Here is a 72,089-nt window from a genome sequence, read left to right on the forward strand (position 1 = left end):
TGTGGCAAACAGAATACGCGATGATGGAGAGGTCATTAAGCCGAAATCCATCATGGCTGAGTTAGTACGCGATTTCGGCATCAAAATCAAATATGATGTCGCGCTGCGTGCAAGAAATCTCGGGATGGATATGATATACGGTCGAGTTGATGATTCGTTCCTCCTGCTCCCAAGATATCTGTATGCCCTGAAGGAAGCGAATCCTGACACCTTATATGATTTGGAAGTAGATGTAGACTGCCGGTTCAAACATTTGTTTGTTGCTCTGTGGGCTTCCATCTCACCTTTCTACTTTCACCTTCGACCAGTGATTGTGGTTGACGGCACACACCTGAAGGGCAAAAATAGTGGCATTTTGTTTGTCGCCGTGACAAAAGACGGAAACGAGGCAGTTTTTCCCTTGGCGATCGGTGTCGGTCCGATCGAGAATGATGAGTCGTGGAAGTGGTTTATGTCACATCTGAGAGGTGCTTGCGGCGAGCCCGATAACTTACTTATTGTATCTGATGCGCATGTCTCCATCGCTAATGCTGTGAAGAGCGAGTTTCCAAATGCTACTCACGGTATTTGCTACTACCACTTGTTGAACAAGATGAAGGGTTACGGGCCAGGTGTTGCTGAGCTTTTCCGCCAAGCTGCATACGCCTACGAGCAATCAGATTACACGCGTGCAATGTCAGCCATGGCTGCTCTGAAGCCAAAGGCGTACGAGAAGTTGTTGCGCGTAGGCCCGGAGAAGTGGGCACGATCACAATGTCCTGTGTCCCGTTACAGTTTCCTTACATCCAATGCCGCCGAGAGTTTTAATGCACGTTTGCTGTGGGCCAGGCGTCTTCCAATCTGCTCGATGTTGGAGGCAGTCAGATTAGTTGTCGAGCAGTGGTTCAACGACAGGCTTGCGGCCGCACAAGAAAGCGATGAAAATCTGACTCCGGAGGCAAAACAGAAGCTCAGTGCAGAACTTGTAAAAAGTCGTCGTTACACAGCCAAGAGGACCACCGAGAGAAAATACAGGGTTCGTGCTAGTGGTCGCCATTATATGGTTGACCTTCAAAAGCAGAGCTGTGAATGCAACGAATTCAACGAGGACCAGATGCCGTGTTCTCATGCGATTGCAGCCATTACGTATGTCATTTCTATTCATGACCTCAATTACCATTATTAAATAACAAAAAGTATAATCGTTTGTTTTGCAGTGAGGCGAACGAGTCAGTGGAGGATTACGTGCACTCTTACTACTGGAACAGTTCACTAGTTGACACATACTCTGGCGACGTTAACCACTTGCCTCCCATAGAAAATTGGAATATTCTTTTCCAAATTGCATCTCAGCTTGTTTTACCAAATCTCTCTCGGCGACAAGCTGGTCGTCCAAAGGAAACTCGAGTTCGATCCGCAGGTGAAAGGCCGACTCAAAACACATCAACAACGGAGGCATCAACTAGTCGCAAGAAACGAGCACCCAAAACGTGTGATCTCTGTGGCGGGTCTGGTCACACACGTAGATCGTGCAAGGGTACAGCCACCGATGCGTAGTTTATTATATTATTCTAATTATTATGATATTATTTCAATTATTATGAATTACTAGGAACTAAAATGATTGAACAATTTATTGTAATTTGAATGTATTCGATAAACAATTATGAACAATTATTATGAACAATTAAGTTTGAGTTAAACAATTTATAATGAACTAGGAACTAAAATGATTGAAAAGCCGCCACAAAATGTGCCTAAAAACTGAGTAGCCGTGGGTAGTTACATTATAACGGCTAATCCACACGGCTACACTTTTGTGGCGGCTAATTGTTTTTTGTTGGTTTGTTTGACGTTGATAAAGATATTCAATTGTAATATTTGACAAATTCAAACAATAAATCAGACTTACTTAACAATGATCACCATTTACATGTCACTACAATTATGAGTTGGAATTATGAATGAGAATTTGGGAAAACGAACAACTTGTACTAATAAATTTAGAATATACCATTACAGAGCTTGAAATTATGTGATTATGCATTAAACATGTCATTTAAGTTTGAAAAACTAATTAGCCGCCACTAATTAGTTTTTAATGCTGTAGCCGTGGGTAATGAAGCTTGCCACGGCTACACTTTTGTGGCGGCTAATTAGTTTTTTCATCTTATCTTACAGTGTTATATGTATCACAAGTCATCATGACAGTAAATATAGATAAAATGATACTAGAATGTAATGTAAAAATGTTGGTAAACAAAATAGTCATAAGGATGAAAATACACTATCAAAGTGTATTGGGGGTCGTGCAGAACTCATAGATGGCACTGCCTATCTTGTGCCTATACTCCTGAACATGGTCATTGCCCCACGACAGGCTCGGCGAGTCTGCAATAAAACGCTCTACAGTCATGCACGCGAAAACACCAGAGCTCCATCGGTCAGTCTGTGTGAACTGCTCGGCAGGATCGGCATACTCGATCTGGAGCTGACGCCATTGGAGATTCTGATTCGGGTTCTCCACAATGCGTGTCTGCTCGAACCAAAGGGACACCTCAAGCACCCGGTAGAAAAGGCGGCCCAAAGGAGCAAGAGCGCGCAGCATGTCGTGGCGTTGCTGTGCCAGGATCCGATACAAGTTCGGATCAAAGACGCGGCATTTACCCGTGAGCATATCAATGCTACAGATAACGAAACGCTGAAGGACAAATACAGGAACAATGACCTGTACATGAAGAAATAATTGATCAACAATCATTATTGATCAACAGTCAAAGTTATTTATGATGTAGGTGTAATTGTGTACCGCAATGGCATCCATCCAATCTCCCTGACTCGATGAGGTACCCCTGCCATACACTGAATACATACGGTTGGCGTGCGGCTGCCACCCCAACACAGTCGCCTCAGAGTTTATAAAACACTGCTATGAAGGAGAGCTAAACATACGGCGCGCATTCTCCATGATCTCATTGTGTTCTCTATCCAAATAAGTCTGCAAAGAAGAAAAAAATTATTTCAAATAATATTTTATTATAAACGCAAAATATGTTAATGCTTACGAAGAATTCCGCATCCAATATGATATGCGTCCTGTGATCGATGTCCTGAAGCAGGTCTGTACCGGTCACCAGCCTATGCCTCAGCGTCATCATGTACGCATCTATATGCTGCACATACTTTAATGTTAATATTAAGTAAACAATAATACTACATGTAACAAGTGCATCAAAAATATTAGATACCTCGGGCTCGAGCTCTTTAGTCCTGTTCATGAGAGTCAGCCAAAACTGCCTCTTGATCGGGTGCCCACTCTCTGTCACCACCAACTTCCTGTAGTTCCCACCATGGAGACGCTCCGCCATACGAGTAAATTTCTGAATATACTCCTTGTCGACGGGTTTCGGCTCGTTGCTGTGAATGTATGGGGATCTTAGCGCAGCCGAAGGCTGCCGCTCACGGTAGCTTCGGCGCAGTTGCGCATCCTCTGGTGGTGGTGGACAAACACTGAGGGGAATGGCAGGTGTTGCCCCAGAAGCAGAAGCTCCCTATATTTACATTAAAACAACACAAGTTAAACATATAAACAGTCCATAAATGACACGTAATTTCAATTAGAAGTTAAATTTAAAACAAATACTGAGCTTTTACCCCACTAAACTGCTGCCATAAACGCTCCATCTCTTCCTGAGAATATCCAGCCTCGGCCAGAATTGGCAGCGAAGAAGGAGGCGGCTCGAATGGGTGTGCTGAGCTCGAGGGCTGCTCAGTGTACGAGTAGCGTGGCCCCAGATATGGGGTCAACTGTACGCCAGCCCCAAAAGTCGTGGGCACACCAAAACCAGTATGCGGGCCCGGTGGGGTTTGATAATCATCACTGGCGGAGTGACCCGCGTCCCTAGCTGGCGACTCGTGTGCAGGGGACCTCTGCTGCGATGGCGCATCCTCGTGCTCGGGCTCCGTCTCAGGCTCGGGCTCTCGTCGCCTGTCTGATTGAGGTCTTGGAGCAGGCATGGGCTGACGTACATCGGTGCTATGCGAGCATCGGGAACGCATACACCCAAAGGTCTCCTCGGCCCAATTCTTCAGCCTCGTGAATAGGCTCTCCTCCACACGCCTCGCCACCCGGCCCTCACTCTCGCGCACCATCTGCTCCATGCGCTGCCACTCCTGCTCGCTCAAACCAGAAGGCCCATGAGTAGCACTGCTCTCTCCTCCGTATCTGGGCCTCCTGTGACTCTGTGACCTCCGGCCGGAAGTCACGGGGCGATCGCCGCCGCCAGTCTGATCCCGCTGGCCACTGCTCGACAAGGACGAAACCACCTGTGGTCTTTGCCGCTTTCCCCGATCTTCGCGCCTCGAACTGCGACGTCGGGGTTCCATCTGAATAGATGCCTCAGAGCGGTCCCCACCACTCACATCCGGTCGAGGATTCCTCTGGCCGAAGACGCCCGGACCTGGAAACTGGACATCTCCTTCATTCGCGACCGATAGCCACCAATGCGTCCTCGCCTCCTGCTGTTCGGGCTGCAACTCATAAAGCCCGTTCTCCTACAATAAAAAATATATGTACATGATGATTAATACTCATAACATCAAATATAATTAACTAATAAACACTTAAATTATTACCGGTGACTCAAATAGGGGCTGCAAATCTTCATTGATTTTACTCAAGAAGGTCCACCTCTTGAATCTAGGTAATATCCCGGCATTATGTAGAGCGACGGCTCTGCCCAAGCCGGGAACAACCTCAAGACCCCAAGTATATAGAGCCCAAGAAGGCCCATAGAAGTGGTACTTCCATTCTTTGGACATCTTCATAAGTCTGAAGTTCAAGCGATTATATGCCGCTGCACCCCAAGGAAATGTGGAGAACTCCGACAAGTCCTCCACCAAAGCCCACGTCCAGATCTCCACGGGTCGTGGCAAATCCACGCCCAAAACAAATGCGTGTAGCACCAACAGGTGGGCCACACGCAGTGCTACCGAGCCGTCGGGGTCGACAATCTCCGTCCACTGATCAAAAAAAATGTTTGCCAACTCCTGAACTGACAAGCGCTGCCCGCCACAAACTCGTGTGTAGGCTACATTGTTTTTCAAATTGTGGGAGGCTAATGGATCGAAACGATGTGGCCCAAATGGCAATCCGGTCACAAGAGCGAAAGCGGCGTGATCAAGGCAAACCTTCTTGCCGTTGATGTAGAACCACATCACATCGTCACTATCTAGCAGATGACGAGAGACAATATGGTGCAATGCCATGTTGCACCTGTTGCCCGGATCCCAATCCAACAAATGTCCAAAGCAACCCTGCCTGAACGTATTCTCCAGTGCGTCGCCCCCAATTTCCCTCAGTCGCTCGGGTACCCGGGACAAATAACTGGTCTTGTAGTAAGAACTGATCTGCGTCCCGGGGCGATTTATTGTTTTGGGCCTCCGATAACCGATCTATTCAATACCAAAAATATATCAATTAAAAAGCCAAAATATAATTAATTAAGAAAAATAACACAAAATTTAATAATAACATAAGTAATTCAACCAAATAGAATTATTATTATTATTAATAATTCACGAAAATAATTATGTACATGTAGAGGATCTTCTCGTTAGTTTCAATTTATGCACTACCCAATTCAATTCTTTGGTTGTGTATTTTATTTAAATTATTGAAATGATTTTAAAATTAAACTAAATCAATTTATATACAAAGTAATTCACAAATAACATAACTAATTCAACCAAAATGACTACAACAAAATAACATAAGTAATTCACGAAAATAATTAATTATTTTCGTCCCAACAAAATAATTAAACATAATGACTACAACCAAAATGAATATACAACCAATAATTAATTATTTTCGTCCCAACATAAGTAAATTCCATCCCAATAATTAAACAAAATGACTACAACAAAATAACTACAACCAAAATGACTACAACAAAATAACTACCCAATTCACGAACACAAGTAATTCGAATTAAACAATTTCACCAAAATAATTCACGAACCCAATTCACGAATTTAAAATCAACGAAATAGGATACTTACTTGATTTGAAGAAGAAGTCATGGTGTATGCCTTCTGTCACGACCGGTCCTAATTAAGGATAATTAAGCCGGGGAAACCGTGACTAATGGAGGGAGATTAGAAGCGGGGTAGAAAGGGGAATAATCAAACAAGAAAGGATCACATTTCATCATTTAACAAAAGGAATATTTATAATATAACAGAAGTTTAGTCGTATAGACTCAAATAACTAGTAAGTTCAGATATCTCTGACTTAGCCAAATAAACATAAAACTTCTGAGTACGCAGCGGAATAAGGTTCTGATTACATGTAACCCTAGAGTTCATTAATACATAATAAGACAAAAGAATCCTGCTCGTCACTTCATCACCATCGGCAGCTGCTCAACCTGCACATTTAGAAATATATGCAGGGCTGAGTACAAAAGTACTCAGTGGGCACATATGCCTACTATGAAATATAACATGCTTCGTAAAGTTGTAAATTGTCATGCCATCATAAACAGTACAGCAAGGGAGTTTTTCGCTAAAAAGGCCCAAGCTTACTAAATTCATTTGTGATTCTTAAAGTTCGTCTGCAGACTAAGTTCTCTTGTAATCTATCATATCTGGAACTGTGTGCCGGAGAGGTGGCCACCTCTCACGGACACTTGACCGGCCAACCCGCTAGATGACTCACGGTCACTGGTGTACACTAGCCCTGGCAGGATAGCTATCAACTGCTCAGGACCCGAATTCGATTTCATAATAACTGGCAAAGCCACATCAGATAGATATCATACCAAACATTGAAACATTTATGGCAAGACAACAGTTGAAATAATTTTCAGTTCAAAGATTTTGCAGTGAAATAACTGTTCAAACATAACATTAAACTCATTTGATATATATGAAAGTAACCCACCTGATAGCAAAGCTTTGCTACAGATTAGTGACTCCTTGACGAGCTCTTATTCTTGCGCTCGACCTTTAATCCGAGAAAATAACGTAAGACTTTAAATCGAGGGAAAATTCTCAATTAAATGAGAATGCGTAATTAAACTATGCATGAATCTCGTATGCATGAACTATTATTCTGAGATAATAATCAGGGAATTTCTATTGTTAATCCAGGCTATCGGATTTAAACAAAAGCTAAGTCTCGTCTCATGAAGCCGGATAATTAACAAAAATTAATCCGTTCTCTTAGGGTGTTCTAATCCGTCAATTAAATAAACCCCATTCCTCGTAGTCAATAGAAAATAAATAAATACTTCAACTTATTCGCTTTATAATCTCATAATTAATCGGGCTTAATAAATAGGAACAAGTAATGTTATAAGATTAAATAATTAAAAGGCTCAACATAAGGCAGCCTAATAATTAATTAAGTAGAAGTGGGCTTGAATAATTAACATGAGAGGCCCAATTGAAATAATTCATCAACTCAAGTAATTAAATAAATCTTGGCCCAAATAAATAAATAATTTGATTAGCTGGGCTCAATTAAATAAATCTAACGAGGCCCAACGAAGATAATATAACAGCCCAAATAAAATAGATGGCCTTCAATTTAAATAAATTCGGCCCAATGAAATAATGTAATAAAAGCCCATCTGAGTAAAATAAATAAATTCAGAGGCCCAATCAGTAATTAAAATCGGCCCATATAAATAAATTCAGAAGCCCAATTCATAATTTAAAATCGGCCCAAAATTAATAAATAATCCAGCCCAACTCAAGCCCACTGGAAATAAATAACAAAGCCCAATAAAATAATAACTAGAAGGCCCAAATCAATTAAATAACAAGCCCATTAAGCAAAGCCCAATTTTCATAAATAAGGAAAGAAGCCCAAATTCTTCTCCCCCAAACATCTCGGTTCTCTCTCTCTCTCATAATACACTTTCGCCTTTCTCTTTCTGAAGGAGCCGCTGCCCCCTTCTCCTCAAACTCGACGAGCGATCTTCTTTTTCTTCTCCGGCTGAAATCTGACCGGCTTCGCTTCTCCGGCTGTTTAGCCGTTGTCTGCCGACGCGTCGAATCCCGGCGTCGTCCTCCTTCTCCCTTTCTCACGCAAAACCCAGCCGAGTCCTACTCTAGAAATCGTCGCCGCCGTCTGGAGCTGCTACTGCTTAGCCTGGAGTCGCGGCCTGGAGTTGCTGCTGCTCGTTCGGTGGTCAGCGGCTCGTTGGAGGAGCGCCGCCTCCTGGAGCCATCGCCGCTGTCCGGAGCTGCTGCTACTGGAATCTTCGGCGACGTTGTCGCCTCAAACTGGCGTTGCTCCGATTTCTGGAGTCGGTCAGCCTCTTCCCCTCTAGCTTGTTAACGCCGTAGCTGTCGCCTTCAAATCTCGCTAGCACCTTGCCGCCGCCGCCGGGTTCTAGAATCGGCGAGGTCTCCGTGCTCCCCTCCCTGTGTTCGTCCGGCAGGTAGCAATCCAGAGGCTACCACCGCCAAGGGGCAGTCGCCCTTCTCTTTCTCCGGCCGGCGTCGTGGTTACTCTGATGCAGGCTGGACAACGAGAGTTCGCCGCCTTCTCACTCCGTTCCGGCAGTTGGGGCTCGGCAGTTGCTTGGGCAGTTGGCCCATTTTTCCCAAAGCTAAGTAACTCATCTCCATTCGAATAAAAGTCCTAGTTTTTGTGGTCGTGAGTTCTCGTAAATGCTATTCTGGAGTGCAGTGAAAGTGAAGCATATAATTCCTTCTTTGCTAAGAAGTTAAGAAATCTCATTGTGTTTATAAAGTATAGTGAAGTATGCCTACAATTCGTTCCATCTCCTTAAGCACTTCATAGATGATCGATTATGCTATGATATGATGACAGTATATGTGGCTTGAATGAGTTGAGAAAATGAACTGAAACAGTAGTATATACCTAGAAAATGATTAGAGGTTTGTTGTTGTTGCTGCTGAGTTAAATAAGCTGATTGGATCTTGTTGAAGTTTGGCAAAATTTGAACTGCTCTATCTCTCCCTCTTTCAAGTGTTAACTGGTATCAAATGATTGAATCTGAAAATGGTAGTATTTGTTGTTGTTTAATGAATACAGGTAAAATCATGGAAGAAGATGGAGAGTTTAAGCCAAAGCTTACCTTGAAGTTGGTAGGACACTGGATGAGGATTTCTCCTCCTCCAAAGGCTTCCAAGTGCAGAATGAGGAGGATAGTGAATTGGAGGCTGATTAGCATTGATTTACGTTGCATAATTGAGTGTAGTGGTGGGGATAGTTGGTGGAGTGGAAAGCAAAGTGTAGTGGTGGTAGAAATGGGGAGCAAAGGTTGGTGGAAAGAAAAAAAAGAAAAAAAAATGTAGAGAAGGATTAATGATGTATTATCTAAGTCTCGGTGATTCTGTAACTGTAGTAAAATACTGGCTTCGATTCTGCTTGATACTGTATATTTACATAAATCTCGTATTTCGTCATGTGATTTCTTGCTAAAATCGATAAGTTATAAAATGAATCTAAATTAAATCCGTAGATTTAATTCGTTTGTTGTTCTAATATTTAAATTAAATCCGCAGATTTAATTAACTCACGAGTCGAAAATAATCCACGACTTAAGTGAAAAAAAAATCTAGTTCCATCTCGTTAAATAAATAACGTGACTTTGCTAAGTCAGATATAACTCTGAAATAATATCATTGACTGTTTTAACAATATAAATTCAGGATCATCAGCTGAATTCATATCAGGATAATAACTGGTTTCATTCACTGATGAACAATAATAAACACGCATTACTGGATTTAAAAATATATAAAAGAGCGGGTCACTACACCTTCGGACGTTGAAAAAATCGTGAATGCTCTCCTTCAAGTTCAAAAAAAATGATTCTCATTCAAACATGGACAAACAAGAAAAAAAAAAAAAATCATTCCAATTTACCTTCGGTTTGGAATTTATGCTCTCCTCTTTCTCAAAAATTTACCCGATGCTCTTTCTCCTCTCTCTCTCTTTCTCGGCTGCCTCTCTCTCTCACTCTCTCTCAAAAAATAAACTGATGCCGTGAATTCAAAATGGAATGCGGCTAGGTTAAAAGTTCTAATTCTTATACATGTAAATGGGTTTCTTGGTCAAACAAGCCTTAAATTGCCTTGTGAATTTGAGATACAGCCGTGTATATCCCCCCAATAAAGCTTCCGCGAGTCTCGCCTATCTGTATAGCCGTATGAATTGTCCAATCACCCTTTAAGCTTATAATTAAAAAAAAAATAGGTTTTCGTGTATAAATAGAAGAAATAGTAGTAAATTAAGGGTAAAAAATACGAATATTATATAAAATGATATGAAAAATTATTTTAAAGACATTTAATAACTTACCCGCCACAAACGTGTAGCCGTCCGCTATAGCCGTGAGTAGTTTCTTACCCACGGCTACGGCAGCCGGCTACATATTTCTGGCGGGTACTTGGTGTTATGGTGTATTATGTTTCATTGATTCATAATATATGATTTTTTAATTTTTTTATCCATCATTTGCTATTATTTTATGTGTTACAATATTAATTCATATTCCAATCAAATAAACTAAATAAATTTAGACTTATTGAGTTTATTTTGTCAATCTCCTTCTCGTGAATTTACTGCAAAGAAGAAATAGACCCTATAAAGCTGCATTGTAGCCGTATGAATTGTCCAATCACCCTTTAAGCTTATAATTAAAAAAAAATTTAAGTTTTCGTGTATAAATAGAAGAAATAGTAGTAAATTAAGGGTAAAAAATACGAACATTATATAAAATGATATGAAAAATTATTTTAAAGACATTTAATAACTTACCCGCCAGTACTTAGTAGCCGTCCGCTGTAGCCGTGAGTAGTTTCTTACCCACGGCTACGGCAGCCGGCTACATATTTCTGGCGGGTACTGGGTTGTAAGGTGTATTATGATTCATTGATTCATAATATATGATTTTGTAATTTTTTTATCGACTATTTGCTATTATTTTATGTGTTACAATATTAATTCATATTCAATTATATAAATTTAGACTTATTGAGTTTATTTTGTCAATCTCCTTCTCGTGAATTTACTGCAAAGAGATTGCCCCCTATAAAGCTGCATTATACCCGTGAATTGTCCAATCACCCTTTAAGTTTATAATAATAATAAAAATTAGGTCTGTTTAAAAATTTTAAATCAAGAGTATTATGAAACTAGAATTTTTTTTAAAGCTAATTAAGTATTTACCCGCCTGTTAATCCTAGCCGGTCACAGTAGCCGCTGGGATCCATTTCCAGCCGGGTACGTCTAACGGCTACGATTAACAGGCGGGTAATTGTTGTATTAGCTTCAAAAAAAAACTTGTTTCATAATACGCTTCATTTAATTTTTTTTCAACTTTCTTATACATGTTTAATAACATGAAAACCTGTCTTTATTTTTTCGAACTTAAGGCATTTAGGGTTACAAATAATGACGTAAGTTAGCAAATAATGCCATTTCCTCAGATTTAGAGTCATATTTAACTACCTCTCTTACACATTTTCTTACACAAGTGTACTTGTGTAAGAAAAGTGTAAGAACTTTTACGGAAAACGATGCAAACCTATCACCATCAATTGCAAAGTGGGTAGTTTTATAAGACATCTTATATGGGTGGGTAATTTTGTAAGATAACTAACCAAAGTGGGTACTTTAAATTCCGTCCCTTTAAAAAAAGCCACAACTATAAAACTATAGTAAAAGTAGCCATTTTGTAGTGAAAAGACAAGTATATCCTCAGTGGGGCCCACAAATCCCTCTCTCTCTCCTCTCCTCTCTCTCTCTCTCGATTTTTTCTTGCTTTCAAATTTATTTTGTTCCTCTATCTCTCACTCTCGCTCAGCTCTCTCTCGCTCAAACTCTCTCCATCGCCAAGCTCCAGCCGCCGCCGCCAACTTCCACCGCTGCTGTCGAACTCGCCGATCACCATCAGCCGCCTCTAGCACAACAGCAGCTCCTTCAAGACAGCAGCAGCCAAGCTGGGAGTCGTAGCAGCTGCTGTCAGCAGAACACGAGAGCAGTAGCCGCGCCGCCCCCGTCGCGACGCCGCCTCGCCTATTTGCGCCATCACCGTGGAACACCACCACCCCTCCCTCCTTTTCCAGCTCCCTCTCCGATCATATCTTAACAGCAACCGTTAAAGCAGGATAGCAGCTGTTCTGCTTAATCACGTCGCCACTCCAAACTCGCCAATAGAGCCCCTCCGGCCACCGTCGTCGCCGCCATCCTCGCACAATCAGCCGAGAAATCCGTGGAACAGAAAGGGAAACGCTCAGAAAAGCCCTCTGTTCTCTCGCTGAAATTAGAACAGAAGCACGAGTGGGCCCTCTTTGCCGGTTTATTTCGTCGCCGACCGGCCACGAGGCTGCAAACCGAGAACGCGTAACCCTTCAGCTATCTACAGGCTACCACCACCAACAATCGAAATGCTCAAACACTCTCTAAGTTTTCAATAACGATTTCTTAAACAAAATTTGGTTAAAACGGTTTAATTGAGTAAACATTTAATTCATTGATTTTATTTTTAATATTTAATTATTAATATTAATAATAATTCATTTAAATTGATTTAATCAAAGTTTTATAATTATTTTTGAAAACTTCTTTCATAATAAAATCCATTTCTTAATCAAACATATCGATATATATATATTAAAGAAACTTGTTTTATTATTAATTTGGTGTAGAATAAAATCATGTTTTATTTGAAGGTATATACGTAAGTATATGTATATGTATACATATATATATAGATTGATGGTTATGTGAAATAGAATAATAGATAATGAATATAGAATGAGATTTCCTACATCCTTTAATAAACGAGGAGTGTCTTGATGAGAGAAGAATGATTTGTATAAAGAAATTGTTTAAGATATGGATAAGATGAGATGGGATACGATTGTCACAAGACAAGTCTATCCTATTCGGAGTTTAATGTCTCATGGATTGATAGAATAAGACGTGTGTTAAGCAGGAGAAACACGATTAAATTGTGAATGGATGGATTGTTAGAGCTTTTGTTGGTTGTAGGATGAAATTGTGCTTAAATTATGTAATCGTGTACTATTTGTGTACTGAAGAATCAGGTTTTGTGTACGATTTCGTGCACTTGATAACTATGGATGATGTCAGGTTTCGTGTACGTCTTTGTGTTCTAATTTATAGATTTCGTGTACTATTCGTGTACTGGAGAAATAGTTTTGTGTATGACTTCGTGTACTTGATATTAATAAATAATAACAGCTTTCGTGTACTGTTTCGTGTTTATGTTTTTAGGTTTCGTGTACTGTTTCGTGTATCTATTTACAGGTATTGTGTACTATTTTGTGCACTTGGGATAACCAGGTTTCGTGTACTATGTCGTGTATTGAAGAACATGTTCAAGTGTGCACGAGATATTGTACACGACTATGATCTTTTGAACACGGCACTAGACACGAAATCAAATAACATACTTTTAAATGATTTGGCATCGATATGGATGTTAAGATTTTCATTTTCATTGAGAATTATGCTTCAAATCTCAAAATAAACTTACTTAACACGATTTTTATTGAATTCTCTATTAAATTAGTAAAACTTAAAACTTACAACTTTGTAAGAGAATGAACATAAATATTAATGAAGTAACTTAAGATTTATACGAATAATAAGTTATATTATTGTTTTAAAGACATTCTTAGTAAAAATTATGAAAAATACTCAATTGGCTCATTGCACCAATTTATAATGATCGATCAATTCAAAAATCGATCTAAAATCAAGCATCTTATACGGTGCACGAGATTATGGTACACGAATCATTCGTGCAGTGCAGTGGTTCGTGCAGTGATTCGTGTACCCTAAGGATTCGTGTACCCTAATCTCGTGCACCGTATAGGATGACTGATTTTAGATCGATTTTTGAATTGATCGATCATTATAAATTGATGCATTGAGCCAATTGAGTAGTTTTCATAATCTTTACTAAGAATGTCTTTAAAACAACAATATGACTTACTATTAGTATAAATCTTAAGTTACTTCATTAATAGTTACGTACATTCTCTAACAAAGTTGTAAGTTTTAAGTTTCACTAAATTAATAGAGAATTCAATAAAATCGTGTTAAGTAAGTTTATTTTGAGATTTGAAGCATAATTCTCAATGAAAATGTTAACATCCATATCGATGCCAAATCATTTAAAAGTATGTTGGAGTATTTGATTTCGTGTCTAGTGTTGTGTTCAAAAGATTATAGTCGTGTACAATATCTCGTGCACACTTGAACATGTTATTCAATACACGACATAGTACACGAAACCTGGTTATCCCAAGTGCACAAAATAGTACACAATACCTGTAAACAGATACACGAAACCTATAAACATAAACACGAAACAGTACACGAAAGCTGTTATTACTCCAATACCTGTTAATATCAAGTACACAAAGTCATACACAAAACCTATTTCTTCAGTATACGAATAGTACACGAAATCTATAAATCAGATTTAGTAACTGTTCAAAAGGACCAACTAAAAACTTCTCTAAAACCTCTGCCCCAAATGAGTACAAGTACGTTGCCACCTCTTCCAAGACTTCATGACGGACGTAAAGATTAATCCGTCCTTGATAGGTTTGCATGCACGACCGCATCCATTCATAACGAGGCTGCAAATATAAAACATGAAGCTATTTAATTCAGATAAAAACATTAACATTACACTTTATAGATTATAAATCAATTTTGTTGAAAACAATCTTCATAGAAAAATTGTAAAACCAACAATCGATCATTTTAGAAAAAATCTTCATTGATTTTAGATCGATTTTTGAATTAATAATTGATCATTATAAATTTTTAGGAGAATTAGAATCTCTAAATTAGTGGAAACAAATTTAGGATTATTTTTAGGAGAATTAAAATCTCTAAATTCGTGGAAACAAATCTAGGATTATTTTAGAAGAATCTCTAAATTAGTGGAAACAAATATAGGATTATTTAAAGATAATCTCTAAATTAGTGGAGACAAAACTAGGATGATTTTTGGAGAATCTCTAAATTAGTGAAAACAACATAATTGTCGAACAAAAAATAAAAAAAAATTATTAAAAAAAAACATAATTTTCGAATATAAATAAACAAAATTTCAGAAAAAAAAAATATTATTTCCGAAACAATAAAAAAATAATATATGAAAACAAAGCTATGATTATTTTTAAAAGAATCCCTAAATATGTGGAAACAAATAAATAAAACATAAATTTTGAAAAAGAAATAATTTAATCTTCAAAAAAAATATTAATTTCGAAAAAAATAATAGCAGGAAATAAATCTAGAATTATTTTAACAAGAAACACAAAATTATTGGTAACAAATCAATAATAATATTTTGAAACAAATAAATAAAAAATATCAGGAATAAAAAATCATATAGACATCGAAATATATGATTTATATAATTTTAGGAAATAAAAAACCGAAAAATAAGGCAACAAAAAAATGATAAATAAGGAAACAGAAAAAACTTAAATATTAAAACATAATTGTCGAAAAAGAAAATTAATCTTCAAAAAAAATATTAATTTCAAAAAAACAATTTAATTCCGAAAAATAAATGATAATATTTTGAAACAAATAAATAACAAAAATCAGAAATCAAAAATAATATAAAATTCGAATTATTATAAGATTTATAAGAATAATTTTCGAAAACAAAAAATAGAAAATTAAAGCAGCCAAAAAACGGAAATAAAGGAAACAAAAAAAAGTCAACTATTGATAAAGAAGATAAACGAAAATTAAGCCTAATCTAAGGGAAGTAATTAATGGAGGATAATTATGTAAAACACCAAAATCATAAAAGTAGCCATTTTTTATTTATTTAATATATTATAGTTATATTATTTGTGGTCCCCATTGAGGATATGCTTGTCTTTTTACTACAAAATGGCTACTTAGTTTTATACTTGTGGCTCTATTGAATATATTATTTATTTTATAGGCTAAATATAAATTTCCCCCAATTAATAATTATACAATTAAATTTAAAGATTGGGTCAAATATACAATTAATTTTTTAGTACATTAACCACTGTACCTGTAGGCTCATTGGTGAATTAGATCAAAAGGGGAATTTGGCATTACCCAACGGTAGGGAAGGGAATTTAGATTAATTATGATTCCTTGCAATATATTTTTAATGTTAGTTCTAACTTTTTAATTGCGAATTTATCATGAAAATATGAGGAAATTTTATCACACACATATATATTTTTTAATCTCATATACTTTAGAGTGAAATTATGAAAAATTATTAGTATTACATTAATACTCTGTGATATTAGTTTCAAAAAAAAAAAATACTCTGTGATAATATTATCATGAATTAGATGCTCCCAAAAAAAATTCAATACTTTTCGGGAAAAAAGTATTTTCCTAACATCTAAAAGAGTAAAAACAAAAGTGAAAATATACAGTACAAGAACACTAAAAAGTAAAAACTGAGTGGAAGTCGTGCTATCGTGAATGGTAAAATTAATTTCCAGTTCATCATTGAATTTTGGAATGTTTATTGGCTTGCTTTATTTTGTTTCCATGAATTATTTAGCTTTTGTTTGAATGGTAGTGGAAGATTCATTGTATTGTTGGGCCGATTCAAGGCTGATATATTTACTTTTTTGCGTATATATGATCATTTAATTTGTGAGTAATCTAGTATTGGTTTGAGCTCAGTTCATTCATATAAGTCCTTGGCATGAGAATGGGGCAGCAAAACATCTCTCAAATATAAAGTTTTTTAATAATTGGCTATTTCATGGAATCATGTATTGTTTTGTTGATAGATCACTGAAATTGGTGGGGTGGAATTGTTTCATTTGATCCCAATTGCCTATCGAGGTGAAGATATATATATTCTTTTGTTGAGTCATCATTGCATTGTTCATAAATATTATTAATGGAGAATCTATCTGCAATGGAATACTTAATTTCTACTATTTTCCTTTGGCTGAACTAATTTTCTCTATATTAAGATTGGTTTCTGAATTGGTTTTGAAATGAATATATACAAATGTTTCTTCGTTGATCGAGTTTCGTGGCAATTTTTGCTCTCAAAGTCACTGGAAAGGAGCTGGTGCTCACACTAATTACAGGTAAAAAAAACTTTGTAATTATTAAACATTTATTTAATTTTTGGCATGGAATATGTTGAGTTTCTGGATTCTCTTGCAGCACCAAATCCATGCTAGGAAGTCATCAAGAACGCTATTGAAAACCTAGGACTGAAGCACAAGGAACACATTCATGAGATTGTTTTTAATTGATTTTCTTTTATTCACTAAATATTTTTTCGGTATTCCATCGATAAACACATCATTTTTTGCATATTTTTTAAGACAACGTGGATAGCAAGTCGTCGTCGGCGAGCCCGTCGTTAATTGCCGATAGACAAAATAATCCATCTATAAATAATTTACCAATATTTATTTTGGCGTTGGATGAATTCTGTATTAATTTATTTTTTGAGATAAATAACAGGATAATTGAAAAAAAATATATTAAATATGCTGAAAGTTGTAGTTGGAATACATAACAATATAAAAAATCGTTATTTTAAAAAAAAAATTGTTATCTATAATAACACCATACAACGGTTTTATAAACATTTATAACGATAAAGATATTATGTATTATGACAAAGATTACGGTTAGAACCATTGTGACAAGTACAAAAAACTGTTATTATGAAGAAAAAAAATGTATATATATAATACATAACGATAAAAATATTCTTTGATAACAGTAAAAAAACGTTATGTTTAATAGCTATAGACAACGGGTTTTTTTCTATTACGTATGATCGCATCATACACAACACCACTATATACAATGGTTTTGTTGGGGCATAGATAATGGAGAAACTCCGTTATGTATGTACATTTTTCTAGTAGTGCGATCGACATCCCTTGGTACGGACAAAATTTTAGGCTTTATTGACGGAGAAAAGTCCATTGGTATTCGATTAAATTGGGGTAGTGATATACTTTTTCATCAAAGAGAAAACACCCTTAATGATGTGGGATATCCATTTTTTTTAACAAAACGATTGAAAGTTTGATGGGGTTAATGATAATTGATGGCCATAACTTTGACAATTTATTTATTTTAAAGCCGGGAATGTCGAGCGTTCTTGACTGGTTCGGCAAAGGCAGGGGTGGAGACTATGGTGGCTTTCATTTCTTACTAAAGTTATGTTTCATCTTGAAATGATTGCTTGGATACAACTTCAATTGAGAATTATATTTGTGGAGGTGGTGATGGTTATGTAGAAAATGGACGTCCCTTTTTCTCAATCCTGATTTTACTTCTATCTTTTCTTTGTTCCCTAATAGTATTACAATAGTGTTCCTAGTGTTTATTATTCCTCATGTAAGTTAAGAATAATATTCATGATAATTCTTAATTCAATTCTCAAAAAAAGCATGCTTTGATCATTGAAAAATATTAGAATAATATTTAGTTGCTGCTACTTTTCAAGATCAAAAGCCTTAGTTGGTGAGTTAAGTGATTTCAAATAATGATCTCAAAGGCGGGGATGGAGACGATGATGGCTTTGAGGACGAGGGAGCTGAAGAGCTTAGCCCTGGGCTATCAATGGATGAAGAAGATGTGATTTTTTTGTAAATAATACATTTCATGAGAGCAAATAAGATTTTTTTAAAAGATCAGATAAGATTTTAAGATTTTTTTTAATTATAATTGACACTTTGTTTGAATGTAAATAATAGTTTTCATAAAATTAAATAAGACTATCTTATTCGAAAATGAGATTTTGCTTAATAAGACTTTTTTTCATAAAATCAAATAGAGTGAATTTTGAAAATAGCCTATTTCTTTTAGTAAATTTAAAAATTACCCACTAAGATAAAATTTTTTAAAAAATACCGACGCTTACCATTTTACCCCTTCAAACACCAGCCTTTGAAAAATTCTCGCATTTCACAACCCAGTAGAATTCACAACCAAAATTTTTTGATTGTGAATTTACAACCAGTCGAATTCACAACCAGAATTTATTTTGGTTGTGAATTCAAGTAGTTGCGAATTTGAGTTTTAAAGTTTGAATTCACAACTAAAAACATTAGTTGTGAATTCACAACTAGCAATAAGGTTGGTTGTGAATTCGAGATTTAAAACTCGAATTCACAACTAACATTAGCAATTCAGCCGTGAATTCATCAAATTGGTTGTGAATTCTCGAATTCACAACCAAAACAACTAGTTGTGAATTCGAGCTTTAAAACTCGACTTCACAACCAGGATTTATTTTGGTTGTAAATTCAAGTAATCGTGAATTTGAATTTTAAAGTTTGAATTCACAACCAGCAATAGAGTTGGTTGTGAATTCAAGAATATTTAGTTGTGAATTCATAGATCTGATAGTGAATTTAAGAATATCAAGTTGTGAATTCATAAATCTAGTCGTGAATTCAAGAACATTAATCAATTTTCAATCCCTAGCCACAAGAAATCACCCAAAAGGATAGAGAGAGCGCTATGAACACATTACATTCACAATACATAATTTAATACTTTTTATTCATAAATGAGATAAGTTGATTTGGATTTTGAAAAAATCTCGCATGAAGAACAATAAAAGAATGTTGCAACTAAAATAGATAGAAAAATTGCACCAACCTACTTAGCATTTATACACAGAGCAAAGAGAAATGAAAATCTCTTATCTGAACTTGGGATGATGCATGGGGACCTTTTAGAGTACGAAGCCTGCAATATTGTGAATAACTCCAAACAACTTTAATACTCCCTCCGTCCACCAATCAACTACCCATTTGATGGTCGGCACGGAAACTAAGAAAGCTGAAAAAGGTGGTGTAAAAGTGGTGTAAATGACTAAAAGGGTAGTGTTAATATATTTTGATTACTTTTACTAATCTTTCATTAGAACATTATTTTAATGCCTTGACTTATTAAAGTGTTCCTTTTTTTTTAATAAACTATTTCTTTCTTTCTTTTTTTACTCTTTAATTAAATAAACTAAAAACTCAGAAAATATATAAACTGGAAATAAATAAATAAATAAACTGAAAATTCGAAAATAAATAAATAAATAAACTGAAAATTCAGAAAATAAATAAACTGGAATTAAATAAATAAATTAATTAATTAAAATCTGAAAAATTATTTTTTTAGAAAATAAATAAACTGGAATTAAATAAATAATTAAACTGAAAATTCGAAAATAAATAAATAAATAAATTAAAATCTGAAAAATTATTTATTTTTAGAAAATAAATAAGCTTAAAGTTCGAAAATAAATAAATAAACTGAAAAATCGAAAATAAATAAATAAATTAAAATCTGAAAAATTATTATTTTTAGAAAATAAATAAACTTAAAGTTCGAAAATAGATAAATAAACTGAAAATTCTGAAAATAAATAAACCGGAAATTAATAAATAAACTGAAAATTTGAAAATAAATAAATAAATAAACTGAAAATTCAGAAAATAAATAAAATGGAATTAAATAAATAAATAAACTGAAAATTTGAAAATAAATAAATAAACTGAAAATTCAGAAAATAAATAAATAAACTTAAAATTCGAAAATAAATAAATTGGAAATAAATAAATAAATAAATAAACTGAAAATTTGAAAATAAATAAAAAATAAATAAACTGGAATTAAATAAATAAATAAACTGAAAATTCGAAAACAAATAAATTAATTAATTAAAATCTGAAAAATTATTTTTTTTAGAAAATAAATAAACTTAAAGTTCGAAAAAAAACTGAAAATTCAGAAAATAAATAAAACGGAATTAAATAAATAAATAAACTAAAAATTCGAAAATAAATAAACTGGAATTAAAATTTTCATAAAATAAATAAATAAATAAAGTGAAAACTGAAAAATAAATAAACTGGAAATAAATAAATAAATAAATAAACTGAAAATTTGAAAATAAAAAAAAATTGGAAATAAATAAAAGAATAAATAAACTGGAATTAAATTTTTTAGAAGATAAATAAATAAATGAATAAATAAACTGAAAACTGAAAAATAAATAAATAAACTGAAAATTCAGAAAATAAATAAACTGGAAATAAATAAATGAATAAATAAACTGGAATTAAAATTTTCAGAAAATAAATAAATAAATTGAAAATTCGAAAATAAATAAACTGAAAATTTAGAAAATAAATAAACTGGAAATAAATAAATCAATAAATAAACTAAAAATTGAAAAATAAATAAACTGGAATTAAAATTTTCAGAAAATAAATAAATAAATCAATTGAAAACTGGAAAATAAATTTTTTAGAAAATAAATAAACTGAAAATTCGAAAATAAATAAATAAATATACTGAACAATACGAAAATAAATAAATTGGAAATAAAATTTTCAGGACATAAATAAATTGGAAATTTAAAATATCCTACTCCATTTAATTAACATCAAAATTGGATTAAGTAGACAAGTAATGGTAGAGTGTGGTGGGTCCAATTGGTAAAGTGTAGTAATTTAAAAAGTAAGGGAGGGTATATAAGTCCAAAAAGCAGAGTAGGTAGTTAATTGGTGGACAAATTTTTAGAGGCAAATGGGTAGTTGATTGGTGGACGGAGGGAGTAGTAAGTAATAACTTTTCACCAAACAATTCAAGGTTTAGTGGCCCACCCCAAATATTCCCACTAATTCGTTTTTATTTTTATTTTTATTGTTTTGAAGTTAATTGGAGTCATCTCACCGTCGAGTTGCGTCGCTGAACAACAATCCGAAGACAGACGAGATTGAAGTTTTTTACTGATGACTTTGTATGTAGAAGTTGGAACTCATTCTTTCTCCATCTCCACTCACCATATTGGAGATGAGGATAACTTTTGGTATAAAATGGAATTAAGCCCAATACATTTGAGACATTTAATTATTTGATAATTCATATTTAATTATTTGATAATTCATTAATGCTAGAGTTAATAAAAAAATTAAATAAAATTATATTTATAAATGAGCTAAAAATACATGGCCTTTTATGAAAAAAAGCCTATACATTTGAGACATTTAAAAAGAGAAAATAAGTTTATATAATTGGAACGGAGGAATTATTGATTATTTATGTTTGTGTAACTTTTTATTAGAAGATAACTAGCTAAGTTCTAATTTTTAGTGTAATTCTAATTTAAATTAATATTCTAGATTAGTTTTGACTTTTAAAAAAAAATATTGGCTAGATATATCGTATATCTTTTATATAGAAGAGATCATTTTATATATCATAGCACCGTAGATAATTTCTTTACCAGCACATAATATCGAATACAAAAATATATAATACTACTAGGGTTGGAATTAAATCTACCCACATCAATAAAATGTCTTGCAAAACTACCCACTTTGAAAGTCAAAGCCGAAAAGTACACTTGATGGTGATGGGTTGCTTGGTTTTTTGTAAAAGTTCTTACACTTTTCTTACACAAGTACAATTGTGTAAGAAAATGTGTAAGATAGGTAGTTAAAAATGCACAAAACCAGATAAATGTGCAATTATTGTAAGATGATTGACGTATAATGCCCTAAGTTTGAAAATAATGAAGGTAAGTTTGTGTATAATAAAACAGTAATACGAGGATGACAAAAATTGTACTTTAAGTATATTTGGAAACAAAAAAAAATTATGAACCTAATGTATACATTATCCGCCAGTAAAACATAGCCGCTAGCATTAGCCGCCGGGTTTAAAAAACCCGGCGGCTAATGCTAGCGGCTATGTTTTACTGGCGGATAATGTATACATTAGGTTCATAATTTTTTTTGTTTCCAAATATACTTAAAGTACAATTTTTGTCATCCTCGTATTACTGTTTTATTATACACAAACTTACCTTAATTTTGTATTTCTTTTTTTAAAATATATTCTATGAAGTAGAAATACATAATAGGCTTCTATTTAGACAAATTTGGATTATAGTGGTGTAATAAGTCTCGAATTTTTTATTTTATTTTATTTAACAGGAATTAATATAGCCTAACGCATAAAATAATAGAAAATGTTGGATAAAAATAATATATAATCATATATTATGAAACAGTAAAATACTAGAGAGCCTACCATATAATTATCCGCCAGTAATTCGTATCCTCTAGAATTAGCCGCGTGAAAGAAACCCTAAGCGGCTACTTCTAGCGGATACTTTTTGCTGGCGGATAATAGTACCATGTCATTTATTACTGCTTTTTATATCACAATATATATAAATTTTATTTATTATCGTTCCAATTAATGGTTGTTGTATTTTTTTCAATTTTGAAGAGCTAAAGCTAATTTAATTGTGATTGGACAATTCAACCGGCAAGGGTGAAGCTTTATAGGGTGGGAATCTATAGGCTTTGCAGCAAATTAAGTCACGGGCGGCTAGAATTGAGCGGGCACGACTTTTGTGGGATTTGTTTGAAAAAATTGAAGCTTTGATAAGAGAGATAAATTGGGTAGGGCCCATTTACACAATATTTTATGTTAAATTAGGGTTAAGAAGTAGAGAAGCAGCCGCGCACTTGAGAGAAGGAAAAAATCAGCCGCTGGAGGAAAAAATCCATTGTTTTGGTTCCTCTTCTTCAAATCAGTCGCACTCCACTTGAGAGAAGGAAAAAATCAGCCCATTTACACAATATTTTACACAATTCACGCCATGGCTTCTTCTTCAAACCAAGTAAGTATACTTGTTATTTGTTTTGTATATGTTAGATATATTTATATGTTAAGAATCTATATGTTTTGTATATGTTTCGAATTTTGTATATTTTTAAGTAAGTATATGTTTTGTATGTTTCGAATTTTTATATGTTTTGTATATGGGTGAATTTTTATGTTAGAATCATTATGTTAGAATTTATATGTTTGTATGTTACAATTTATATGTTTCGAATTTTCATATGTTTTGTATAGTATTGAATTTTGATTTAGATATAGTATTTGTTAGATTTATTTATATGTTTCGTATATGTTAGATATAGTGTAGTTGAGTGCTGTTACAAGTTTGAGTATAGTTTCAGTGTTGTTAGAATTTTTATTTAGTTGAAGCATATTTAGATATATTTAATCGTCTATTTAGATCATTAGGTTAATTTTACTGTATTACGCATAAAATAATAACGTTTTTTTGGTTATTCAGAATTTAAAAATTTATAACATACTAATAAAAACATATAGAACCATAATTACCTAATATCCGCCAGTAATTAATCTTTTTAAGAAGTAGCCGCCGGGTTTGAAAACACCAGGCGGCTACTTCTTAAAAAAATTAATTACTGGCGGATACTTGTTTATTGTGGTTCTATATTTTTTTATTTATGTTTCTAGTAATTTAATAGTTAATTATGCATTATTATTAGTTGATGTTTGTTAATTCATTATGTTTTGTAAATTGAGTTATTTTTTGTATTGAATAGGTCCCTTATTCGAGGCGCGAGCAAATCAATCGTGTGGCAGTTGAGATCAGTACGTACAACAATATTAGTTACCTATCGACAGTAGTCTCGAGACTAAACGAAATTGGCGGTTTTGCACTGGAGAATACGTTCAGGCATGGGTGCTTTGGGATGATGTTGGATTGGCAGCCGGGCCAGAAGTGCAATGCTGCATTGCACCATATTGTCTCTCGTCATCTTAAGATCACGAGAGACGATGAGGATGATGAGATCTGCTTCTACATCAACGGGAGGAACGTTGAGTTTACTCCGAGAGATTTCGCTCTCGTGACAGGATTGTCCTTTGGGGATGATCCTTTTGACCCCGAGGCTGAGCACGATCTGAGTCGGGCTCATACATTTAGACAATTTTGCCGCTCTCAACCGGTGTCAGTGCGGGAGCTGGCGGATATATATTTCGACACCGTCAATCCAGTGGTTGACACCGACGGCGGGTTGTACCTCCGTGTGGCCCACTTGTTGGTGCTACACGCATTTGTATTAGGAGTGGACGTGCGCCGACCCGTGCAGTCCTGGACTTGGAAGCTGGTGGATGATTTGCCGACCTTTTCCAGATTTCCTTGGGGATCGTGCGCGTATAGAAGCTTGAACTACAGGTTGAAGCACAGCACAATCAAAAAGGATTGTAAAAAGTATCACTTCTACGGTCCTTCTTGGGCCCTATTCATTTGGGGTCTTGAGAAAATTCCCTATTTGGGCCCAGCCATAGCCATATGCAATGCGGGGGTTTACCCTAGATTTCGGAGATGGACGTTCGTGAAGACCAAGTTGGATGGGTTACAGAGTTATTTTGAGTCTCCGGTAATAATTTAGTTGTTTATTTGTTAATATTATTTTAGTTTATGAATATTAATGTTTGACTACATTTTTTTTATTTCTAGGAGAACGGGATATGGGAGATGGTCCCCGATGAGTACGAGGCCAAGACATCTTACTGGCTATCGGTGGCAGGCGTCAATGCCGGGATAGGGGTTCGAGTACCAGAGCCGGCAGTCTTTGGTCATAGGCAGCCTCGGCAGCGCTACACTGGTGGGGACCACAACGAGGATGCTCCTGAGCATCAACCTCGGCGTCGCAGTATGAGACAGGATACTGGCAAGCGCCCGAGGGGACAAATAGTGGACACCTCATCGAGCAGCAGCCATCACGATCAGAGCATTGGGGGCGATCACCCCGTTGATTCTGGTCGAAGGTCTCACAGTCACAGAGCCCCGAGGCCTAGGCACGAGGATGCTCCTGCACCTTCACAGTGGAGCGAGGAGGATTGGCAGCGCATGCAGCACATGATGCGCGAGAGTGAGGAACGGGTAGCAAGGACCGTGGAGGACAGCCTGTTCAGGAGGATTAAGAGATATTTCGAGGACAAGTTCGATGCTATGCGTTGCCGATGCTCGCATAGCACTGATGTTCACGTGCCCAGACCTGCTCCACGATCTCACTCTGACAGGAGACGCGAGCCCCAGCCCGAGCCCGACTCCGATCCGGCGCAGCCTACATCCTCAGAGGCCCCATCGCATCACCAATCCCCTGCACATGAGTCTCCTGCACGAGAGGTGGGACAGACTACTGGTGATGCCATGCACACCCCGCAGTGGCAGCATGATCCGTTTGGTGGCCCGACTAGTTTTGGGCATGTGCAGACTCCGCACATGGGTGTCCACCACATGCCCACATTCGAGGCGTCCAGTTCTTATGGTGGGCCACGCTACTCGTGGGCTGAGCCGGGCACGAGTTCAGCATACCCTTTTGAGCCGGCCCGTTCTTCGGCTCCGATCCTGACTCAAGATGAGATGCACGAGTATTGGAAGCAGTTTAGAGGGGTATGTTGTCGTTGCATTAAATTTACAAGTCATTTAATTTAAATTATGTCAACATTGTTTAACTTGCGTTGTTTTATGTGAATTATAGGGAGTTTCTGAGGCAGTTTCTGAGGCAGTAGCTGCTGTTCCCCTCAGTATTTGTGCACCGGAGGCTCCACGCAGAAGTCGCCGAGAACGGAACCCGTCGGCTGCACTTCGATCACCATACGTGCACAGCGCCGTGCCGAGACCCGTCGACTCACAGTATGTTGACGGGTTTGACCGTATGATGAAAGCTGGCAACCGTGGCAACTACCGGACGATGTCGGTGGCAGAGAGCGAACACCCTCTCCCGTTTAGCTTTTGGACCACTATGCAAAACACGAGAAGAGACCTCTCGTCCAATGTTGGTTAATTTATGAATCAGTTGTTATCATGTAAGTCTGGTCACTTGTTACTAACATTTAAGTACGTGCAGGCTGTTGATTGCTACATGATGACGATGAGATCGAGGTTGATGAGGGGTGATGACTTGATAGACGGTGTTGATGCGAGGACCACCATCGTATTGGATACAGAGTTATTCGTAAGCATTTAATTAAATATTATTATTGGATACAGAATTATAATCAAATATGCTTTTAATATAATGTTTAATTGCTGCAGAAATATTTCGATGATGAATTCACGCAGTTGAAGTCAGCGTGGCGGGAAATGTTTCCCGCGAAGGCAGAAGGGCGGTTTATATATTCCGACGGAGTTTTTGCTACGTGGCAACCGCATCCCAAGAAGATGTATATGGTGCATGGGCAGGGGGTATCTTCGACTCATGGCGATTGGATGAATGCCACAACGGTACACATATATATCTACAGTATCAATATGTTGGAGTAGTTCATTTTTTATTTCCTCTTCACCAATTGCATTTGCGTGTGCAACTCATTTTGCCTATACATGTGTGTGGACGTTACATTACATGCCGAGTGGATTTGCTGAGTGGAGTTTGCGACATCTTCGATTCACAGTTGTTCAAGACCATGCCGCAGCCGCGCTTCGATGTGATCGCCGCCCTATATCCGCTGCAGTGCCTGTTGGGTAAGATGCTTGAAGTGTCCCAGTGGTTCGCAAGGACCACGATTGTCGACAACCCGTTGGAAAACCTCCAATGGCGAAGGTTGAAAATCCAATATGCCGACGAGAATGAGCAGTTCCAGCAGCCAGATCAATGCAGCTCCGGTGTTTTTGCGTGCATGTATGTGGAGCGTCTGATATCAGGCTCGCCGAGCCTTGCGTGGGGCAATGGGCACGCCGCCGACTATAGGCGCAAGATAGGCAGTAGCATCTACGAGTTTTGCATCCCCGCATCGAAATAGCTTATGTATTTGTACATTTAAATGATAATTATGCAAATGACGTTTTGATTAGAGGTTGCAGTATACAATTGAGTATGTTTCTATGATTTTCCACTTGCATCCTAGATAAAATTATGAAATAAGATGATTAATGCAACTAGCCGCCAGTAAATAATTATCCGCAAGCAGTAGCCGCTTGAAAACATTTCAGCGGCTAATCACGGCGGGTAATTAATTTCTGGCGGCTACTTGGGCTAAACGTCTTATGTGATAGTTTAATGCATAAAAAAGCATACTTTGGGTGTTTTATGCTATTAACTAAACTTTTATATAAAACATTGTTCACTTCTCCAAAGTCTCATTCATAATTTCAACTCATAATTGTTAAGACATGTCCATGTTGGTCATTACTAAAGGCGTGTGTTTTCTGCTTCAAATATTTCAAATCAGGCAACACAATAGCTTCTAAAACATCAAAAAACCGCTAATTATCAAAGTATCCGCCAGTAAATACATATCCGCGGCCAGTAGCCGCTGATGTTTATTGTTGGGCGGCTACTTGTGATAAACCATTAATTACTGGCGGATAGTGAGCATTCCATGGTGTTTGATAGTTCATAGATATTATGAAAATGACACCGCTTCGAAATTTATTCAATCAGTATCCAATACTCCCAACTTCAGAACATCAATTAGTGGAATGAAAAAACATCAATATCCATCGAAATTTAATATAAAAGGAAATTAAACTACTGCTCCCAGCCCGTACCCTTGCATGCTCTACGTGTGTGGCCAGGCGAGCCACATAGACCACAGGTTTTGGGTGCTCGTTTTCCCAGACTACTTGATGCATCCGCTGTAGTAGTCCTTTGAGTCGGCCTCTCACCAGCTGAAGGAATTCTAGATTCTCTTGGTCGACCAGCTTGTCGCCGAGAAAGGTTTGGCAAAACAATATCAGTTGCAACTTCAAACGGAATTTCCCAGTGCTCTAAGGGAGGCAAGTGATTTACTGGACCGGAGTATGTTTGAACCAGTGAACTCCGCAGGTAGTAAGCTTCCACGTAATCTTCCACTGGCTCTTTCGCCTCACTGCGAAAAGAAAGATTATATTTAGTAGGCATCTAATAACTGTAATTTTATAATAAAATAGATTTAGCATACGTAATGGCTGCGATCGCATGAGAACACGGCATGCCGTCCAGGTCGAATTCATTGCATTCACAGCTCTTCGCTTGAAGGTCAACCATGAAGCGACGATCACCAGCACGAACCCTGTATTTTCTCTCGGAGGTCCTCTTCGCAGTGTAGCGACGACTCTTTGAGATCTCCGCACTTATCTTCTGTTTTACCTCTGGAGTAAGAAGGTCATCGCTCTCTTCCGCAGACGCAAGTCTGTCATTGAACCACTGCTCCAGAACCATCCTGATTGCCTCCAGCATGGAGCATATAGGAAGGCGTCTGGCCCACAACAAACGGGCATTCAAAGCCTCGGCAGCATTAGATGTAAGAAAACTATAACGGGTCACCGGACTTTGTGATCGTGCCCACTTCTCAGGGCCTACGCGCATCAACTTCCCGTACGCCGCCGGCTTCAATTGAGCCATAGCTGACATTGCACGTGAAAATTCTAAGTCCGTGTAGGCGTATGCAGCCTGGCGTAAAAGCTCAACAACAGCTTGCCCGTAGCCCTTAATTTTGTTCTGCAAGTGGTAGTAGCAAAGACCGTGAGTAGCATTTGGTAACTCGCTCTTCACAGCATTAGCAATGGAGACATGCGCATCAGAGACAACTAGTAAGTTGTCGGGCTGACCAAAAGTTTGTCTCACATTTGAGAGGAACCACTTCCATGACTCATCATTCTCGATCGGCCCGACACCAAATGCCAACGGAAAAACTTGCTCGTTTGCGTCTTTTGTCACGGCGACGAACAAAATGCCATTGTTCTTCCCCTTCAAGTGTGTGCCGTCGACCACAATCACTGGCCGAAGCGAAAAGAAGAAAGGTGTGATGGAAGCCGCAAGAGCAAGAAACAGATGCTTGAACCGGTGGTTTTCGTCTACTTCCAAATCCATCACGGTGCCTGGATTCGCTTGACTTAGGGCATACAAATATTTGGGCAGAAGAAGGAACGAATCATCAATTCGACCGTATATCTTCTCTAAGCTGAGATTTCTTGCACGCAGCGCGACATCATATTTGATTCTGACGCCAAATTCACGTAACAACTCCGACATAATAGATTTCGGCTTAATGACCTCTCCGTCATCGCGTATTCTTTTTTCCACATAAGCTGCAACCACATTCGAATGTGCCTTTATTCGTTTCAAAATGCCCAACTCCCCTTCGCAAGAGTGCTCTTTAAACTTATGCACTCCCCACATCCCTCCGCCGTGACAAGATGCACGCACATCGAACTTGCACTTATCAGAGTGCTTGCACTTGTAATAGAGGCGTCCCTGATCTGAGCGTACAACTTTTGCCTCAGCCCCTTGCTTCATATTCCAGAAGCCAACAGCAAGGACCAATTCTTCTTTACTGTTGTAAAAAGAGTTCTTCCCCAAATCAGCAACTCTGGACAGCTCACTCTCGCGAGCAACGAGCGAAGTCGTGGCGTCCACTGGAATCAACGGAACTATCCAATTAGATAGATCACCGGTCGAGTCCGTCGGATTTCCGTGACGGGTTCTACTTTGTCGGATCCAACCTGCTCGCTCGGTCGCCGTGAACTCTATCAGATCATCGTCTAATAAATCCTCAGAGGCGGCAGAATCTGTGCCCGACTCGTTCGTTGGATCGTATTCTTCGTCTTCTTCATCAGAATCGTCATCAGGTTCTTCGGCTTCGTCTTCAGGTTGTACGGCTTCTTCATCAGAATCGTCATCCGTCCGCACCTGGTTGAATCTCCCGCACATTTCATTCAGATTCCATGCGGATTCGTCCAACGGTTGCCCATCCCATGAAAAGTACTGTGTTGGAGGCGCGCTCTCGCGAGCATGATACGACGTCTCATACTGACTAGATTGTGCTTCATCATCTCCGTATCCCGAAGCCTGGCCAAAATCAAAAGTAGGGATGTACGCTTCTTCGACCGGGTCGTTGTTGTGCTCAACGTACACCATGGGATATTCGGCAGTTTCCAACAAGCCTTGCACATCATCGTCGTCACTTATTACGCATTTCGTCTCCCTTCCAAATCGATTGGTCGCCAAATAATACAATTGATAGTTCGGGCTCAACGAATGCGTTGTCAGCACATTGTTGATGATGTATATCAGGCTCGCAACTGTTTCATTTAAGAGGGGAAGGACCTCCGTAGCCCCGCCAACATAGTGTATACCATCGACGACTCCGTTGTATCTCACATATATGTATCTCACGAATTCCATCTATAAAACCACATAAAATACAGTATTAAAATACGTTTAAAAAGTTCAAAACATCACAATAAGCTCGAAAAATGAAGTATCCGCCAGTAAATCATTATCCGACAGCAGTAGCCGCTGACCTTGTAGGGTCGGCGGCTATTATCGTTTTCTAATGATATTCTGGCGGATACTTTATTTTTTGGGTTCAAAACATTCAATTATATTAGAAAAAAATTTAATATTTCCCTAACATGCTTTTAAATTTCAGATAATAAAGAAATTCATTAAAATAACGTAAAACATGCTCTCAACGTTAAAAACAACGTACGATTAAACATGCAAACTATAATTTATACAAACAATACAGGAGAATCACCTTTTCGGGCTGAAATTCAACACAAATTGCCTCCTCTCGCACAAAACCACTCAAATCTTTAGGGTATGCCTGAATTTATGAAATTCAAGGTGAGTATTTCAATTTGTGTTTTGGTCATTCACAAATGCAGCCTTATAAGGACTAAACTTGATTCATTACAAAAAGTTCACGTGAAGTGCAGTGTTCATTCAATACGGCTTCAATCTATTATTGCATGTCACCTCACGCATGCATAAAATTAGCATTAATGCCCCACTACAACCAAATTTTTTGCAGAGTCACCTTCTCAGTATGTACTTTTAATTTTTTACTAAAAAATTAAAAGTAAAAAATCGCAACAAATACAAAAGGGGAATGCGTATGTTATATTTAAACATTCATAACAAGCTGAAAAATTAAAAATTATACATAATTTGACATAAAATATTATTTTATGCCTAACAGACCAAGTATCCGCCAGAAAATCGTACAAAAAGCCCAGTAGCCGCCATATATTTTTTGTTAGCGGCTACTGATAAATCAAATAATTTAATGGCGGATACTTTACTTTTTGGCTATATAATATTATTTCATTACCGAATATATGAATTTCCAAATAATTGGTATATAATTTCTTATTATTTTATGTGCAAGTATATTATTTTTTGTGTAGTCAAATCATGCATAAAGTGAGTGTTATTACCCCCACTATAATCCAAATTTTGGCAGATTCACTATCTCTCATATTTCCCATCCATGTGTACTTCTTGTACTGTACATATTTCACTATCTCTCATATTTCCCCTTGTAAAATTAAATAAAAATCTAAAAATAACGGTGCATATGTAACAATAAAAAATCACGAAGGATAAAAATTCACAATCATGCTAATTATGAACAAAGTATTTTTTTTGAAGCGAATAACACAAGTATCCGCCAGTAATTAGTAGCCGTTGAATAGTAGCCGCCGGTCACAAACTTCAGCGGCTACTTCGGCCGGCTACGAATTACTGGCGGATACATAGTTTAATGGTTTCAAAAAAAAAAAATCTTAAGAATTGACATGTTCGTGATTTTTTTGGCCTTCGTATTAATGTTTGTAACACACAAACGTCCCCTAATTTATTCAAAATTTGCAAATCTATTTAATCTTATAATGCATGAAAGTGACGTTTTCTCACATTTTGTACCAATTTTAACTGTTTTCTTACACAACTCTTACACAATTTCCATCATCATCAACTTTTACACAAAAAACCAAGCAACCCATCACCATCAAACTTGCTTTTCGGTCTTTGACTTTGAAAGTGGGTAGTTTTGCAAGACATATTATTGAAGTGGGTAGATTCCCCTATTAACACATACTACTATTGAACTTCATGCTATGATGTTGGCTATTGGGTTTTGTTTGGAGAATGATTTTAGTCCTTTGTTCTTTACCCGGATTCTCTGCTTGCTATTCATGTGCTTCAAGATGTGAATCAAGGGTCTGACTCTCTCTGTGATGAGCTCTGGGAGGTGTTTCAATATGCACGAAAGAATGTGGTTTTGGAGTTCTTTCGCGCGAGGCGTGAAGCTAATAGAGCTGCTCATGAGTTAGCTCGTTTTACTTTTTCTGTTTCTGATGTAATGATCTGGAAGTCAGGATTCTCTTTCTGGCTTCGAGATATTGCTCTTTCTGATTTACAGTAACACAAGTACGTTTTTCGTTTAAAAATAAAATAAAATTGAAACGTGCATAAAATGCATTAACTCCAAAATTGCATACATAAATTTATATATGCACTTTTTTATTTAATATTATGAATTTTTGTATTTAATACTCCCTCCGTCCCACTCCAATAGGCTCAGTTTCCTTTTTGGGTTGTCCCACTCCAATAGGTTTCTTTTCCTTTTTGGATATAAAAGTTGTACTTAATTGGTGTAGACCACACTACTTTTCTACTAAAAAATAATTTTTTTTAATCTCAGTGCCCAAAAGAAGTGAGCCTATTGAAATGGGACATAGGGAGTATTAGACACCGATGAGGGAATCTACGATAGTACAAGAGGACTAGGATCTACCTAATTCTGACCTTATCTCACTACAAAAAAACGCGTAAATACCGACGAAAATTACCGACGGCAGCGCCGCCGTCGGCAATTACCGACGGCACGGCGGCGGCAAAAAAGGCGACCCGCCTTTTGACTATTACCGGTGCATTACCGACGGCAAACGGGCCGCCGCTAATTAGCGGCGGTTACGCCGTCGCTAATTTAAATATATATTAATATAAATATATATTATTTATTACCGACGGCAATTGCCGTCGGTATTTACCAGCGGCAACCGGCCGCCGCTAATCACCACCGCCGGTGACATCCGGCGATAGCACCACCGCCGTCCGGCCAAAATTACCGACGGCATTTTTTCGCCGCTAATTACCGACGGCAAATGCTAATTACCGACGGCAAATGCCGTCGGTAATTAATTTTATTTTTTTTATTTTTATTTTTTTTTTATTTTTTTTATTTTTTTTTCATTTATCATCTAATAAATTGATCAAAGATAAAAATACAAAAACATTAAAATCAAATATATATTGAAATACAAGTGAAAATTTAAACATTGATTATTACTAATCTAAGATTATTACTAAGAATTCAAGATTCTTAGTAAGAATAAGAATCTTATAATTATAACTTAAGAATGTTAATTTGATTAGTGATTCACTCATCAATCATCACTAATACAAGATTATTACTAAGAATTCAAGATTCTTAGAGAATCTTGTAATTATAACATAAGAATGTTAATTTGATTAGTGATTCACTCATCAATCATCACTAATCCAAGATTATTACTAAGAATTCAAGATTCTTAGTAAGAATATTATAATTATAACTTAAGAATGTTAATTTGATTAGTGATTCACTCATCAATCATCACTAATCCAAGATTATTACTAAGAATTCAAGATTCTTAGTAAGAAACTTATAATTATAATTTAAGAATGTTAATTTGATTAGTGATTCACTTGATTAGTGATTCACTCATCAATCATCACTAATCTAATATTATTACTAAGCATTCAAGATTATTAGTAAGAAACTTATAATTATAACTTAATAATGTTAATTTGATTAGTGATTCACTCATCAATCATCACTAATCCAAGATTATTACTAAGAATTCAAGATTCTTAGTAAGAATCTTATAATTATAACTTAAGAATGTTAATTTGATTAGTGATTCACTCATCAATCATCACTAATCCAAGATTATTACTAAGAATTCAAGATTCTTAGTAAGAAACTTATAATTATAATTTAAGAATGTTAATTTGATTAGTGATTCACTTGATTAGTGATTCACTCATCAATCATCACTAATCTAATATTATTACTAAGCATTCAAGATTATTAGTAAGAAACTTATAATTATAACTTAAGAATGTTAATTTGATTAGTGATTCACTTATCAATCATCACTAATCCAAGATTATTACTAAGAATTCAAGATTCTTAGTAAGAATCTTATAATTATAACTTAAGAATGTTAATTTGATTAGTGATTCACTCATCAATCATCACTAATCCAAGATTATTACTAAGAATTCAAGATTCTTAGTAAGAATCTTATAATTATAACTTAAGAATGTTAATTTGATTAGTGATTCACTCATCAATCATCACTAATCCAAGATTATTACTAAGAATTCAAGATTCTTAGTAAGAATCTTATAATTATAACTTAAGAATGTTAATTTGATTAGTGATTCACTCATCAATCATCACTAATCTAATATTATTACTAAGCATTCAAGATTATTAGTAAGAAACTTATAATTATAACTTAATAATGTTAATTTGATTAGTGATTCACTTGATTAGTGATTCACTCATCAATCATCACTAATCTAATATTATTACTAAGCATTCAAGATTATTAGTAAGAAACTTATAATTATAACTTAATAATGTTAATTTGATTAGTGATTCACATATCACTCATCACTACTGTAAGATATTACTTAAGAATTCAAGATTCTTAGTAAGAATCTTATAATTATAACTTAAGAATGTTAATTTGATTAGTGATTCACTCATCAATCATCACTAATCCAAGATTATTACTAAGAATTCAAGATTCTTAGTAAGAATCTTATAATTATTACTTAAGAATGTTAATTTGATTAGTGATTCACTCATCAATCATCACTAATCCAAGATTATTACTAAGAATTCAAGATTCTTAGTAAGAATCTTATAATTATAACTTAAGAATGTTAATTTGATTAGTGATTCACTCATCAATCATCACTAATCCAAGATTATTACTAAGAATTCAAGATTCTTAGTAAGAAACTTATAATTATAATTTAAGAATGTTAATTTGATTAGTGATTCACTTGATTAGTGATTCACTCATCAATCATCACTAATCTAATATTATTACTAAGCATTCAAGATTATTAGTAAGAAACTTATAATTATAACTTAATAATGTTAATTTGATTAGTGATTCACACATCACTCATCACTAATGTAAGATATTACTTAAGAATTCAAGATTCTTAGTAAGAATCTTATAATTATAACTTAAGAATGTTAATTTGATTAGTGATTCACTCATCAATCATCACTACTCTAATATTATTGCTAAGCATTCAAAATTGTTAGTGAGAAACTTATAATTATAACTTAATAATGTTAATTTGATTAGTGATTCACTCATCAATCAACACTAAGGTTATGAATGATGTATAAACTAGATTGATAAAAAAAAATCGAAAATTAATAATAAATTAATTAATAAATATTTTTCCGACATAAAAATAAGAACGGAAACGAGCCCAATCCGTAATTAACAATATTTTTTGTATATCATCTCGACATATTCTAAGGTTATGAATATATATGATATTGTATATTGAAGTAGACTTTAAATGAATTAATAGATACTATATATATTAATAATACGAGTGTTCTGTACTGGTGACCATTCGAAAAGAACTTCAAGGTTAAGCGTGCTTGAGTTAGAGCACAACTAAGATGGGTGACCGACTGGGAAGTTCGTCTAAATTATGCAATACTGTATAAATACCGAAATAAATTGTGGATATACAATAAAATAAATAAATAAATAAATAAAAAAATAAAATAAAAAAAATAAATTAAAAAATATTACCGAGGGCAAATGCCGTCGGTAATGCCGTCGATAATTACCGACGGCATTTTGCCCTCGGTAATACCTTGAACAACTCCGGCGTGTGCGCCACCACCGTCCGGTGGAAATTACCGACGGTGATCTCGCCGCCGCTAATTACCGACGGCATTTGCCGTCGGTAATTTTCCGGCAACTCTCCGCCGTTCAACGGCGGTATTTAACGGCGGAAATGCCGGCGGCTTCGCCGCCGTTAATTGCCGGCGGCGGTCGAACGCCGTCGGTAATGGGGTTACCGACGAGCCGGTTAGCGACGGCGAGTTGCCGCCGGTAACGCCGCCGGTAGCCTTTATCATCGGCGGCCGTGTCTTATTACCGACGGCAAAATGCCGTCGGTAATCGTGCGTTTTTTTGTAGTGTCTCTATATTATATATATATATATATTGTTAAATCAGTTTTGTTGCTTGAGTAATTTGAATGTAGTACTTTTAATCAAATTAGATTTTGAATTGAGTATTATATATTATAATTAAAATTTATAGTTAAAATGTCATTTAATCTAAAATATGACATACTCCTATGATTTATGGCTGTTGCTACTTTGATTTAGCTAGTTTGTAGGTTAACAATATAAATATTTAATGATAATTATTTTTTAATATAGAAGATTGAACGTTTTTAAAAAAGCACATAACTTTATACGTACAAATTATTAAACAAAATGTAAATTGCATATATTAATCAATTTAGCCAAATTAAATTCAATGTAAACGTACTTCTGACATTTTTTTTGAAAAAACGTACGTCTGACATTAAGTAAACATAATTACTTCGGTTCCTAGTGTGGTTGGGACATCCTTGTGTGATACATTTTTCACTCTAAAGTCTAATTTATTGTTGTTTTAAGGGTTATTAGCCTGTAAATACATGAACTTTTTATATTTTCTGAAATTTAACATGACTTTTATTTTTAGCCCACAAATATACGAACTTAACATTTTTTTTTATTTTTGACATCGACAAGAAAAAACTCTATTTATTGTGGAGATGGAGGCCGGAATACATGACATGAACTACGAAATATGCACTTGAATAGAGTAATTTGATTCATTATTTGGATTAGAGAGTGAATGACATGGTATACCGGCCTTCACGTTAATAGTATTTTAGAATTTTTTCTTGTAGATGTCAAAAATCAAAAAAAATGTTAAGTTCGTGTATTTGTGGGCTAAAAATAAAAGTCATGTTAAATTTCAGAAAATATAAAAAGTTCGTGTATTTACAGGCTAATAACCCTTGTTTTAAGGTGCGTTTTTTTTAGTTATAATCTTTTTTTTATAGAATGCTATAAATTTATTATTAGAACATAACGATTTGTTTTTCATTTCTTTCCCCTTATTTTCTACCAAAAACAAAAATCACTCGTTTTTTATTCCTCATTTTCACTCCAATTAATAAGGGATAATATTATCAAATCAAAAGCAAAGAGATAACATTATCTCTTCTTGGAGTGAAAAAGAGAAGAATGATAAAAGAGTAAAATTCTCTTTTATAGAAAATAAGAGAAAAGAAAAAAAGAATTTAAAGAGAGAATAGAATATCACTTATTTTTTCATTATAAATTTATAACCGGAGAGAACGTATCCTTGATTTCAAAAACCTGCATTCTCTACTTACAGGTTGCAGGTAAATAAAACTCTAGTGACACAAATTTTTTAAGAGTGGCTAATCGCAGTAAGCGTGCCTCAGTGAGAATTTCGACTAGATGTTGATAGCTTTTAATTTAATGTAATCATTGGCCTGTCGTTAAATTTACTTATTCGGTTATTAATTATTAAAAAACAAAATCGGATTTTGTACTACATCAATGTGTTACATTGTTTATTGTGTCTATCTAAGGGTGGTAAAACGGGCTCGATTATTCGACTATAACCGTAATTGAACCGAAAAATTGGTTAATCAGTTAATCGATAATCGATTTTGGCCGATTCGGTACGGTTATCGGTTATTAGATTTTAGGAAAATTGGTTATTCGATTTAACCGGTAACCAATTGGTTAAACAAAATTAATCGATTTAGCCATAAGCTCATATTAATTAAATAATACTCATGTCCAGGTTGTTGTTCCTGCTATTTATAGAGAGGAAGGTGGATGCCTTAGACAAATTCGCGAGGTATGCATCTGAAGAAGACCTAGTTTGAGTATGCTTTACAATTTGTTAACTGTGAGCAAAACACTATTGCATTATGTGAAAAGTACTACTATTATTTTATGTTGAAAAAAACATAAATATAGAAAAAGCATTGCATAATCATAGAGAAAGCATCCTTTTTGGCTTATGAAAGGCTAATCCCGTTTAAAATCAGTCTTGATCATCCTCCAATCAAGATCAATGTGTGTTAGCTTGTTTACTTTAAACAATCCGACTTGAATTAGACAGAGGTATGCCACCATCTCACTATTGTATATTTGTAATAATACTTTTTGTACAAATAAAATTTATTACTACATTTGTCCATAAAAAATAGTTATAGTTAGGAATGACACGGGTTTTAATAAAAAATAGTTATTGTATTGTGAATGGAGAAAATGTCTCATTTCAAAAATAGTGTTTATAATGATAACTAATTGTATTGTGAGTGGAGAATAGTTTCCATGATGTGATAGATATATAGTTTCAAAAAAATGAAAAGAGATTAATTTTTGTAAACGTCCCAAAATGAAAAAGTAGACTATATTTTTTGTGGGCGGAGAGAGTAAAATATTATGAATATACCTAATTTATATTTGAAAAAAATTATAAATTAAAAAATACCCTAGTTTTGCATTTATCAACCCCCTAATATTGAATCATTAATTAACTAATAAAAGTAAATTTCATTTATTAAAAAAATGATTACATGCCCTAATTGAATGGAACAAATCATAGGTAATAGTTATAGAATTAAACTATAATAGTACAAAATTAAAATTAAAAAAATAAAAGTAAATAAAGATGGAAATAAAAGTAAAATCATAGGTGAAGCTTGGATGAAATAATTAAATGTGATTGAGTTGAGAAATGTGAATAAATTGTACCTTGATCATTAATGTAAGATTAAAATAACTAAAAAGCATATTCCAGTACACGTGATATAAATGTGAAAATGTACATACATATAATTAAACCGCACAGTCTGATCATGCAAGAGTTAACTCTCATAGGCAGCAAACAAGAAAATTATGACAATCTCTACAGAGTACAGAAAAGCTAATTTCATGCTTTTGCTTTCTATAAATATAATTTTCAAGAACCACAAAAACCAAAGAATCCAGAAACAAATACAGATCAGTACTAATTAATGAGTTGGTAATAGTATCTGATTTTGGCTCAAGTGATATATGATCTTGAATAATAATAATAATAATAATAATAATAATAATAATAAGTTGTTCCCGCCTACAATCTCCAGAAAATTAAATTGCAAAAAAAATTGAAGAAAAAGAGAAGAATAAATATACTCCATATGTCTAGGAATACAAGACCAATCGCCGGGAGCAGTTGGTGCAGACATATTTCCTCTTGACTACAAAACCAAGGGGCAGAAAGCAGAGCTTCCAGCGGCGCTCGACGTCCACCGCTGCCACCTTTCCGCCGCAATGGGGGCACGCCCCCGTCGCTTCTTGCCGCCCCAGCTCTTTCTCGTTCGAATTCATTCTTTCTCTCTCTCACACACTCCTTTTATACTATACTTTTGATGCTTTTTTTGCACTCCACTTGGGCCACTGCCCTATATATGTGTAATGTGTGTGTATATATATATAGGTGAATTTTTTTATGTTGGTGTTGTTTTTATTTTTTACTGCACACAATAATGTAAAAAACCAACTACCCACATTATTGTTCCTAATCGCATGACATAAATGAGTAGGATTAACTTTTCTATTTCGTATCATCATTATCTACGGTATAAATTAATTATCTCAAAAAAAAAAACAAGTTTCATCTTCGAATATGAAATAATATGTGCGTGACAGTTGAATAGACTTTGACCTATCTAAATAGGAAATAGTTATCTTGTACAATATATATAAGAAACGGTTGTGGATTATTTCACTTTAATGCAGTCATAAGCATTAGTGTGGGTACGATGTCTGGTTTGTGCATCAAATTAAACCATGTTCTTCGCTGTTGGAATCCCTTTCAAATTTTCCTAAATTTCTTCTCCTATCTATGGTATTCGAAAGCTGGAGTGCACATAACCATAGAAAAAAGCTAACATATTCGACAAATTTCATTAGTGTATGTCAAAAACATGTCACGAAATAAATATGAAATTAAAGTAAAAATGCAAAGTTGTTAGATTGCCGTTGAAGCATATATCAAATTGGTGAATGGAGGCTTACCTTTCGAAAAGCTTGATGGCTTACGGATTTTCCAGATTTGTATGTATATATTTTTTTTAGCTAAGCTATCTTGGTTTCAACTTATGGGAATTGACCTTTTCCCATTTTCGGATTTAAGAACAAAATTAAGCAGGTATGATTTAAAAGCGATGGTGTAATACACATGGCCTTTGAGAGTCTTTTCATGCTTATCAATCACGTACACCACTATTATTGTTTTTTTTTAAACAAGATAATTCGATGTCGTTAACGTAATTTATAATTTTGTGGTCCTTTAATAACGATAGTTTTAATCACATCACAATAATATTATGTGAGACATATTTACAGACCAAGCTTGATATATTTTTTTTTAATAGCTTAATTATGTTTTTAAAGCACAAGTATAAACTACTCAAATATACATAAGTATATATGTCCATAATTAGGGGTGAGCATACAAACGATTGAGTTGAAAATCAGACCCAACCGAAAAATTGAAAAAAAAATGAAGTGATCGTCTATATAAACTCAACCGAATTCTGTAAGGGCCTATGCATTGCCATTGTTTTGAGTTGTGGGCTTAATATTGTAGTTTGGGCCGAATTTCATATTCTGGCCTAAACGGAAATTGTGCACGAATTATAGTTTGTTGAGTGTATACGGTTTGGTACTTAATTTTAAGATAATATCACGCTAAGATTAATCTAGGTTTCTTTTTATGATAAAATTAATCTTGGGTAGTGTTGGGCTGATTAAATTTCAAGTTAATTTAATTTTGAACAACCAAACAAACTTTATTAATTACTACTACTATCTAATGTTGCAGGTCCTCTTGTCTTGGGCGAGCAATTAATAAGAACAATAGGCATTTATTTACTTGATATGATTGAATTTATTAATCCTCATTATTAGGATATCTTCAATCTCATTTTTTTAATGCGATATGAATCAAACAAATTAGTTCAACAATTTAAGTATCTTAAAGTTTCAATTCATCTTAGTAAATAATGGATTGGTTCATATAATTTTTCTTAATTTAAACTAATTCTCTAAAGCAAACATACCTAAATGTATAATTTAAAAACAAATATAACAAATTTAAAAATCCTATCTAGCGTTGCAAACATTGGTACTCCCTCCATCCCACCTATCCTGAGACAATTAATTTTTTGAGCCGTCTCACCTATCTTGAGACATATCCTTATTTGTCAAATTTTTTTTCCTTTATTCACCTTTTAACTTTTTCGCCTATTATACTTAACACACTAAATACTACTCCCTCCATCTCACTCTTAGAGCATCTCCACTCGCCGGTGCGAGTGGAGGATCGATCCGGGTCTTGGGGAGGGGGGTTGCACTGGAGACGCGGCCTGATGCGAGGCCGTGTCGAAGCCTCGATCCGGGGCGAGCGGCGGTGGTGTATGGCGCGTCCGAAGGACGCGCCCAATTAAATAAATAAATAAAATTCGAAATTCATTATTTAAATTCAAAAAAATTCGAAATTCATTATTTAAAAATTTGAAATTCATTATTTAATTATGTTATTAATTTTATTTTAATTATTGTAATGTTTAATTTTATTTTTAATAAAATTGGGAATTTAAAAATAAAAGTATAGAAATATGAATTTTGTGGAAATGGAGATCTAAGACACCCTTTAAGACACAATGCATTGGAGAGGGGTGTGTCTTAGGTGGAGACCACTCCTAAGACACCCCTCTAAGCAACAAGCATTGTGGATGCTCTTATAGACTTATTTCTTTTGGGCACGAAGATTAAAAAACTTATTTTTAGGAGAAAAGTGGTGTGGTCCACACTAATTAAGTACTCCATCCGTCCCAAACGAAATGTCTTGTTTCTTTTGGGCACGGTTATTAAGGAGCAAGTTAATTAGAGTATTAAGTGGTGTTGTATAAAGTTAAAATTTAGTGGGTCCTACAATAAAGTAACTTAATTAAGGTTTAAGAGATTAAGGTTTTAATTAAGACTAAATTAGTAATTTAATTAGACACTTATTATCCCTTATTTTTTCCCAAAAAGGAAACAAGATATTTCGTTTGGGACAACCCAAAAAGAAAAACAGGACATTTCGTTTGGGACGGAGGGAGTACATATTTCTTTAACTTAAAATGAAAAATGGGCCTATTCAGTGGGACGTCCCAAAAAGTAAAACGTGTCTATTAGAGTGAGACGTAGGGAGTAGTTTCTTAAATTCCCTGCCCAAAAGTTTTGTCTCAAGATAATTGGAACGAAGAGAATACTATATAATACAATTAATTTACTCAAATGGCGATTTTCGCTATATAACCTCAATATTATAAATTTATGCTTAGAAGAAAGGTTTAGCAGATCTCCTTTTGCATTAATAATATACAAAGTAGGTACAATATTTATCTCGAATTAGTTGGTTGGGAGTTAGAGTTGAAAGTGCTACCTGTCCAAATACACATATAAACTTATAACAGACCGAGATACAACAACACAGAAAGTAACAAAAATTGTATCAGAAATGAACACCAAGAATGGTAATCCAGTTATGTGATAGAACACCTACATCTGGGAGATCTCACCTATGGAAAACGTTTCACTATTTGAGATTAAGTTACAACATGACTTACAAAAAGAGTCAATATATCTTTCTATGGTTCTATAACTTCCCTAAACCTCAATAACAATGAAATATTAAAAGTTAGGCAAAAAATACCTTTAATTCATCATCAACCACTCGCTTCATATAATTGTGAAATCCTTTCTCCATTAATCAATTTTTTTAATTATTAAAATTCGTGTTTAAAAAATGTGCCTCATTTTTGTGGACGGAGAGAATAAGATTTTAATACTTTTTATTCATAAATGAGATAAGTTGATTTGGATTTTGAAAAAATCTCGCATCAAGAACAATAAAAGAATGTTGCAACTAAAATAGATAGAAAAATTGCACCAACCTACTTAGCATTTATACATAGAGCAAGGAAAAATGAAAATCTGTTGTCTGAACTTGTGATAATACATGGGGACCTTTTAGAGTACGAAGCCTGCAATATTGTGAATAACTCCAAACAACTTTAATAGTAAGTAATAACTTTTCACCAAACAATTCAAGGTTTAGTGGCCCACCCCAAATATTCCCACTAATTCGTTTTTATTTTTATTTTTATTGTTTTGAAGTTAATTGGAGTCATCTCACCGTCGAGTTGCGTCGCTGAACAACAATCCGAAGACAGACGAGATTGAAGTTTTTTACTGATGACTTTGTATGTGGAAGTTGGAACTGTCATTCTTTCTCCATCTCCACTCACCATATTGGAGATGAGGATTACTTTGGGTGTAAAATGGAATTAAGCCCAATAAATTTTATCTCTCTCGTTCGACGCTACCTCTTTACTTTTTCTTTTTCTTTTTTTGGGGAGGGGAAACGGTGAGATTTGAACCATGAACCTCACTGTTCATAGATGTGAGTTTGCAACATGAGTTTGCACCGCTTGGCGTCCTTTTGGGGATGTTCGACGCTACCTCTTAAAAAATAGAGATTTTGACAAATAAAATTACGTGTTATTTTGAAATTGCAAGTTTAGCATGATTTTTAAAATGTGACAAATTAAATCATCATTTTTTTAATTTCATCCCTTAATTTTTTCGATCGTCTAAATATTGAGTTGAAGTTTACGTGGATTAGTTCGCCACGTAATATTTATGTTACGATGTCGTTTTCTATATAATTGCTAAATATTGAAAATTAAGTTGCAAATATAAGATACAGTTCCTTTATAATTTGAAAAAAAAATAAATTAATTGAAATTATACGAAACAATGTTGTTTAAGCCCCACTTCCTTAAATAAGTTATGTAAAATCTAATTTATGCGTTCCAAGTATTATGTTGATCTCGTTGATTATTATGTGCCTAAAACACCATTGGGTGTATAAAATGATATGGAGCATAAAGTATACTTTTTATTTAGAGTGGATTTTGAAAATAGCTACTTTGAAATAGTAAATTTAAAAATTGGTCGTTAAGATAAAACTTTTAAAAATTAGCCACACTTACCATTTAATCCTTCTCATAAAAAATTTAAAAAAATTATCCACGAATTTACAACCATCACTAATTTTAGTTGTGATATCAAGGTTTAAAACTCGAATTTACAGCTGAATAACTAATGTTGGTTGTGAATTCGAGTTTTAAAATTTGAATTCACAACTAAAAATAGTGTTAGTCGTGAATTCAATGTTTAAAAACTTGAATTCACAACTATAAATATTGTTATTCGTTAATTCTAGTTTTGAAACGTAAATTCACAACTAGAGATATTATTAGTCGTGAATTCAAGATTTAAATGAATTCACAACTAGAAATATTGTTAGTCGTGAATTCAAGCTTTAAAACTCGAATTCACAACTACCACTATTCTAGCTGTGAATTCAAACTTTAAAATTTGAATTCACAACTAGCAATAGAGTTGGTTGTGAATTCGAGTTTTAAAGCTCAAGTTCACAACTGATATTAGCAATTCAGTTGTAAATTAATCAAATTGGTTGTGAATTCTAGTTTTAAAATTCGAATTCACAACAAAAACCAGCTAGTTGTGAATTCGAGCTTTTAAACTCGAATTCACAACCAACACTAACGATTCAGTTGTGAATTCATCGAGCTGATTGTGAATTCATAGATCTAGTTGTGAATTTAAGAACATTAAGTTCTAAATTCATAAATCTAGACGTGAATTCAAGAACATTAAGTTGTGAATTTAAGAACATTAACTACTCAAACTCACAACAACCGATTCCATCTTGATTCCAAATAAACGTGTAACAAACTTAATTTGTAGCTAACATGAGAGAGAGAGAGAGAGAGAGCTGCTTGGCTGCATCAATGAAGTGATGGTGAAAGCTGTGATGGATACCGTGCTCGCCACTCTCCATCAGAACTATGTTGTTACACACTTCTTCTCCATTAGAACTAGCTTCGTGCTCCAATGTAATGGCTTCTTAACTAATTATGTTGCTGTACTTTTCTTCTTAATCAATTAATGATTTCGTGAAGGTTGCAATTGAAATGTATAGAGAGAGAGAGAATGAAGTGGATGTTGTGTGAGGGAGAGAATAGAGTTGCCAATTTTTTTAATTTTAATGTTGGGAGTAATTTTGTACTTTAACACAAAAAGTGACTAATTTTTAAAATTTTATTTAATAGATTAATATTTAAATTTACTATATGAAAATGACCAATTTCATATATTAACTCTTTTATTATGTGATGTGGCACTTTATCTATGAACTCAAATTGGGCGCATATTAGATGTTGCAATTAATACAAACAAACTCTAAAATATTCCCTCCATTCTGATTATCTTGACATCTTTTTTGGACACGAGAATTAAGAAAATATTGTTTTGTGTGTAATTAGAAAAGTAAAAAAAATAGATAATTTTTGTCAAATAAAAGAATGTCTCAAGATAGATGAGACGCCCAAAAAAAAGTGTCTCAAAATAGGTGGAATGGAGAGAGTATAAAGTACAAATCATATGAAAAAAAATTGTACAAATTACAAGCTTCACGTACTTATTTTACACTCATGACACATAATTGCTTTTTGTATACAAATAAATATTTAAAAAAGTAACTGGGTATAAATAGTAGATAATCTGAAAAATAGGTATATATGGTAGATAATTTTAAAAAAATGGATTACCACAACTTTAATTGGTGCTCGGAATCTGCCTAAAAAAGTTAAAATTAAATTAAATACAAAATAAATGGTGCTAGGAATCCAATATTGACTTGCGTCTTTAAATTATGGGACCAACTTTGACAGACATAATTTAAATCATTTTCTACAGAGTGTAAGAAAACGTGTAGAATGTGTACCTTTTTTCTATTCTGGCGGGAGCAAGGAAAAAGTAAACCAAACTAAAGTTTTGCACCAATAAGAAAATTATCCAAATCCTCATTGGATATGATTCATCCTTTAGATTTATATGTATGCTGGAGTTAATGGTCCAGACTTCAAATTTCATTTTAATTAATATTACATGGCAAAATAGTTTTATTTGATAATATCTCTATGGCCTATGTATATATAACTAGTATCCGTAATACTTCATAAATTTCGTCAAGTAATTTTTTAGAGTGGCAATGCTAGTGATTCACTCAACCGTCGATCTTAAGTTATACTGAATTTGGAAATCGCACTATTTTAGAATAATAAGTGGAATGAATTAATACAGTATTATTTAAGATTGTACGTTAAGGGTGCGTTTACTTTGATGGATAAATTTATCCATGGAAAATGATAGATAACATTATCCATCCTTGAAGTGAAAATAAGGAATGAAAAATAGTGAGCTTCTCTTTTGTGTAAAACATGGAAAAAAGAAATGAGATATTTAAAAATATAAATTTTTGTTATCCATCATTTTCAATGAATAAATTTATTCATCAAAGTAAATGCACCCTAAACGTATTCACTCTTATTTTGGCGTTGTTATGGACTTTTATTTTCTTGCATAACATCAAATACCTGCAAATTGCCCTGAAACTGTGCAATTCCAGAATATACATTCCAAATATGTCAAATAAGTGAATTACTGGTAGAGTTTCATATCCCTAAAGTCAAAGCACATATTTTGGTATCAATAAAGCTTTGCGGCCAATTATGATCGACCATAATAGCTTAAATGACAAAGTTGAAACACCCAAAGACTATTTTTTTGAAGGTTTGGGTTCAATCCTGCTTGCATGCCGTGTAGTTTTACATGCAGTTATTTTTTCATATAGATCCCGCCTGCGTGTGGGTGACTTATTCCATTAGATAATATACACTTCTTGTAATTCTAAAAAAAATTATTATCGGCCATAATTTAACCAAATTGAAAAAAACTTGATTCGATCGTTTAAAATTTTTGGTTCAAAAAGAAAAAACTAATTAGTTTTATTGTTTTATACATATTGTATCTATTTTTTATTTTAAAAAACTACACTATGTACAAAACACTAAAACTAGCCAAAAGTTGTTTTATCAAACAAATTTAAATAAATTAAGTTCTATAAAATTTAATTAATTTATAATTAGCTACAGTATGACCAAGTAGCAGCACTGGCTAGTTGGTATTTGCCTCTCAGGCTTTATTTAATTTATTGGCCTTTCAGCTTGTGAACGGCCATCTACATATCCATAAACATTTGTTCTTCGTCGTTTTACTTCAAATTTATAAAAGCACGGATTATATAACATATCCAAATGCCGAAAATAGTAAGCTACGGTTTCATGTTGATTACGTAATTCTGTTTTAGAAAAATTAGTATTTTATACCTAATATAATTATTATTAATAATATGATTTTTGTTTTTTTCCTTTGGAGAGGAGGAGCAATTTTATGAATCATAAATCTAACTATTTACAAACTGAAAACTGCACCTCTTGATGTTCCTTTGAGAACTACTTAGTACATCTCAATAACATAATTTATCTAAAACCATTAACAACACGGCTCATTAGGCGGGCGGGGAGAGAGAGAAACAACGTGTGCAATGCATGGTCGTATTTAAATATAAACAAAATCGATTTTTATTATAAAATCATTCAAATTTAAAGATTTAAATTTTAATTTTAAATAAATATAATTTCACGTTTTATAATGTACTAGACATTGTAGAGAACCCTAAACTATTCAATGTGAGATTTAATACAAAATTAATTTAATTTTGCTTCTCTTTTTGTAGTGCACTACACATTGTAAAAAAAGATATACGAAGTACTTTTTTTATATGATATTCAATATTAAATCAACTTAATATGACTTCCAAATAATTTTAATTATAATTTTCAATTTTTATTTTCTTAATAATTATTATTTTTTAATTATTTTAATTTGAATTTACATTTAATAAAAAAACAATTTTCAATTATTATATAATTTTATATTATTCTAATTTTGTTTAATTATTGTATTCTTGAATTTAATGTATTTTTTTTCAAAATTCTATTTATTTTAATCTATAAATGCATTTAGATTGAGAAGAAAATAAAAATAAAAATTAAAAAGGCCGGTTTGATCACGATTAAATCATATTCAGCCGTAGTTCAAATAAATTTTTTAAAATTAATATAAGGTTAAAATTTAAAATAAATAAAAAATTTATTGTTAAAATTTAATTCAATTTACAAATGCATTTAAATTAAAAAAAGATAATAAAAATTAAATAGGTCGATTTAAGAAAATCATACTAAGACCACAATTATTCACAACCGATTATGAAAAGTCGTAACTAAAAGATAAAATAATTATAAAAATAAAAATATAATAAAAAATACTTCCTCCGTCCCATTACAAATGTCCCATTATAATTTTCTCATTCCTTTATTGGCAACATATTTTCTCTCTATACCTAATATTTAAATAATTTTCATCAGCCCACTTTATCTACTAATTACATATTTTTTAAAGTTTGTGCTAAAAAATAATGATATATTTGTAATGGAACGTAGGGAGAAATGGATAATTATCGATCATGTGCAGAGTACATAGACCAATCTTGATGTCCTAAATTAATTATAAAATATATAATAATAAATAATAGTATAATAAAATATATTTTAAATTGAAATAAGTTAATGAAATATAAAAATTATTGAATTATAGAATGTGTATGTAAATGAGAGAGAAAATATTTTTTTTTTATTAAAAAATTGGATTAAGATGAGTTGTTGATATAATTTAATGTGAAATGTGGATGCTCTAATAATTTCCCTTCGCACACCGCTCATGTGAAACATACTAGCAAAGTTTAGGTTCAGACTCGTTCAGGGACGGAGCCAGGAATTTAGTTCGGGGGGGGCTGAACCTGTACGGGGGTTCGGGGGCGGTAGCCCCCGAGAAAATTTTTTTGGGCATTCTGTATATTTAAGGTATTTTTTTATTAAAATACGAGCATAATACTAATAATAACGAACAATATTTTCATAGATTATATAGTTTCAATATATCACAAAACGTTTTTTGGAAATTCCGTATATTTAAGACATTTTTTATTAAAAGGCAAGCATAATAATAATAATAACAAACAACATGTCCATAGATTATATATTTTCTACATATTACAAATTAGTTTCAATACATTATAATTTTTTTTAGCATTTCATACATATTAGGCATTTTTTATTAAAAGACAAGTATAATAGTAATAATAACAAACAATATTTCATAGATCATATAGTTTTAAAAAACAAAATTATCCTTAAATTAAGTATATATGAGAGAATATAATAACCAAATACTCTTTTATAAAACAAAATTATTTTATAATAGGTATAAACATATATCTATATATATTTTAAAATTTAAAAAAAAAAAAAAAAAAAAAAAAAAACTGAAAATTTGGGAGGGGGCTCTAGCCCCCCCTAGCCCCCCCCTGGCTCCGTCCCTGGACTCGTTTGAACATGGCAGTCAATGTTACATGTGGATGAACACGCACGTACACGTCAGCCCATATTTCTTTGAAATTTTTTTGAGTGTTGTACTGCTACTATTATTAAAAGTGAGACTGCATTTAAAAAGCTACATAATGACCAAAGTATCCCAAAGTAAAATTTAGATGACATATGAAGCAATTATTTAGCAATACATGATAAAATTTAGAGATCGTTATACGTATTTATCAGAAAGTCCAGATGTCAAAAGACGGTATGGATAAGAAAAGTTGAAGTAAGTAGTACCATCTTTGCAGCGGTGGAAGCTAAGATTCATTAGTCCCCACAGATATACATACACAACATAAATATAATTATATTAATTTTAATTTTAAAAAACATCATTTAACTAAAACTATGTGTAATCAATATAGTCAACAACATCATGCATGCAATATAAACATTGGAAAAGTAATCTAAAATTTTAATAAACTCAAGAACCCAAAATTTAATTACATATGCTACTGAATAATTCTTTTAAAATAGGTAGGGATTTTTTTTGAAGTAAGACATAATATTATTATCAGATTTATAGAATAAATAGAGAACCAAAGTTGTTGGTTTCTCTAAGTGCGCTTTTATTAGTTGGCTGCAGTAACTTTTGTTCCCTTTAATTCATTCACATGCACTTCTCCACCTCAGCAATGTTTATGTGGAGTATAAATAGTGCTTTGACTTCATTTTGTACTTTGAGAGAGAATAAATAAAACTTTACCTTCTCCTTCATGTTTGCTCTGTAAATCTGTTAATTATTAGGCGAAAAATTTGGGGCCCCTTAAATTTTGGGGCCCTGGGCCATTGCCCCACAAAATACACATAAGGGCCGGCCCTGTATATATAGGGGAAGGCTAAAATAAGAACATTTATTAAAATATAAATTAAGAACCATTTTCAACCCTTAGATCATCAAGATCTACGGTTGATTGATCACCTTGTTGGATATATTCATGGTCATGAGTTCGAATCCCAAAGGTAGCAAAAAATTATTTTTTCGATATTCATACCTTTATACAGTTTATTCATGCGTGTTATACATAAAATTCATGCATTTTTGCTGATTCGTAATTCTTAAAATAAGGGTGATTTATTGAATAACCGCCCCCTATATATATATATATATATATATATATATACTTATCCTGCAGAATTTGTTCTTCATCCATTATTCTTTCATCTCGATCAATAATATACTCCGTTCACAAAAGTTATAATGTAATTTGAGGGAATGGATTTTAATAAATACCCCTCCGTCCCACGAAGTATAACACAATTTTTTTTTGGTTTGTTCCACAAAACTTGACCTGTTTTTAAAAATGATAAGAAATTTACCATTTATTCACATTTTCACATTTTCACCTATCACACTTAACACTTAAAATACCAATTTCTTAATTCTCATGCCAAAAAGAACTAGGTCATGCTTCATGGGACGGAGAAAGTATTTTAGAGAAGTACATAAAATGGAGAAAGAGAACAATTAAAATTGAGTGAAGAAAGTGATCTACCAAAGTAATGTATTAAATTGTTGAGTTTCTTTTATAAATATTAAATGTGAATGAAATTTAAAATATAAGGAGTTTTTAAAAAAATTATAATAATTTTTATAGACAAAAGTAATAGTAAATTTTTCATAACTGAAGGAATTTGTTCTTTCTTTGCTCAGGCTGCGTTGAGTTTCTTTTTGTTACTCCTATAACTATGTATATTAATGATATTTAAAATTAACAATATTTATATTGTTGATAAGTTATAAAATTATAAATTAATATATGTTACAATTTTAATTTTAAAAAAATTTGTGATGGAAATCAGACACACGAAAAAATGAATAATGGTAAGATATAACTAATATTAGTATATATATTACATATACATGTTAAAATATGTACTGTTGTTGTTTCAAAAAATATTACTATGTTATTTAGTATGCATAACGTGTTAAAATCATAGAAGATGATAGAATATTAAAAAATATAAAATCGGACATGAATTGCAAGTTGGTCACGGATGATCATTTTATATCATAGATATAGAGAATGATCAAGTTGGAGATATATAATATACTCATACTATATTGCATGTGTCCACATCCTTTTTGTGCTAACATATTGGTATTTCATGAAACCAACACCTAAACTACGAAGTGAAAAGCGTAAACTATACCTAGTAAAGTTGATCGGAGAGAGTGAAATGAAGCGATCGGAAAACAGGAGCTCAAAGGAAAACTAGCTGTTGTATTTGAAAGTATGAGATAGCGTAATTACAATGCACGAGTGCGAGATCTATTTATAGAGTACAGGGAAGGGTAAAATGGTAAAATTGGTGTAAGCGCATGCATTTGGCGTGGTCGAAGGGTATATCAGGAATTTCATCCTCACGCGGGAAGTCTTCCGCGTTTCTGGCGATCCCTCTGATGGAGGTGATCTCTCTGGCGTGGATGACTTCTCTGGCGTGGATGACTTCTCTGACGATGATGATTTCTCTGTCGAAGACGACTTCTCTGACGAGGGTGATTTCTCTGACGATGATGATTTCTCTGACGAGAGCCATTCCTCTGGTGGATGAGTTGTCTCTGATGGATGAAATCCCTCTGGTAAGAATGATTCTTCTGACCAGTATGATTCCTCTAATTTGTATCCTTTCTCTACTCTGCACATATTACTCCTCATCAACCACTCCTCCCTCTGGTCTGGTTGAACCGGGTATTCTTCGTGTTCAACCATTGAAGTATTGTTAAAGCTGGTGCTATGGTGTTTTCCCTGATCCCTGCAAATCCTGAAAACACGAGAATCTTAATACTATAAGAAAACAAGGATAAACCCTATAAATTATTCTCCAGTGTTTTTGTTACTCCCACCCCCTGGTCTGGCTAGTTCACTCTGGATTAGTGCAACTAGTCAGAGGACTCGCCCGCGTGGATGACGTCACCCGCATTAAATGCCTGCTCGATCTACAGTGCTTTTCCCGTACCCCGAGGTTACTTTTTAACCTTTGCAACCTTTCGCCTTCCCGTAGGGATTTTCAGCCGTTGATTCATTTCCATAGGGCACGTGTCATCCATCCCGTACGTTGGTAGTTGCCCGCGTACATTTTTACTTAGTCGATTCGAACTCCCGTTTTTCACTATTCTTCTTCTCCGATTTTCTCGAACTCCTTCATCTGCGAATTCCGGAGATTCTCCCTCCTGTTCCGGCGTACCTTCAGCGACCCTTCCGCTCCAGTATTTACAGTCAAACCTTATTTGACCTAGGTAATTCGCATACCCTCCTCTCCCAATTCTTGTGATTAGTTGTAACGTAGTGGTGTAATTATTGGTGCTCTGATTGAGCGTGCTAGAAACCCTAGGATTGACATTTCCGCTGATGGCCTCCACTTCCGCTCCTCAACCCTCGCGTTCGCCCTCTCCTTCTTCCCAAACTTCTTCATCTTCCCCTCCCCAACTCCAGGATCTTGATAACCTCCCTTCCCCCTCCGCCTCTTATGACTCTCAAACTGTCCCCAGTTCTTCTCAGCCTAAGAAAAGGGGTAAGAAGACCCCCCAACCCCCAAAGCGTGTTCCTGAATCCCTCCTTGGCGTCGCGGCGGTTAAGAAATTGGAGAGCAAATGTCGGCACCCCGAAGGTTTAAAATTCGAGGCCTTCTCTAAAGGTTCAACACCTCCCGAGAGCCTTCGCCACCCCAGGGTAATAGTCATCTGGCAAGCCCAAATAGACGCTGGCCTAAGGCTTCCTCCTCCTACTCTTCTGGTTGATGTCTGCAACCATTTTCGTATCCCCTTTTTTCAAGTCGCTCCCTCTGCCATCCGAAGACTATACGCCTTCCATATCCTTTGCCGAGCCCACGGTGTTAAAGACACCGCCAAACTGTTCTGTCAGACCCAATCTCTTCGTATGCAGGGCAATCCCTTGTATAGCTTTGCGGGTCTTCGAAGATATCCTACTTCTTTTCTTTCCTCTCTAAATTCTTCTGATGGCGGCTTTTTGAGCTATTATTGTTATGTGCGCACCCTTCTCGGCACTTGGCCCGATTATCATGTTCGGGAACTAGAATGGCATAATCCTCGGACTACTTATAGACCAGCCTCCCTAGAAGCCCCCTCGATCTCTGACTTGGAGGTCATAGCCCGTCTGAATGTTATGAACAAAGCTCAGCCTTTAGACTGTAAATACCTTGCTGAGAACAATTCGGCTCTGGCATACAATGGCCTGTTTCCCCTATATCCCAAGAAATCAATAGGTAAAGAATATGAATTAGAAAATACATTAACTTTTGTTACCCTGATTTTAAAGATGTGGAATTTTGATTTGCAGACATGTCTTGGAGAAAGAAATGCGGGGACAATTTGCCTATCGCTGCTTCTCCTGTTCCCAGTGGGGAGCATGGCTCGGGGGATTCTGCTTCCCGAACCGCTCCTTCAGAACAACCAACTGGGGCCGAGCTGGTCATCATTCCCCCTGTGATAGAGGTCCCCGAGGGAAATATGGGAGTCTCCCACACGTTTGATGCCGAGGAGGTTGATGCGGGTAGCCTTGTTCACAGGCGTGGACGCCCCAGTACTGGTGATACAACTGGTGTCGGTGAAGAAGATGTCCAGATTGTGGACATTACCGATGAAATTCCCTCGCCTGATTCGGTCCCGGGTGTTACCCTCACCGAGCTTTCAAAGAAGAGGAAGAGAGGTTCTCTGATTTCCGTAGGTGAGAAGGAGAAGCAAGAGAGCCTGAAGAAGGCCGGCAAGTCTCAAGAACCATCGAAGAAGTCTGTTGGTGGTTCGAAGGTCCTCTCGTCTGCAGTGGAAAAGGGCAAGGGGCCAGCGAAGAAGTCTGCTGGTGGTTCTAAGGTTCCCCCTTCTGCCGGAGGAAAGGGCAATGGCAAAGCTGTGGTGCCCCCTGCTGATGAACCAGAGGATGTTGTTCCTGGGCCGATTTCGAGTTTGTCGGGGCAGGAGTTGATTGATGCTTTGATAGCTCGTGTCCACTCAAAGGACCAGGAAAAAGTGGAGAAGCTGACCCGGGGGGCTTTAGCTACTCAGCTGTGCCAGTTGGCTCTTCAGGTACCCTGTTTTTTATACTTTTATTATAGAAAAAACGAAGTTACTAACCTCTTTATTGTTCTGTCGGAACCCATTTTGTTTTCTTGCAGGTGGAGGCTCGGATGTGGGGGGCTGTTAAGTGCATCCATGACTACGAGATGTCAGAAAAAAAGAGAGAGAAGGAACAGGCGGATATCTCTAAGCGTGATGACGACGTGGCCGGGGTGGTGGCGCGTTTGAGTAAGGCTGAAGCGGAGATTGCTGAGCTGAAGGCTCAGTTGTCCCAAGCAGAGGTGGAGAAGTCCTCCCTGGTTTCTGAACTGACAAGGACGACCAAGGAAAGCCACGAAACCCTGGCCAGGTTCAAGGCGGGATATGAAGAAGCCTACAAGGAGACCCGGCGGGGTTGGAAGAAGATGCTCGTGGAAGCGCAGAACCGTGCCTATGTCTTGGGAGCGCGAGATCAACGCCTGGAGTATTTCTTGTCTCCGCAGGGTCAACACTTTCTGGGGTTGATGCTGGAGGGCACCTTGGCGGCCTTCAAGCAGACTCAAGAGTACCTGGAGGACTTCGGACCCCTCTTTGCCTATGTGATACAGCAGTCCGCCTCCAAGGCGTTAGAGATGGCGGGGGCGACCTCGGAACAGCTCGCTACCCTGGATCTGCATGCCTTGATGGAGAACCTCAACGATGAGGAAATAAATAAGCTGATGGGGATCCCTGCGAATTCTCCGGGGAAACCAGAATGGTGGTATCCAGTGCTGGAGAGGGCCATTCCCTATTTCGCCTTTGGGGTTGGGTCTGCTTCATTGCCCTCCGCTCCAATGTATATGCCTGCTTTCTCTGCTTCCCTGGCGGGCTTTGTGAACCGGCTGCGGGATTCCACTAACAAAAGCACCCGGAAATTTTCTCAGTATGGCGTGGTGCCTCCTCTGCCCTCTGATTTGGCGGCCTCTGTTTCTGAAGATTCCGCTTCCTCCTCTTCTGCAATGGATCAGCTTCTTACCCTGTATCGAGATGAGAAAACGTTTGTACAAGAAGCTGTGAAACTGCTGGACTTGGGAGTCCGTCTCCCCGAGGTGAAGGAAGCTGGCATGCTGCCAGTGTTTATAGAGGGAACTTCTGCTAACTAGATCCCTGCCAGTGATGTTCCTCCTCTGGTTTCCTCTGCCTCTGCTCCTGCTTCCTCTACTCCCGCTGAAGATTCTTCTGCTCCTCCCTCTTGATGTCCCCTATCTCTTCCCTGACTTAAAGGAAATTTTTGTAACTCTTTATACAAACTCAATACTTACCTCTTAGTTTCTGGTGTGTAGTTCTGCCCTTTTGGTATGCTTATATGAAATTTCTTTCCCGCTTATGTCGCTTTTTTCCCTTCGTTCTTTGTGTTGTTTTTTGTTGCTTGTTCATGCTGAGTTTATATTCCCGTATCTCCTCTACTGGTTTAATTTGATTTTGATGACTCTTTTAGCGAGGGTTCTGATGACTCCTCTGGCGATGATTCTGATGACTCCTCTGTCGAGGGTTCTTGTAATGCCCCGCTCTTTTAAATACATATTAGATTAAATATGTGCATTAGTTATAAAATTCTTTTAATTATTTATTGTGACTATGTTATTCAGATAATATTATTTCAGCAAAAGTCTGTATAAGAGATACAGAGCTGCGATTTAATATTCAATCATGAATCAAACCAATAATTAAATTATTGGTTTAGCTACACGTTTGAGACCTTGCATTATCAGTTGATTGATTTAATCAGTAGTATTAGAAATTTTAGATTTATAACCGATTTCATAAATCGTGTTATTTAAATCAAATTGCTAGAATTATAATTTGAGATCATATGCATAATAATTTTATTATTTCGCGTTATATGTGTTAAGGTATTAAGTCGCGAATTAATTCCGACTTTCACGTATTAAATCTCAAGATTGAGGATTTAATTTATATAAATACGACGAGTATTTATTAAACGAAAATTGGAGAATTATTACAGGAACTAGGAGAAACTAGATCACGGCAAATCAAAATCCTACTACACGTATGTCTTGATTTTTCATCCAACACATCAATTCCTACACTATTCCCTACACTATTCCACGCATCATTACTGCAGAAAATTTTCAAAGCTGCAATATCTTCCATGCAATCCAAAAAAAAAAAAAGCCCCAATTTCAGGAGCAGATGATCACGCCGAGAGCAAAGTTTTCAAAGGCGGCAGAAGAAAATCACGCCAATATCCACAATTTTCAAAAGCTGCAGATTTCCATCGTCTGCAATCCAAAATCTTCAAAGATTCTACAGTAATCTTCTCCTACTCCCTTCAAAAAAATTTCAACCATCTTAAATTCCGTTGTCTGCGGAAGCTCCTCTATATAAAATCACAATTGTCAGTTCAATACTCATCACTTTCACTCCCGCAAAAGCAATACTCCATTGTATTGAAAACTCTTAATTTCTTCATTGCAAGAGCTCAAGTGAGCTCCCTTCGCCGGGCCGTTTATTCGCCGACCGGCCACTAGGCTCTGAACCGAGAACGTGTACTCGTTCCTCCATCTTCAGGCTACCAAATCCAACAATCGAAAGGCCGAAGCCTTCTCTGTTTTTCCCTGATCAAAGACCGCAATATCCTTCGGCGGCCAACGTCGAATTCCCGACTTAGCCACCGGCCAACTTACAGCTTTCGTTTCTCACTATCCTTACGACGAAAAAGGATCGAGAAACCACCGTTGTGTAGCCTGATCTACCTCGCACGAGGAAGACTAAGTCGTAGACCTTCGCGGCTAAACACCATAGCGGAACGACGACCAGAAAACCCCCGACGAACAACTTCCATTAGTGCTCACTTGGACAAGGGTAAGTTGACGCCCTTATTTCGATGCATTCCCGTTTCTATTATATTATGGGAACTTTCTGGGGTATAGATGGGAGTGTGGTGAATATTTGTACAAAGTTTCATGTTATTTGAACTTCGTTTACTATCCTTTTAAAATTTGAGAAGTCTACTGCCAGTATCTGCTGAAACTGTCGTGAGGCAGATGATTAGGTTAATTATTTCAGTAACCATATGTTGATATTTAGCTCTCAAATTTTTATTGTATGACGATATATGTGTTAGCTATCTGCATATAAAATTTGAGGTTATTCCGGTAACGTTTGCTATTTTTTCAAAAATCTGGACTTTCAGTTGGCAGAAACTGCCGAATCTGGTAGGCGATGGGAAAATCGCTATATCTCTTAAACTACTTGGAGTTTTTCAACATATTGTTTTTTTAAATTAAACTAGACTCAAAGAGGTTTCTATTGATATAAAATTCGACTCCATACGAGTTTGGAGTAAAAGCAGTTTATTAGTTGAAGTTGAATCTATACAGTTTTGTTGAGATGGAAATGATTCAAAATAATTCCTATTAAGGATTTTAAAGTTTTATTGTTGATAAAATATCACTTTTAGTTTATAAATGAGCTATTGATGTGTATATATATATATATATATATATATATATATTGGTGATTGGCATTATTAAATGGGGAAAAGGAAAACGTTTTATGTTTATAGAATTATTCTTTATTTATAATAGATAAATAAATGAATAAAATGGAATTTCCTACATCCTCAAAGGTACATGAAGTATTTTGATAAAGGAAGAACGATTGTATATGAGTTAGATATAGTCGTTTAAGGAAATATGGGTAGTTAGAGAAATGAGTGAATAGTGATTCACTGCATTTGTTGTTATCTTTTCTATTATTCACTCGAACACATGTTTTCGTGTTATTAAAGGTTCAAATAAACAAAAGCGTCTGAGTAACCTATCGCGCTAAGGAAAGAGAATCATTTTCTTAAGTAGCAAAACACTGCAATCAGGTGGGCATTACTTTTACTATACGTATATAGAGATCCCCTGCGTGTCGTAGGCCTCTTATACGAATGAATGCATGAGATGATCTAACTGTTAATTTCAGTTTCATATATATATCAAATGAGTTTAAATGTTACGTTCAAGCAAGTTATTTCATGACAAAATCTTTGAGTTAAAGTTATTTCAAGTATTGTCTTGCCATAAAATGTTTAAATTTTAGTATGATATCTATCTGCTTTGGCTTTGCCAATGATGCAATCGAATTCGGGTCTTGAGCAGTTGATAGCTATCCTGCCAGGGCTAGTGTACACCAGTGACCGTGAGTCATCTAGCGGGTTGGCCGGTCAAGTGACCGTGAGAGGTGGCCACCTCTCCGGCACACAGTTCCAGATATGATAGATTACAAGAGAACTTAGACTGCAGTCGAACTTTAAGAATCACAACTGAATTTAGTAAGCTTGGGCCTTTTTAGCGAAAAACCCCTTGCTGTACTGTTTATGATGGCATGACAATTTAAATCTTTACGAAGCATGTTATATTTCATAGTAGGCATATGTGCCCACTGAGTATTTTATACTCAGCCCTGCATGTATTTCTAAATGTGCAGGTTGAGCAGCTGATGGAATGGAATGATGTTGAGCGGGTGTTCCTTTGACATTTCAAGAAATGTAACCTTGAGTATACATCTTCATATGTATATCTCACACGTTTTCCGCTGCAAAACACTTTAATTAGAATAACTCTATGTTATGAAGTTGTGACACGTGTTATTGGGTAACCCACCTTAATCAGTTCTCCTTTATGTGTATGTTTTATAAGTATCCAAATGATCATATATGATCCTAGCATTTTATCTATGAGTGACATTTCCATATACTTTAATGTTAAGTAATTGTCCATATCCGTTCCCACTCATTAATTCTCATCCCAAGTCATAATCCCGGCTAAATTTGTCATTAAGGGTTGCGGGCTGTGACAGTTCTGATGACTCCTCTGTCGAGGGTTCTGATGACTCCTCTGGCGAGGATTCTGATGACTCCTCTGTCGAGGGTTCTGATGACTCCTCTGGCGAGGATTCTGATGACTCCTCTAGCGATGATTCTGATGACTCCTCTCGCGAGGATTCTGATAACTCCTCTGGCGAGGATTCTGATGACTCCTCTGGCGAGGATCTTGATGACTCCTCTGGCGAGGATTTTGATGACTCCTCTGGCGAGGATCTTGATGACTCCTCTGGCGAGGATTTGGTTGACTTCTCTGCCAGAGATTTCGCCGCCTCCTCTTACGAGGATTTGGTTGACTTCTCTGCCAGAGATTTCGCCGCCTCCTCTTTACGAGGATTTGGTTGATTTCTCTGTTAGTGATTTTGTGATTACTTTTCATCCAAGCGCTCCTTTGCTGCTTCCCATCCAAGCACTCCTTTGCTGCTTCCCATCCAAGCTTGAGCATTCTGCGCGGAGCATAGAAGACCCGGGGGGTGCAACCAACTTTCGCGGCTTACGATTAAATAGTAACCCTCTGCGCGGAGCATGGAAGACCCGGGGGGTGCAACCAACTTTCGCGGCTTACGATTAAATAGTAACCTTCTCCGCGGAGCATGGAAGACCCGGGAGGTGCAACCAACTTTCGCGGCTTACGATTAAATAGTAACCCTCTGCTCGGAGCATGGAAGGCCCGGATGGCACAACCAACTTTCGCGGCTTACGATTAAATAGTAACCCTCTGCGCGGAGCATGGAAGGCCCGGATGGCACAACCAACTTTCGCGGCTTACGATTAAATAGTAACCCTCTGCGCGGAGCATGGAAGGCCCGGATGGCACAACCAACTTTCACGGCTTACGATTAAATAGTAACCCTCTGCGCGGAGCATGGAAGGCCCGGATGGCACGACCAACTTTTGCGGCTTACGATTAAATAGTAACCCTCTGCGCGGAGCATGGAAGGCCCGGATGGCACGACCAACTTTCGCGGCTTACGATTAAATGCAACCTCTGCACGGAGCATGGAGGACCCGGGGGGGTGCAACCAACTTTCGTGGCTTACGATTATGTGCAACCTCTGCGCGGAGCATGGAAGGCCCGGATGGCACGACCAACTTTCGCGGCTTACGATTAAGTAGTAACCCCCTGCACGGAGCATGGAAAACCCGGGGGGTGCGACCAACTTCCGTGGCTTACGGTTAAGTGCAACCTCTGCACGGAGCATGGAGGACCCGGGGGGGTGCAACCAACTTTCGTGGCTTACGATTATGTGCAACCTCTGCGCGGAGCATGGAAGGCCCGGATGGCACGACCAACTTTCGCGGCTTGCGATTAATTAGTAACCCCCTGCACGGAGCATGGAAAACCCGGGGGGTGCGACCAACTTCCGTGGCTTACGGTTAAGTGCAACCTCTGCACGGAGCATGGAGGACCCGGGGGGTGCAACCAACTTTCGTGGCTTACGATTATGTGCAACCTCTGCGCGGAGCATGGAAGGCCCGGATGGCACGACCAACTTTCGCGGCTTACGATTAAGTAGTAACCCCCTGCACGAAGCATGGAAAACCCGGGGGGTGCGACCAACTTCTGTGGCTTACGGTTAAGTGCAACCTCTGCACGGAGCATGGAGGACCCGGGGGAGTGTAACCAACTTTCGTGGCTTACGATTATGTGCAACCTCTGCGCGGAGCATGGAAGGCCCGGATGGCACGACCAACTTTCGCGGCTTACGATTAAGTGGTAACCCTTCCTCTGCGCTGCTGGAGCGTGATTCCTCTGCTCTGCTGGAGCGTGATTCCTCTGTTTTCCTTGAGAAGAAATTTTAGAATTTAAAAATTGGGACCTACGGGTATACACCCTACTCCCCCCTCTGGTGACATGTGCAATACTCTGTTATGAACATGTTGGCCCAATTACTTCTTATTCCATCTCCGGCCCATAAACTCACGTGGGCCCATTATCTTTTAGCCCTTCCCTTAAGCCCAACACTGCCTCTATATATACCCTCCACACTTCATGACCTAGCTTAGAATCCTTCATCTTTTTTCCGCCGCCTCAAATTACTTTCTTCTTCGAACCCTAGATCTCCCGTCCTTTTGGCTTAATCTGCCTTCTTATCCTGGTCGTAACGCCCTCAGTCGGGGGAGCGAGTCCTTTTGAGAAAGTACGCCGACGCCCGTTGGTGACTGAAAAAACAGGACTCCCCCCCGCCTGAGGGTTTTATCTCCAAGATTCTTAAAGAAAGCTCCCTCGTTGCCCTTTTCCGACTTCCTCTCAGACCCTAGATCTGCCGTCCCTTGTCTCTCATTTCCCGTATCTTTTCCCATCTTGGTTGTAAAGCACTCAAGTACGGGAAGTTCCCCTCAGAACACTCATATCCCCAGAGGCTCCGCTTTCCTCCCTGTGCTTCCAGTGCAGGTTTCTAACTTTGTGGTTGTAAGGAGCGGACTTCCCGTATTTGAGAGCCTTATTGCCGTGTTCCCGAGATCTGGATGTTGGTTGTTCTATTCCTCCGTATTCTTTCCTTTTGGAATTTTGACTTGTTGCTTTTCTTGGTATTCTGCAGGTGTGGGGTAGATCCGGAGTGGATCTGAGGTAGATCTGGCGTGAATATCCCCCAACGGAGGAGAAAAGCTTGAAGTGTTGGCACATGGAGGCGAAGTCGTCAGCTCCTGATGTTTTGCTTTCCTTTTGACCTGCTAAGAAACAGTTTTTGTATTTGTTTCTCCCTTATCCGGCTAAGAAGCAGTTTGTATTTTGAATTTGAAAATTGGGGATTACGGGTGTACACCCTACTCCCCCCTCTGGTGACATGTGCAATGCTCTGCATGAACATGTTAAAAAGCATATGTAATGTAAGAAAGCAATAATTGAAATAAATGAACACAACACCAGGGAATTCCCTAGAACCACATATCTGTTTTATTGATATCATAGCCCCGGACCTCGTTAAAACCCCTGTGGGGAAAAAGAGTATCCGGTCTACAAGTGATTACTCCTGCTAAGTAGCAGTTATACATAGAACTTTTTGAGTGTATTTATATTCCATGGCCTGGGGAGAGCTCTGCCGTCTGAATCCGACAATGTGTACGCTCCGCCACCCAAGACCTCTGTAATGATGAATGGTCCTTCCCAATTTGCTTCAAACTTGCCCACTGCCTTTAATGCGTCTGCTCTTTTCAATACTAGATCGCCCTTGACCAGCTTCCTTGCTCTGACCCTTTTGTCGTACCCTGCTTTGATGACACTTTTATATTTTGCTGCTCTGATTTGCGCTTCTTCCCGCTGTGCTTCCACAAGGTCGAGCTCAGTTCTTCGAAGGTCGGCGTTATGCTCTGTATCATAGGTGATGATGCGGTATGATTCCAGTCTGGCCTCCGCTGGTATCACTGCATTGGATCCGTATACCAGCGTGAAAGGTGCCTCGCCCGTTGCTGTCTTCGGGCTAGTTCGGTAGGCCCAGAGAACGGTGTCTAATTCTTCCACCCATTTCCCTCTGCTCTGATTCAACCTCTTTTTAATCCCTTCACAAATTGTTCTGTTGGCTAACTCTACTTGGCCATTTGCTTGTGGATGAGCCACTGAGACGAAGCGCTGAGTGATGTCCATTCGATCACAGAAATCTGCTATCCTCTGCCCTGTAAACTGAGTCCCGTTGTCAGACACAATGATTCTCGGTACCCCGAATCTGCAACAGATGTTTCTCCAAATGAAACGTTCCACTGTCACTTCATCGATCTTGCCCACAGCCTCAGCCTCGACCCATTTAGAAAAATAATCTACTGCCACGATAAGAAAGCATTTTCCTCCCGGTGCTGTAGGCAACTTCCCGACTATATCAATGCCCCATTTGTCAAATGGACATGCCGCGTACATGACACCCATAGGCTCCCCTGGTATATTGATTCGCCCAGCATGTCTCTGGCAAGCTTCGCACTTGCGGACGAACTCTCTGGCTTCCTTGTTGATGTGAGGCCAGTAGAACCCGGCCCGGATGATTTTTCGTACAAGATCCTGAAATCCCGTATGCCCACCACAGCAACCTGCATGAATTTCTTTCAAAGCAAAATTAGCCTCTTCTGGAGATAAGCATTTTAGCAAGGGCTGAGTAAAGGATCGTTTGAAGAGTTGATCGTTGATTAAGCAATAATTCTCATAGCGAGCCCTCTGATTGGATTCTCTGCTCAGCCGTTCCCCTGTCTTCAGAAAGTGTATAATCGGAGCCCGCCAATCGTCCCTGATTTCTACCGAGAAAACCTGCGAAGTCCCCATCTCTCTGGTATCACAGAGTAAAATAATTTCATCATTCCAAGTTTGCTCCACCGCACTAGCCATGCGCGCCAATAAGTCTGCTTTCGTATTTTCCTCTCTGGCAATTTGCTCGATCCTGAATTCCATAAACTTTTCTTTCATTTCACTGATTTTGGAATGGTACGCTCTCATCCGCTGATCCTTGATGCTATAAGTCCCTGAAAACTGTTGGGCAACCAATTGAGAGTCTGTCTTTATGATGCACACTCGGCTTTGAGTTCTGACAGGATATGAGCCCCTCTGACCACGGCCTCATACTCCGCTTCATTGTTGGACAAACGACAAGTGAATTTGATGGCGAACTGGTATGTCCCATAGCCCGGTGAAGTGATATAAACCCCGATCCCACATCCCTCTTTCGTTACGGATCCATCCACAAAAGCCACCCAAAACTCTGGTACAGGACGACGAGTTGTTTCTTGTATGAAGTCTGCCAACGCTTGCGCTTTGATCGCAGTTCTCGGCTCATACTCTACATCATACTCCCCTAACTCCACAGCCCATTTAACCATTCTTCCCGACAAATCCGGGCGCCCCAAAACTTGTTTGAAGGGTAGAGACGTGCGTACTACCACTCGGTGTGAAAGGAAATAGGGCCTCAACTTTCTGGCCGTGACCATGACTGTCAGAGCAGCCTTCTCAATCTCTGTGTAATTTTGCTCAGGCCCTTGTATGATTCTGCTGACAAAATAGATAGGCTTCTGGTGACTTCCCTCTTCTCTGATAAGCACAGAGCTGATCGCATCCTCCCCCACCGCTATATACAGATACAATGTTTCCCCCGGGACCGGCTTGGTCAGAGTCGGTAGCCTGGCTAGATACACTTTAAGATCCTCAAATGCCGCTCTGCATTCCTCTGTCCACAGAAACTTAGTTCCCTTCCTCAGTACTTTGAAAAACGGCATACTGCGTTCTGCCGAGCGTGATATAAATCTGCTCAGAGCAGTGATGCGCCCATTCAGAGTCTGTACTTCCTTGATTCCTCGGGGCGGTGTCATTTCCATAATAGCTTTGACCTTTTCTGCATTAACCTCAATCCCTGCAGGCGTGACCTTATATCCCAAAAACTTCCCTGTTGTGACTCCAAAGGTGCATTTCGCTGGATTCAGCATAAGCCGATGATCTCTGACCACCGTGAAGATTTCCTCCAGATCAGAAACATGATCCTCTGCCCTGACACTTCGTACAAGCATATCATCCACGTATACCGAAATGTTCTTGGCCAATTGTTCTTTGAAAATTTTCTCCATCATCCGCTGATATGTAGCTCCCGCATTTTTTAAGCCAAAAGGCATACTTCTCCATCCATATACCCCGCAACAGACGGCAAATGCCGTTTTGGCAATGTCTCCCTTATTCATCCTGACTTGATGGTATCCCTGGTATGCATCCATCATGGACAATAAAGCACACCCTGAAGTGGTATCCACCAGCTGATCGATCCTCGGCAGAGGATAATGGTCCTTTGGGCAAGCAGCATTTAGATCTCTGAAATCCACACACATCCTCCAGGTGTTTGTTTTCTTGGGTACCATCACCGCGTTTGAAATCCACTCCGGGTATTGCACTTCCACAATGTCCCCTGCTTCCAACAATCCGTAGACCTGTTCCCTTATTGCCGCGTCCTTCTCTGCCCCAAAATTCCTTGTTCTCTGCTTTACCGGCTTCACCTTAGGGTCCACGTTGAGGCAATGCTCTGCCAACTTTCTGTCAATCCCCTTTAAGTCGGTGGTACTGAATGCAAACACGTCTGCATTTCTTCGAAGACAACCAATGAGTTCCTCTCTGACCTGAGCACTCATGGCAGACCCAATCTTTGTCTGAAAACCCTCTTTCCTTGGAAACAATTCGATCATGTTGCAGACATCACTGGTGGACACCAGCACGGTTTTTTCTGTGCTATCTCTGTCTTTTAATAAATCCGCCAACTCTTGGCGTTCCTCTGCTAAGGCATGCACCTCGCCCACCTTTCCCCTCTTCCGTGTGTCTGATCCCTCTGTCACTCTTTCCCTCTTCTGTCCCGATGAATATGCAAGCATTTGGACGTGGCATGCTTTCGACGCTGTTTGATCCCCACAAACTTCTCCTAGTCCCCCCCCTCGACGGGGAATTTCATTTTCAAATGGAACATTGAGATTACCGCCCTGAATGCCGTCAAGGCAGGTCGTCCAAGTATGACATTGTACGCGGGTTTGGGCATGTCCACAACTAAAAATCGTACCATCCTTGCTCTACTGCTATGGGCTGCACTGCCGAGGATTAACGGCAGCTCCACATAACCTAACGGCATGACCATCTCTCCCCCGAACCCAAACAAAGGAGCATTTGTGGGCTCAATGTGCACTTCTATTCCCATGTTTTGAAGGCATTCCTTGTATAAAATATTCACGGCGCTCCCTGAATCAACGAAGACACGGTGAACCATGCAGCCCGCTATGTCCGTCGTGATGACCAGCGCATCATCATGCGGGTACATTAGTGTACGTATATCCTCTGCTCCAAAAGTAATCGCCGGCTCCTCTGCCGCACCCGTAATTTCCATGACCCTTTTATGATAATACCCTGTTTTTACTGCTCTGACGACCTGCTTTTTAGCCCGATTTGATGTGGGCGTCCCGTTCTCTCCGCAAATCATATGCACTTCCCTTCTGTATGGTGGAGGAGGGGCTTGCCTCTCTGCCCCCTTCCTGCGATTATCCCGGTTGTCATCAGGCCTACGATCTCTGTTGTTCCCCTGCTCTTGTCGCTGATCCCGGTTATTTCTCTGATCCCTCTGATCCCTTTGATCTTTCTGATCAGTCCGCCTCTGGCCCTCATTTCCTCTGTCAATGAACTGGTCGATATATCTCTGGCGCACCAACAACTCCAGTTGGTGCTTAAGATGTCCGCAATATCTTGTGTAATGTCCAAAAGCATTGTGATACTCACATAACTTGGTATTAGATCCCTCCTGGGGTGGCCCATTCCGATAGGTTCCCGGCGCCCGAAAGAACGGTTGGTCTTTTATCAGATGGAAGATTTCGTCTTGTGGTTTATTCAAGGGCGTGTACTCAGTAAACCGCGTAACCTCATTCACAGTGTGTTGTTGATGGGATGACATTCCTCCCTGGGGTGGCAATACCCTCGGAGGCAACCCTCTGAATGGGGCCCTATCTTGGTGTCTCTGTCTCTCAGGTACTTCCTCGGCTTTCTTGACCCTATGTTTATCATTTTCCACCTTTCTCGCCATCTTGGCGTCCTCCAACTGCAGGTAACCTGGCAACCTTGCCATAATGTCATCAAAATCCCTTGCTGGTCGGATTTGCAATTCGTCAAAGAAGATCCCCGGCCTGAGTCCTCTGACGTAAGCGCAATTTTTTTATTTGTGATTCTGCCTCTGGCACTTCCAGAGCAGCGAGGTTAAATCTCGTTGTATACTCCCGCAACGTCTCACCCTGATCCTGCTTGATATCCATCAGCGAAAGAGCTGACTTTCCTACCCTCCGCGAACTCGCAAACTGACGTAGGAAGCGAGTCTGTAGATCTTCAAAAGAGTGAACAGAATTCGGGGGAAGCATCCCAAACCATAACTGAGCTGGTCCGGTAAGAGTAGTGGAGAAGATGCGGCACTTGATGCCCTCGGTATACATGTGCAGCGTAACCAACCCTTCAAACCAATTGAGGTGCACCTCCGGATCGGTAGTGCCATCATAATCCAGTGAGATGGGCTTGTAGCTTCTAGGTAAGGTGTCTGCCAAGATATCATCAGAGAAAGGACTGCGGTTGTTGATAGGATGAAACCTTGAAGTCTTAGCCCTCTTGTCTTCCTTATATCTTCCCTGCTCCCTTCTGTCCCTTAGCATGTCTCGGTCATGACGTTTGTGAGCCCGGTGCCCTGGCCTGCCAGAGGAAAACTCCAGCTCCCTTTCTTCTCCTCTTTCGGTGTACCGTGATTTTTCCAGGCGATGAGACTTCTCTACTCTGTAGGACCGCTCAGATCTCTGTTCCTTGTCTTCCCTCCGGGATTTCTCCCTCAGCGATTCTTCCAGATTTTCAAGCTGATGTTTCAATTGTGATACTTGCTTTTTCAACCGTGCTTTCTCCTTCGGTCTCTTCTCCTCAAACACAAGGGAGACGGATTGACTATCAGACTCGTCAACCCGCTCTCTCCTGACAACACTATTAAGCCTAACACGGCTCCCCTCTGGTATAGCTAGCTCTCTGTCAACAGCGTCCCCTTGCCTTTCTCCAGGCATCACAGCCTGTTTGTTGATTGCCAGTATATTTGCCTCCTGAGCAGCGGGAGGTGGGGCCTCAGTGCCCTGCGGATTGGCTGCTCCAACCGGGGTAGCCACAGTAGGGATGACAGACATCATCGGAGTTCCCAGTGTCTGCCGCATATTAGCGTAGCTGAGCAAGGCCATCATTTGCTCTGCCAGCCCAAAGTTAATCGATCCTCCTCCAAACACGGGGGCCAGATTTGGCAAATCAGAACCCGGTGTGACCAAAGCAAACCTCTATGCGCTGACATTCAACCCTGTTGTCGGCGTGGCTGAGATAGCCTGAAAACCCGGTGGCACAGTGAAAGTGGGATTACCCTGAAGGCCAGTGAACAACGAGGTAGGCACCTCAGTAGTGACAGCAGCAGAATCAAACTCCTTCTCCAAGTTCCGGTGAGCATCAGAGGATCCCATGGTACCTGCATATAAACAGAGTGAGAGAAAAATCCCAGTGACGAAAGCATAAATCCTCCGTTTACGGATTGAAATCCTGATATAAGAGATCCAATAATAAATCCCGGCTACCGGTACAGAGACCGTTAAAAAATTCCCCTCGAAGTAACGCTATGCACTGGGAAATAAACCCAGGGCATAGATTGAGAAAACAGAACCCGCATAATGGAGTTTTCTCCGGTGAACCCGCAATAAGATCCGACGGAAAAAACAGAGCACCAAGAAACCCAAAACAACCATCAAAAGGCTTGTCAGCGCAATTCGTTAGAAATGATAGATAAACAAGAGCTATGTAAGGAAACAAACATCATAACCCAAGATTAACACGACCATGTCCAATAATAACCACAAAGCCTATAAACAACAGAATTACCGTGGCAATCAACCAAATTAGCAGCACAATGCAGTATTCAGCGCATAGGACGAAAGTTAATCTAAGAAAGCATGAAGGAAACCAGTAATTATTCCTCTTAAATGGAAATTATCCACCCATCAGCAATACAAACCCCATCACAACAACAACAGAGTATTAATCGACATATTAATTGGTGCAAAACCCATGGATTAACAGCAAAAAGGTCCGTGAAGAAAGAGACAAAGTGCTAAACAAACTTTCATCAGTGCGAAGCCCCTAAATTAACAGCAAAACCCCACATCCTCCCAAAAATAGAGTAGTACTCAACAGTCCACTAGCATAATTCTAAGATTATCGGAGAAAACATGAAGATCATCCACAACTATCACGTTTACACGTAAAACATCCGTACACTAACAGCATAAACCCAGGATATCGGAGATAAAAAGTCAATCCGCCGTTCATCGATGCAAAACACTAGATTCGTAAGGAAAAAACGCCCGACATAATCAAAACAGAGCCTCACACCACAATTGCCCCATACAAAACATTAGATCAGTGAAGAAAACGTCAATTCGTACAAGGAAACCCTTCATCCGTAGACAACTTAACCCGAACAACGGTAAATAAACGTAAATTTCCCCGATCCATGACTTATGCCCGTCACCACCTTTCCCCATGCATCAGAAACATAGATCAACACAAATCGTAGAAGATTATCGACATATTAACCTAGAAAACGCAATTAACCAATCAAAAACGGCTGGGTGTCCGAATTATCGGCTCAGTTGGTGTCAACGCCCGCAAATCCGATTGGAATTTCAGATCTGCGTACGTCGGCGACCATGATCTCACATCTTAACGCAGTAGCTTTCCCACAGACGGCGCCAGTTGGTATTCCATGAAACCAACACCTAAACTACGAAGTGAAAAGCGTAAACTATACCTAGTAAAGTTGATCGGAGAGAGTGAAATGAAGCGATCGGAAAACAGGAGCTCAAAGGAAAACTAGCTGTTGTATTTGAAAGTATGAGATAACGTAATTACAATGCACGAGTGCGAGATCTATTTATAGAGTACAGGGAAGGGTAAAATGGTAAAATTGGTGTAAGCGCATGCATTTGGCGTGGTCGAATGGTATATCAGGTATTTCATCTTCACGCGGGAAGTCTTCCGCGTTTCTGGCGATCCCTCTGATGGAGGTGATCTCTCTGGCGTGGATGACTTCTCTGGCGTGGATGACTTCTCTGACGATGATGATTTCTCTGTCGAAGACGACTTCTCTGACGAGGGTGACTTCTCTGACGATGATGATTTCTCTGACGAGAGCCATTCCTCTGGTGGATGAGTTGTCTCTGATGGATGAAATCCCTCTGGTAAGAATGATTCTTCTGACCAGTATGATTCCTCTGGTGAGGATGATTCTTCTAATTTGTATCCAATCTCTTCGTATGCAGGGCAATCCCTTGTATAGCTTTGCGGGTCTTCGAAGATATCCTACTTCTTTTCTTTCCTCTCTAAATTCTTCTGATGGCGGCTTTTTGAGCTATTATTGTTATGTGCGCACCCTTCTCGGCACTTGGCCCGATTATCATGTTCGGGAACTAGAATGGCATAATCCTCGGACTACTTATAGACCAACCTCCCTAGAAGCCCCCTCGATCTCTGACTTGGAGGTCATAGCCCGTCTGAATGTTATGAACAAAGCCCAGCCTTTAGACTGTAAATACCTTGCTGAGAACAATTCGGCTCTGGCATACAATGGCCTGTTTTCCCTATATCCCAAGAAATCAATAGGTAAAGAATATGAATTAGAAAATACATTAACTTTTGTTACCCTGATTTTAAAGATGTGGAATTTTGATTTGCAGACATGTCTTGGAGAAAGAAATGCGGGGACAATTTGCCTATCGCTGCTTCTCCTGTTCCCAGTGGGGAGCATGGCTCGGGGGATTCTGCTTCCCGAACCGCTCCTTCAGAACAACCAACTAGGGCCGAGCTGGTCATCATTCCCCCTGTGATAGAGGTCCCCGAGGGAAATATGGGAGTCCCCCGCAAGTTTGATGCCGAGGAGGTTGATGCGGGTAGCCTTGTTCACAGGCGTGGACGCCCCAGTACTGGTGATACATCTGGTGTCGGTGAAGAAGATGTCCAGATTGTGGACATTACCGATGAAATTCCCTCGCCTGATTCGGTCCCGGGTGTTACCCTCACCGAGCTTTCAAAGAAGAGGAAGAGAGGTTCTCTGATTTCCGTAGGTGAGAAGGAGAAGCAAGAGAGCCTGAAGAAGGCCGGCAAGTCTCAAGAACCATCGAAGAAGTCTGCTGGTGGTTCGAAGGTCCTCTCGTCTGCAGTGGAAAAGGGCAAGGGGCCAGCGAAGAAGTCTGCTGGTGGTTCTAAGGTTCCCCCTTCTGCCGGAGGAAAGGGCAATGGCAAAGCTGTGGTGCCCCCTGCTGATGAACCAGAGGATGTTGTTCCTGGGCCGATTTCGAGTT

The 72,089-nt window shown here is 37.4% G+C and overlaps 4 protein-coding genes across 4 annotated transcripts in view; 2 read left to right on the forward strand and 2 right to left on the reverse strand.

Annotated features, from left to right (window-relative positions):
* Positions 1–1,536, forward strand: part of LOC131023349 (uncharacterized) — a 2,450-nt gene extending 914 nt beyond the window's left edge. The window contains exons 1-2 of the mRNA XM_057952891.1: positions 1–1,125; positions 1,197–1,536. The exon at positions 1–1,125 is cut by the window's left edge and continues 914 nt beyond it. Of these exons, the coding sequence (XP_057808874.1) occupies positions 1–1,125; positions 1,197–1,536 (1,465 nt within the window). The remainder of the gene's footprint in view (positions 1,126–1,196) is intronic.
* Positions 1,537–23,605: 22,069 nt separating this feature from the next.
* Positions 23,606–27,658, forward strand: LOC131023350 (uncharacterized). Its single transcript, XM_057952892.1, has 7 exons — positions 23,606–23,708; positions 24,448–25,287; positions 25,368–26,306; positions 26,395–26,691; positions 26,764–26,871; positions 26,952–27,140; positions 27,311–27,658. The coding sequence occupies exons 1-7, from the start codon at positions 23,688–23,690 to the stop codon at positions 27,656–27,658; spliced, it is 2,742 nt and encodes a 913-aa protein (XP_057808875.1). The 5' UTR covers positions 23,606–23,687.
* A 702-nt stretch (positions 27,659–28,360) lies between these two features.
* LOC131023351 (uncharacterized) lies at positions 28,361–30,135 on the reverse strand. The gene is made up of 3 exons (XM_057952893.1): positions 29,893–30,135; positions 28,799–29,337; positions 28,361–28,726 (listed from the first exon to the last, which is right to left on the reverse strand). The coding sequence occupies exons 1-3, from the start codon at positions 30,133–30,135 to the stop codon at positions 28,387–28,389; spliced, it is 1,122 nt and encodes a 373-aa protein (XP_057808876.1). The 3' UTR covers positions 28,361–28,386.
* Positions 30,136–39,892: 9,757 nt separating this feature from the next.
* LOC131021312 (uncharacterized) lies at positions 39,893–40,291 on the reverse strand. The gene has a single exon (XM_057950444.1). The coding sequence runs from the start codon at positions 40,199–40,201 to the stop codon at positions 40,016–40,018; it is 186 nt and encodes a 61-aa protein (XP_057806427.1). The 5' UTR covers positions 40,202–40,291; the 3' UTR covers positions 39,893–40,015.
* Between the last annotated feature and the right edge of the window lie 31,798 nt (positions 40,292–72,089).

This window comes from Salvia miltiorrhiza, chromosome 4 (genome assembly GCF_028751815.1).
Source record: "Salvia miltiorrhiza cultivar Shanhuang (shh) chromosome 4, IMPLAD_Smil_shh, whole genome shotgun sequence".
NCBI classification, from domain to species: Eukaryota; Viridiplantae; Streptophyta; class Magnoliopsida; order Lamiales; family Lamiaceae; genus Salvia; species Salvia miltiorrhiza.

Bases quoted from the DNA above. Each gene is read 5' to 3' on its own strand.
- LOC131023350 (XM_057952892.1), top strand. From the start codon at position 23,688: ATGGCTTCTTCTTCAAACCAA. The intron at 25,288-25,367 runs GTAATAATTTAG...TTTTATTTCTAG, and splicing joins AGAGTTATTTTGAGTCTCCG to GAGAACGGGATATGGGAGAT. The intron at 26,692-26,763 runs GTTGGTTAATTT...AAGTACGTGCAG, and splicing joins GAAGAGACCTCTCGTCCAAT to GCTGTTGATTGCTACATGAT.
- LOC131023351 (XM_057952893.1), bottom strand. From the start codon at position 30,135: ATGAAGCAAGGGGCTGAGGCAAAAGTTGTACGCTCAGATCAGGGACGC. The intron at 29,338-29,892 runs GTCATTAAGCCG...TACCACTTGCAG, and splicing joins GAATACGCGATGACGGAGAG to AACAAAATTAAGGGCTACGG. The intron at 28,727-28,798 runs GTATGCTAAATC...TTCTTTTCGCAG, and splicing joins CATGCGATCGCAGCCATTAC to TGAGGCGAAAGAGCCAGTGG.
- LOC131021312 (XM_057950444.1), bottom strand. From the start codon at position 40,201: ATGAATTCGAACGAGAAAGAGCTGGGGCGGCAAGAAGCGACGGGGGCG.